This window comes from Camellia sinensis, chromosome 14, assembly GCF_055761805.1.
Source record: "Camellia sinensis isolate YWXY chromosome 14, ASM5576180v1, whole genome shotgun sequence".
In the NCBI taxonomy this organism is placed as follows: domain Eukaryota; kingdom Viridiplantae; phylum Streptophyta; class Magnoliopsida; order Ericales; family Theaceae; genus Camellia; species Camellia sinensis.
In genome coordinates this window covers 3730409-3802497 of record NC_138974.1, presented here as the reverse complement: position 1 = coordinate 3802497, position 72089 = coordinate 3730409, and the positions used below count along the sequence as shown (strand labels likewise).

General features: G+C 36.8%; 5 protein-coding genes across 7 annotated transcripts; 4 read left to right on the top strand and 1 right to left on the bottom strand.

Moving 5' to 3' along the window:
* Positions 1 to 1943: 1943 nt before the first annotated feature.
* Positions 1944 to 2891, bottom strand: LOC145807890 (zinc finger BED domain-containing protein RICESLEEPER 2-like). Its single transcript, XM_082906881.1, has 2 exons — positions 2556 to 2891; positions 1944 to 2435 (listed from the first exon to the last, which is right to left on the bottom strand). The coding sequence occupies exons 1-2, from the start codon at positions 2889 to 2891 to the stop codon at positions 1944 to 1946; spliced, it is 828 nt and encodes a 275-aa protein (XP_082763007.1).
* A 19049-nt stretch (positions 2892 to 21940) lies between these two features.
* LOC145806760 (IQ domain-containing protein IQM2-like) lies at positions 21941 to 26085 on the top strand. Its single transcript, XM_082904556.1, has 9 exons — positions 21941 to 22231; positions 23128 to 23605; positions 23715 to 23829; positions 23920 to 23985; positions 24099 to 24187; positions 24303 to 24393; positions 24519 to 24758; positions 24889 to 24990; positions 25092 to 26085. The coding sequence occupies exons 2-9, from the start codon at positions 23172 to 23174 to the stop codon at positions 25869 to 25871; spliced, it is 1917 nt and encodes a 638-aa protein (XP_082760682.1). The 5' UTR covers positions 21941 to 22231; positions 23128 to 23171; the 3' UTR covers positions 25872 to 26085.
* A 16908-nt stretch (positions 26086 to 42993) lies between these two features.
* LOC114256116 (uncharacterized) lies at positions 42994 to 48474 on the top strand. Of its 3 annotated transcripts, XM_082904505.1 has the most exons (4): positions 43004 to 43122; positions 43391 to 43438; positions 45856 to 46222; positions 46340 to 48474. In XM_082904505.1, exons 3-4 carry the CDS (start codon positions 45885 to 45887, stop codon positions 47481 to 47483), a joined length of 1482 nt encoding a protein of 493 aa, XP_082760631.1. In that variant the 5' UTR covers positions 43004 to 43122; positions 43391 to 43438; positions 45856 to 45884; the 3' UTR covers positions 47484 to 48474. The 3 variants fall into 3 exon arrangements, with proteins under 3 accessions (XP_082760632.1, XP_082760631.1, XP_082760633.1); XM_082904506.1 differs by lacking the exon at positions 43391 to 43438 and having other exon boundaries at positions 42994 to 43122; XM_082904507.1 differs by lacking the exons at positions 43004 to 43122; positions 43391 to 43438 and adding an exon at positions 45409 to 45427.
* On the top strand, positions 47607 to 48251 carry LOC145807889 (uncharacterized). Its single transcript, XM_082906880.1, has one exon. It carries the CDS (start codon positions 47607 to 47609, stop codon positions 48249 to 48251), a length of 645 nt encoding a protein of 214 aa, XP_082763006.1.
* Positions 48475 to 59928: 11454 nt separating the features above from the next.
* On the top strand, positions 59929 to 65540 carry LOC145807888 (uncharacterized). The gene is made up of 3 exons (XM_082906879.1): positions 59929 to 60091; positions 63640 to 63965; positions 64629 to 65540. Exons 1-3 carry the CDS (start codon positions 59929 to 59931, stop codon positions 65538 to 65540), a joined length of 1401 nt encoding a protein of 466 aa, XP_082763005.1.
* Positions 65541 to 72089: the final 6549 nt, after the last annotated feature.

Sequence of the window (72089 nt, the reverse complement as noted above, 5' to 3'; positions counted from 1 at the left end):
ATGATTTTCTTAAATATTTTAATCTTTTTTAAAAAAAAAAATTAGATCCACTTAATTTTGATATATTTAAAAGGTTTAAAATTTAGAAAACAAATTATTGAAAAGTCCACTCTAGCAATTGTCTAAGGTATTAGATCCAATGGATATTTTTTGCTGTGAGAGCTCCACTCTTTGTAAAATAGTTTAGTAAGAATTTATTTTATTTGTTTTGAAGAATATTTTGTTTCTAATTTTACCCCTTAATTTATCTGTTGACTTTTTTCAAATTTATATCTATATGTTTAAATTTATATTTATCTATTCAAATCATTTTTTATCTCTTTAATTTTTTTTGACTATTTATTTAAATTTATATCTTCTGTTCAAATTTTTTTGACTATTTGTTCAAATTTTTTTTATCTGTTGAATTTTTTTCTATTTGTTGAAATATTTTTTTATCTATTGAATTTTTTTAACTTATTTGTTGAAATTATCTATTTAAAAATCCATTTATTAAAATTTACCAAACTTTTTTTTTCTCATCTGTTGAAATTTGCATAGCACATTTCCATGATCTGTTGAAATTTACATAGCATATTTCCATAATCTATTGAAATTTATCGGCGTCATGCTCAGGTCTAGAGTCCCTCAGATCCGTAATCTATTTGAGAGACCTTAGATCTCAGCGGGTAGGGGTGTCCGTAGTTCGGTTTGGGACGGTTTGCGATTTGGTTTGGACCCGCCCGCATCTATGCGGTTTGGAAAAAAGTCAACCCACAACCGCCCGCAATGCGGTTTGCGGTTTGTGCGGATAGGGTTCGCGGATGTGCGGGCGGTTTGCGGATTGAACTTTTTTTCAAAAATTTGTTTTTAAACCTTTTTTTTTCTTCCAATTTGTCAATCTTTATTTTGGACATTTTTCCTCATATTTTCTAAAATGCTCCAACATTAATAATTAATGAATTAAAACTTATAAAAAACTTATAAAATAAAAAACACAACAAATTCAATTCGTAACCTAAACAAATCATTCAAAATCTACCTTCATCATTAATTTGCATTCATCCTACATTCATCATTCATAACCCAAATAAAAAAAATCCTATATTGAAAATTCTACATTCATCATTCCTAACCCAAATGCAAAAAAAGAAAAAAGAAAAAAAAAAGGAGTAATTCTTCATTAACTTACATTCATCCAAAATGCAAAAAAAAAAAAAAAAAAAAAAAAAAAAAAAAAAAAAAAAAAAAATTCATTAACTTACATTCATCCAAAAACAAAATGCCATTAAAAAAAAAAAAAAAAATTGTTGTCAAACTTCATTCAATACAAACCCATGAAATAAAATAAAAACATTTCTAAGATATCAAACTTCATCATGAATCACATCCAATCCAACTTTCACAAATTCCAATTCCAATTCCATGCATTTGGTTGATGAACCCTACACAAAAACAAATTGAAAAAATATAAACTTTAATCTTCAATTATATTAAGAAATGAAAAGATAAACAAATGTCTATATTTTGCATCTCAATATAGTAAGAAAATGTATTGAGTATATGAAAAAATTACCAATGAGCAAATGGATATTAGAGATCAATTATAGCATCAACATTATAGGTTGAACTTGAAGATGAGCTTGACTCTAAGGTACCTAATTAGGAGTCAACAAGAGAAGATTAATAAAACTTACATTAGAAAATGAACAATACAAATAAAAATGAAGATAAATAAATTCTCATTTACCCGAGTCATATTGCTCAAATTCCTCCACATCATCCATCACCTTTCGAAGAGAAATTGGAAAGTTGCTTCGAAACCAATTTTGAGTACATATAAGAGCTTCAACCATAGAAGGCGAGAGTGAACTATGAAATGGGTCAAGAATATGCCCTCCCGTACTAAAAGCCGACTCCGATACAACGGTAGAAATAGGCATGGCCAACACATCCCTTGCAAGTTATGATAACACCCTATATTTGGTTGCATTCACCTTCCAATAATCCAAAATCTCAAATGTTTGATTCTTTGCAAAATGTTCAACGTTGGATAAATATTGTTCCAATTCCAACTTAGATCCACTAGTACATCGCCCCTCCAAGTAGGAATTAAATTGAGAGTCAACTAAAGAATAGGGATCATCATCATCATCATCTTCCACCATATTCACAACTTCACTCACACTTGGAAGTTTCTCATTTGAAGGATAAAGTGTGACATAATGGCTATACAAATGACTCAAACAACTCTTAACCTTGTCTACCATCTCTTCCACCTTCCTATTATCTCTAAGAAATAAATTGGAAAAACAAAACTCTAAGTATGTCATTTTTTTGGTAGGATCAAGAACCACCGCAACATACAACAACAAATTGATCTTACTTCCATCCTCCCAATACTTGCTAAACTTTAGTTTCATAGTCTTTCCCATTGTGCTCAAAGTATCATTCTCCTCCAAATTAATTGGTTAATTTTGCTTTCAATAACAAACATTTCCTTGTAAAAAGCATTGGAAGTAACAAAGAGAGACTCTGAAAATTTCTTAGTTGCAACATAAAATAATTTTAGAAACCCAATCCAACTCATTCGGACTTCTTCTTATGCCAGCATCAACATCCTTAAAATAAGGTTCAAAGTTGGAATCCACAAACTTCAATCGGTTAAAAGCCTTCTCATACTTTTCGGCGGCCTCTAACATCAAATAGGTAGAGTTCCACCTAGTTGGTACATCTAGGCATACAAGAGCTTTTGAATCAAGTTTGAGTGTAGCCGCACACTTCTTAAAAACATCATGCCTATGAGGAGAAGACCTCACATATCGCACTGCAAATCTAATGTTGGCAATAGAATCATCTATTTCTTTCAAGCCATCACTCACAACGAGATTAAGAATATGTGCACAATGCATATGAATAAACTCATGTTGCAAAATAGTCCCCTTATAATCTTTGGTTATCGTTTTCAAATATTAAATGGTAAGATTATTAGAACTAGCATTATCAACTGTTAAGGTGAATATGCTATCAATATTCCACTCAATCAAACACGACTCAATTTTTCGACCCAATGTTTCTCCTTTGTGATCCTCAACTTGTTGAAAATTTATTATTCTTTTTTGAAGTTTCCAGTTATCATCAATGAAATGAGCAGTCAAACACATGTAACACAAATTCTGAATAGATGTCCAAGTATCCATAGTAAAGCAAATTCTACGACCCTTCATGGCCTTCTTTAACTTATCCCTTTCATTCTTGAATATGTTGAGCACTTCTCTAGATATGGTTTTGAACGGTCAGATTAAAAAAAAAAAAAAAATTTATTTGGATGAGTTGGACGGGTGCGGGTCAAGCCCGCAACCCGAAAATTAGATAAAATCCAAACCGCACCCTACCCTAATGTGTTTGCGAAACCACCCATACGTGCGCGGTTCAGATCGGGTAGGACGGTTTGTGCGGGTCGGATTGCCCTATGCCCAGCCCTATTAGAGGGGGAAGAAGATCCTTTGAATCACTGACTCAATTCTTTTACATTTTTGTTAAAATTGAAGAGAAATGAGTGTTAATAATACTTATCAAGTCCCATGGATGTTACGCTGACGACGACCTCGACGATGTTGGCAATGAGGATGATGAAAGAGGACACGTTGGCACAAGAAAGGCTGGCGGCGAAGGCGAAAATGACGACTAGGCCATCAGAAACGCCGATGATGATGTCGCGGACAATCATGCCAGCAATGAAATGCTTCTACCACAATGGCGAAGAGGTTCTATCTCTCAGGGTCTTCCACCACGGTAGTGTTGAGTAGCGGAAGCCGAGTCTAGGAGTTTGGAGATAGACAAGGTTAGGGTTTGAAGAGAGAGAGAGAGAGAGAGAGAGAGAGAATTAAGGGGTTTTAACCGTGTATATGATATATATATATATATATATGTGTGTGTGTAGGGGATAGTTTGGACATTTTGCACCATCATGTCTTTATAGACAGTTTTTTAGTGCCAGGACCTTTCACCAAATAAATTTTAAATTTGGATTTATGAATTGAATGCCTAAAATTTATACAAAAATCTTTACAAAATTCATTCAATACAACAAAATATAAAAAAAAAAAATTTGCATAAAATATAAAAAAAAAATTCACTAAAAAAAAATATATATATATATATATATAAAATAGTGATAACCAAATAAGGTGTATGGTTTTATCACTTTATGATCACAAAATCACAAGCTACCTTCCTATTCCTAGCAAATGTTTAATGAATTAATCATACGCATGCCCATACATACATACATATATACCTTTACCTAGAATAAAAACTAAAAAAAAGTAAAATCGTACATATATTATACATGTAAGGGAAAAATACATTTCAATGATATTTTTATAAAGAAATTATAGATTAGTGAAATTGTTTATAAATTTAATTATTAAACTGTGTCAAAATTTACCATCTGACATGGGTAAACCCATAAAGGTTATAGCCCACCATTTAGGGCCCAATATATAATTCAAATACTAAAACCCAGCGTTGTTGAAGCTCAACATGGCATTAAGAACCAATGACATCTAAACACATGGCAAGAGAAGGACAAGCCACATAAGCAGACAAAGATCCTGCAAAGTTATCATACTATACATCAGCCATCAATGAAGTTCCTTACAACATTTATTGCGATAATCCCTCTCCGTCGAGACAAAACGGCCTCACCACGAACAAGGCAAGTTAGAGCATAGACTTTCGGCCAAGATGACAGGTCGGAAGGGACAACGAAATGATTACCAGAGGATATAAGCAGACGTCGAAGACAAGAAGAAGGTTAAGCTTTCTATCACTAATCTCTCTCCACACTCCATCTCTCTTTCTAACTTGCTCGTCGAAGGGTTCGTTGGGGACTCCCCGTTCCCCGTTGAACTCTTGTGCAAGTTTCTCTGTAGGCTTGATACCTCGGACATTGGTTTGGGGAGCGTGGATCAGTTCGACCCGTTCCATCTAGAACACGTTGTATCATCAGTGGCGCCGTCTGTGGGAAGCATTTTTGCTCCGCACGCCAGTTGTGCTCATTGTCGCCGGAAACCCTTTCCTAATAACCTTTTCCTGCCACCCACCAAAGTGGATGGTCACGATTAGATCCATGGCTTCTCACCACAATGTTGCCGACCACCAAGCTGACCCTCCCAATCCAAACAACCCACCGCAGTATTTCACTGAGCTCACCAACAGCATTAACCGTCTGGCCGAGCAAAACCAAGCCCTGATTAATGCTCTACTCCAAAGAAACCTTCCTATGCCCCCTCCGCCACCTCCAAATATCCCACCCAACCAAGAACGAACCCCGAGCCACACTATCCAGCAGCCCTATCCACCCAACTTGGAAAGCTTGCGACCCCTTCCCCAGATATGAACCTGCCACCCCGGGCCCCACATCCATCGGTCCCGGCACCAACCCTCGCGGGAGAGGCCAGTAGCGTCCAACCTCCGTTGCCTTCTAGTTGTGACAACACTCCTCTTTGGGATGCAAAACTCTGAGCCATGAAGCTCCAGTTCCAAGGAGTCATGCAGAACATACAGAATAAACCATCTACCATAACCAACTCACTGTTCGTTGCCTCTATTAGGGACAAACCCTTACCTCCTAAGTTCAAAATGCCCTCGATCGACTCTTTCGACGGAACAACGGACCCAGTCAATCACTTGGAGACCTACAGGACCCTCATGATCCTCCATGCATTCCTTGATGAAATCATGTGTCGGGCTTTCCCCGTAACACTTAAGGGATCGGCCCGACTATGGTTTAGTCAGCTACCGACGAACTCTGTCTCTACCTTTCAACACTTGAGTGACTCTTTCCTCAGCCACTTCATTGGTGCCCAGCGCCAACGGCGTCTGGCAACTCAACTCCTCAACATCCGTCAGACGGAGAGAGAGTCACTACGCAGCTTCGTCACCCATTTCAACACCGAGGCCTTGCAGGTGGTAGAAAATGATGACAAGGTCATTCTCACGGCTTCCATGGTCGGCCTACGATCATCTAATTTCCTTTTTTCCCTCTCTAAAAATCCCCCGACCTCCATGGCAACCCTACTTTCAAAAGCCCAAAAATAAATGAACGCCAAAAACTCCCTAGCAGCCCGACAAGATCCTACAGCCAAAAACCCGATCCCCAGAGAGAAGAGAAAGGACTCAGAAACCAGAAACACCCAGTACCCTCACCAAACACCTCAGTATACCGACCGACCACCCCAAGCCGACCGATCGGCGTCAACCCAACCTCCCGGACAGTTCGAATGATACATACCCCTCAACTCCCCCATGGAACAAGTCTTGAACCAGATTCAACGAGATTATCCCCTAAAATGGCCCTAACCGTTACGGTCTCCTTCCAACCGGCGAGACCAGTCCAAATACTACCACTTTCATCAGGACCACGGCCATAACACAGAGGAGTGTGTTAACCTCAAAGACCAGGTCAAAGGCTTGATACGTCAAGGACGTCTCAGTCGGTTCATAGAAGCCCGCCCTCAGCAGAGGCAAAGGACTGAACACCCCAGAAACAACTGCCGGCGTACCCCTTCTCTACAACTCGCATAACCTAACCAAGGTCATGATTGCCCTCCACAGTAACCCCGGGCACCAGGTAACCCTGCTCCCCCTGTTGGAGAGATCAGAGTTATTGCTGGGGGGCTTGCTTGTGGAGGACCATCCCGCTCAGCTCAGCGGGCAGAACTCAGGAAAATAAGGCAGGGCTCAGACAAAGAAGTTGCTACATTGGACCGCCCTTCCAAACAGCTCAAGCAATGGATGAAGCCTATCACCTTTACGCAGGCCGATTGCACAGGCATCCGTTACCCCCATAATGACCCCCTCGTCATCCCTGCCCTCCTCTCCAATTACAAAGTCAGACGGGTTCTCGTCGACAATGGCAGTTCTTTTGACATCATCTTCCTAAATGCCTTTCGCCAGCTCAAGGTCGGGGAAAAAAGTCTGTTCCCTCTCCAAACCCCATTGGTCAATTTTACTGTAGATCAGGTGATCTCCATTGGCTCCATTGACCATCCTATCACAATCGGAGAATACCCGCGGCAGAGTACAAAGTTGCTCACCTTCCTCATCGTCAACTGTCCCACTGCTTACAATATCATCATTGGCCGCACCGCCCTAAATACTTTCTAAGTTATCACATCCACCTTCCATCTTGCCCTCAAATTTCCCACCGACCTTGGGGTTGGTACGGTGAGGGGAGAGCAGACTGTAGCCCCAGAATGTTACGTCGCATCACTTAAAGAGGTCAAGCTAAAGGAGGCTATGATCATTGAAGGGCTCGACGCCAGAGACAAGGATGAGCTGGTCAGAGGAGAACAGTGGAAGAGCTTGTCGAGGTCCTCATCGACCCCACCAACCCAACAAAAACTACCAAGATCGGCAGCCAACTATTCTCCTAGGCCAAGACAGACCTTACTGCCCTCCTGATTGAGCACAACGACGTATTTGCCTGGACCCACTCCGACATGCCGGGTATTGACCCCTCCTTCATCACCAATCGTCTCAGCATTGAGCCTCATTTCCTACCCTTTCGCCAGAAGCAGCGCATCTTTCACCCAGAACGCAATACCCTTATTGCTCTGAAGTAGATAAGCTCCTTGAGGCACAGTTTATCAACAATGTGGGTTACCCCAGATAGTTGTCATATGTGGTCTTGGTCCGTAAAAACAACGGTAAATGACAACTCTGTGTCGACTACTCCGACCTCAACCAAGCTTACCCCAAAGACAGTTATCCCCTTTCTCGCATAGATCTGCTTGTTGACGCCACGACCGGTCATCAAATGCTCAGCTTCATGGATGCATTCTCTAGGTACAACCAAATTCTGATGCACCCATCTAATCAGGAACACACATCCTTCATCACCGACCAGGGAACCTACCATTATCATGTCATGCCATTTGGGTTGAAAAATACCGAAGCCATTTACCAACGGTTGGTCAACACCGTCTTTCATCATCAGATAGGCCGGAACATGAAAGTATACGTCGATGACATGCTAGTCAAGAGCAAACTCTCCACTGATCATCTGGCCGACCTGTGAAAGACCTTCGGCACCCTGCGAAAGTATCAAATGAAGCTCAATCCGGAGAAATGCACCTTCGGCGTAGAATCTGGGAAGTTCTTGGGTTTTATGGTCAGTCAACGGGGCATCCAAGCTAACCCCGAAAAGATCAAGGCCTTCGTAAAAATGCAGTCACCCAGAACGGTTAAGGAGGTTCAGAGGCTTACTGGCAGAGTCGCCGCCCTCAACTGCTTTATTTCCCGCGCAAAGGACAAGTGCCTCCCCTTCTTCAAAATTCTTCGGCAAACTTTTGAGTGGACGACCGAGTCTGAAGAGGTTTTCCAACAATTGAAACAGACCATGGCCAACTCCCCTTTACTCTCCCGAACGCTCACGGGTGAGCCCCTTTCTCTATTTAGCCGTATTGAGCACCGCAGTCAGTGCAACCCTCATCAGGGAGGACGGTTCAGTACAGCGCCCCGTTTATTACATTAGCCGGACTCTTAGAGGTGCAGAACAAAACTACCCATTACTAGAAAAAATGTCCTTGGCCTTGGTCACCGCTTCAAGACGACTCCATCCTTACTTTTAAGCCCACTCCATAGTGGTCCTCACTGACCAACCTTTGAAGAAGATAATACAACAACCAGAGCTGTCCGGCAGACTTATGCAATGGTCGGTCGAGCTCAGCCAATTTGATATCTTCTACTGACCTCGAACGAAGATCAAAGGGCAGGTTGTTGCCGATTTTATCCTAGAATTCACCAATCCTATTCCAACCACGGCTCCCCCGCCCCCGCAATCCCACACTGAGGTAGAAGACCCCCACTCTTGGACCCTCAACGTCGACGGATCATCATAGAAAAAAGGCAGTGGGGCTGGTCCCATCCTCACTGCCCCCGAGGGTGGTTATTTCAAGTGTGCTCTCCGCTTCTTGTTCGACGCAAGTAATAATGAGGCTGAATATGAGGCACTCATCGTAGGTCTCCGCCTCGCCAGAGACATTGGTGTCAGCCATATCCACGTGTTCAGCGATTCCCAGCTCATTGTCAGACAAATAACGGGGGAATTCGATGCCAAGGAAGACATAATGCGGGTTTACAGGGATATTGCACTCCATCTTACTCGCCTCTTCAATAATTTCCACATCAAGCGCATCCGTCGGACGGAAAACTCCAAGGCAGATGAAATGGATCAGTTAGCTTCTGCCGACCAATCAGACCTCAGCCATGGCGTTCACCTTGAATACCTGGCCCACTCGGCCATTTCCCTACAACAGCAGCAAGTCCACTTCCTCTAAAATGAACCTATTCCATGGGCGGCAGATATCCTGTCATTTTTGACAAATGGGGAATTGCCCGCCAACAAACACCAGGCTCCCAAGGTCAGGGCCCAGCCATCCAACTATATTCTTATCAGTGGTCTTTTGCACAAACGTAACTTTTCACGCGCATACCTGCGATGCCTCAATCCTGCTCAAGCGACCAACATGATGAGGGAAGTCCATGAGGGTATATGTGGCAATCACTTGGGTGCCAGGTCACTAGCCCACTAAATACTTCGCACCGGTTACTTTTGGCCTACTCTCAATCAAGATGCCACTAAATTCGTACTTAAATGTGATAAGTGCCAACGCTTCACCAATATCCCCCATGCTCCTCCTACAGAACTGATCACACTCTGCAGTCCTTACCCATTCGCCAAATAAGGGATCGACTTAGTTGGCCCATTGCCTTCTGGCCGAAGCCAAACCAAATTTGCAACCGTCGCCATTGATTACTTCACTAAATAGGTGGAGACGGAACCCCTTGCCATAATTACCGAGCGGAACACAACCAGATTCATCTGGCAGTCGATTGTGTGCCGTTTTGGTATCCCTCAAGCCATCGTCTCCGACAACGGCAAACAATTCGACAATGCCAAGTTTAGAAAATTTTGTACAGAACTTCAAATCCAGCCATGTTTTTCTTTCCCAGGTCATCCCCAAGCCAATGGCCAAGTTGAGGTTACAAACCGTTCTTTTCTGAAGATCATCAAAACTAAGCTGGAAGCTGCTAAGGGACTCTAGGCTGAGGAATTACCAAACGTACTCTGGGCCTACCGCACTACCGCTCGAACCCCTACGAGGGAGACCCCCTTTCGCTTAACATACGGCGCTGAGGCGGTCATCCCAGTGGAAATCGGTCTGCCTACCCCGAGGGTTTTACACCCGAATCCAGAACTAACTGAAGAACTGCGTCAGGTAGACTTGGACCTAATTGAAGAACTCTGAGAGACCACTGCTGTCAGGCGGGCCTCATATCAACAGAAAATGAGAACACACGACAACCGCAAAGTCCGACCGAGGGAGTTCGGCGTGGGGGACCTTGTTTTGTGTGAAGCAACTCTTGCCACCAAAAATCCGGCTGAGGGTAAGTTGGCAGCCAAGTGGGAGGGACCTTACGTTGTCAAGGCCAGACCTTGTCCGGGCACTTACCGACTTCAGGACATGGAAGGTCGAGATCTCCCCCATCCGTGGAACGCCGAGCACTTGAAGCGTTATTTTCAATAAAGCCATATTTTTGTATTGATCAATTGCTGTATGTTCTTTTTGACAATCTACACACTTGGATGTTTTTGTTCTTTTCTCACATGGTGTAAATTTGTGATCAATGGGCTACACTTTAAATGACAACAATCTTATATCTCAGTATCTGTGTGGTATTTCAATAACACCCTATTTGCAGTCTCAGCCAGAGTGAGTTACTTAAAGCCTCAGCCAGACTGAGCATGAAGGGCTCAGCCAGACTGAGTTACTTAAAGCTTCAGCCAGACTGAGTACGAAGGACTCAGCCAGACTGAGTCACTTAAAGCCTCAGCCAGACTAAGCAGGAAAGGCTCAGGCAGACTGAGTTACTTAAAGCCTCAGCCAGATTAAGCACGAAGGGCTCAGCCAGACTGAGTTACCTAAAGCCTTAGCCAAACTAAGTATGACGAGGTCAGCCAGATTGAGTTACTTGAAGAGTCAGCTAGACTGAGTTAATTATGGCTCGAACCAAACTGAGCACGAATGAAGAACTCGGCCAAGCCCATTCTTGCAACTTTATGATTGTGGCATAGTTGCCATACTTAGTCAAATTCCAGATCCACGCTTTTCCGCATTTTAACATTTAACATTTTCAACTTTCATTTTTAATTCACACTTTATACTCTTACAACATGATTTAAAACTTCACATTTTAGGACCTTTACATTTCAACGTTTCACAAATTAGGCTAGCTCCCTACTTCTTAACCTTTACTATGATTTATACACAAGCCTTATTTGAATGACCATTCTCATTCTTTTCAGATCTACAAGAAATAAAGACAATAGTATGAAAAAAACACAACTCATAATTTTATTTATTTGCAAACTTACACATAAGTCCACTACAGAAATTACAAAAAAAAAAAAAAAAAACACAAACACATACACAAACACAAACACAAACAAACAACAAAATCAAAAATTTTATTTACAACTTTTCTTTACAATCAATCACTCCACCTTGCTTGAGGCCAGGTCTTCTTCGTCCACCCCCTCATGAAGGGAGGTCTGGGCCATGTCGTCTTCATCTATTCTTACGTTGCTGAAGTCCAAGTCTGGGAACAACTCTTTTGCTTTGCGTTTGAAAGTCTTCCAGCCGCTGTCCTAGAACTCAGTCATCTCATGCTTGTAGAAATCCGACCGCTGGAAGCTCTGGATCACTTCCTCCTCACTCCGGCTCCCAGTGGTCGCTCTCGACGGGCCAGCCCCCTATCCCCCTCTCTCGCCAAGCTACTAGCGATCGCGGCATCAATGGCCATCTGGAAGTCGGCGGACCCCTTGAACTGCTCTACAGCAGCAACACATAGGTCGGGGTACGCCGCCATCTCAGATGCCAACTTGGCTCTTTCTTCCTCCAAGGCCTTCTCCAATCCCGCCTTCTCTGCCGCTGACTTGGTCCGCTCGTCTGCCAGCGCCCTCTCAAACTCAGCGATCTTTAGATTTGCTTATTCTTTTTCTTTGATCGACTGAGCACGCAGATCTTCGTTGCAGACCATGACCTCATCCCACCGTTCGTTGGTGACGGTATAGGCTTTCTGGGCCTCTTCCAGCTTCTTCTGCTTGCCAGCCAGCTGGAACTAGAGTGACACCACCTTGCGGCGCGCCGTCTCCAGCTCTAACTTGGTTGTGAGCAGCTCAACATTGGCACGGTCGGTGGAATAGCGTTGTACCATCGCGAACACCTCCATCTTTTTGGCTTTTTGGGCCTCTTTCAACCCCCTGATACACGCACTCCGCGCGATCTTCCTCCAGCTTGCGGTCTCCCTCCTCAAACTTTCAAGTTGGGCCTCCACCTCCTCCAACTTTGCCTTCAGTGGCCTCACTTCGCCTTTTGCAGCCGCTGCCTTGTTCAGTAGGGCTCCCACTAAGGCAGTCGCCTCCATCTGGGCAAAGCACAACCCCCTTAGCAGTTCGGCCTCAGTGAAACTGGCCATCGAGCGCACGACCACGTCCTCTAGAACTCCCAAGAGGCGATCTGCAACTGTCCTGGCTTCACCTCCTTCTCCTTCCAGTCGCCCGGACACTGCTGGAACGTGGTAAATGGAGGTCTTCAACCTAGCTCTCTCTCCTTCTCCTTGGGGTGCAGGACCCCCCTTGGGCTGCTGCTCTGCCCCCTCCTCAAGGTCGGTCGCCCCACCTTCCACTTATTTTTCAGGGCCAGTCGCCCCACTCTCCATCTCCTTCGCTGCTTCCTCCAATCCCACTTCGGGGGTCTCCTCTACCATCACCTCCTTCGTCCTTTTCAAGGCTGGCCCCTCTTTCCTCTCCTTTACTCTTTTCTTCTTCTTCAACACAGCCTCCACCTCCTTTTTGTTCTTCTCCTTTAGAGGATCCACTGGAGGTGGTCGTGGCTCAAAACCGTTTAGATCCTTCTCCCCCAGCGGCTTAGGGCGCGGTCGAACTCATTCTATCACGCTCGGTTTCGGAGCAGGCCCCAACTTTGCCTCTTTATATTTGTCTACTTTGGTGAATAATCTCCTCTCCTCCTCCTCCACCTTCCTTTGCACCTCCAGCTTCTCTCTTGCCGGATCCTCCCCCAACGGTTGCGGTCCCAAGTTCAGGGCAAACAGCGTTGAAGGAAGGACCAGCTCGTCCCACCTCACTCCCTTCTCTCACCTTCTTCACTCGGTCTTCAGCCGCCTTGTCCAACTTGGGCTCGACTGATTTGATGGGGACTTTCCACGTTGTCCGAACGCCCCTTCCACCGTTCGCCGACACAAAAAACCATCTCGGCCTCCATTCCTTCACTAAAGACGGCATCCCCGCCACTACTTCTCACCCTGCTATTGCCTGCAGTGTCACCCACGTCTCCTGTTGATTGGAGGCCTTGTAGCAGGAGAAAAATTCCTCCACAATCATGGCCACTCCTGTCGTTGCTTGCTACCAGGAACTCGCACAGGCCATCAGTATTTTCCAGGCATTCGGCATCAACTGCCCTGGTGCCACTTTTAGCTTATTTAGCACGTCCACCACCACTTGAGGAGAGGTAGCCTTAAACCTTCTCGCAACGCTTCCTCATAGAGACTAAATTCGTCCGGCCGTACATCTGACGCCCACTCCCTAGATGTGGGCAGCCTCAGCCCTATTTCTGAGGGAATTTGGTACTTCCTCCTTATTCCCTCTAACTCCCCTGCCGTAAGTATGGATCTGTCCGGTTTGGTGTGCTAGTGGTCCGACTCCACTTGACTAATAGGTCTCGCGGCTGCAATCATTGTCTTAGGACAAGCCCGCACCGCCTGACTCACTACCTCCCCCTCCCCCCACTCCGTACGATATTGCTCCGCCAAGTCCACCGCGTCGTCGTCACCCAATGCATCTAGTCTCACGGTGGGCACATCCTCTCGAGCCATCTCTCTGGTATACCTGCGTATCGCTTCAGGCGCTAGTGCAAGATAGTTCACGAAGTGTTGCAAAAGCGTATCACTCGACACAAAAAGAGTTTACTTCTGGAACGTTTTGATTTTTTGCAAAAAGATAGGTAAAACGGATAATACAAAAGCCCAAGGCTTGTCTGTATTTCAAGAGTCACAATTAAATTTAGCCAGCTTGGAAAATTTTCAAAAAATTTGCCAAAACAGCCTTTTCTATACCCTATATTAACCTACCCTTTCGTTTCTGGCCCAACGCCTAACCTCCCTCATCACGGGATTCCGCCACGTGTACGACCACGATCCACTGCCCCCTTCTCCTACCCTGTCTTTTCCACTTCAAATCACCACGTGCCCAACCACTCCTCGAGCCACGCACGCCGCCACTTGCCTCTCCACTCGGTCACCCTTCGCAGTCGGCTCTCCTCATGGTCGGACCCTCCACTTGGTCACCCTTCGCGGTCGGCCCTCTTCATGGTCGGCCCCTCCACCCAGTCACCCTTCGCGGTCGGCCCTCTTCATGGTCGGTCCCTTCACTCGGTCACCCTTTTCGGTTGGCCCTCTTCATGATCAGTCCCTCCATTTGGCCATCCATCGTCGTTGGCCCACCTATCGGTCGGTCTTTACCCCTCCGGTCTTTCACAACCTTCGTTTTCTTCATTATTCCCTTCGTTGGACTAAAGTTGCACTGGGAAATGGGGGACTACTGACATGGGTAAGCCCATAAAGGTTATAGCCCACCACTTAGGGCCCAACACATAATTCAAATATTAAAGGCCAGCGTTGCTGGAGCTCAACATGGCATTAAGAACCAATGACATCTAAACACGTGGCAAGAGAAGTACAAGTCATATAAGCAGACAAAGATCTTACAAAGTTATTGCACTGTATATCAGCCATTAATGAAGTCCCTTATAGCATTTATTGCGATAATCCCTCCCCGTCGAGACAGAACAGCCTCACTATGAACAAGGCAAGTTAGAGCATAGACTTTCGGCCAAGATGATCGGTCGGAAGGGACAACGAAATGATTACCAGATGATATAAGCAGACGTCGAAAACAAGAAGAAAGTTAAGCTTTCTATCACTAATCTCTCTCTACACTCCATCTCTCTTTCTAACTTGCTCGTCGAAGGGTTCGCTGGGGGACTCCCCGTTTCCCATTGAACTCTTGTGCAGGTTTCTCTGTGGGCTTGATACCTCGGACATTGGTTTGGGGAGCGTGGATCAGTCCGACCCGTTCCATCTAGAACACGCTGTATTATCACCATCAAATTGATTTTTTTTTTTTTGACAAATTATACTGTAGTGTATTTTCTCATAACAAACTTGCTATATTCCACCAATATAACAATCTTAATCTACTCTTAATGACGTGAAAGAGAGAATAAAGACAGATAGAGAGAAAAATGTGGGCTCACCTCTTTATATGATCCGGTCCACGGTGATACGAAATTTACATTTAATTATGAGCCTTTGCTTTGTTTTGAATAGGACACAAATGTTCTTTTTCCTCTTTATATGATCCGTTCCACGGTGATACGAAATTTACATTTAATTATGAGCCTTTGCTTTGTTTTGAATAGGACACAAATGTTCTTTTTTAAGGTAATAATAGAAACAAATGTTCACAGCAATCAGTTCACACACATTTATGAATTTACACCTTAGTAATGGTGGTGTAGTGTAATTATGGTCAAATAAATGTGATACCCCCATTAATTCTTTCTTTTATTAACAATCGAATGCGTTGGATGCTTCAAGCTTTTACAAAGCAAAATATAAAATACATGCACTACCAGTGTGGATGTATTTGCTTTGCTGTTACAAGTAATGGTCAATGCATCTATTTTTAAATCTACAAATTTGGTAGATTCAGAGTGCAGGATTTGAAACCTTTGTATATTCTAGATTTTCGAACATCTTAATTTGTCGGCATCATTTTCTAATGTTGTAATTTATTGTAAAAAACAATAAGCGTGTTTGGTTTTAATTTTTTAAATTTAATTTTTTGAAAATTAAATTTTTTATTTTTTGTATTTTTTTTGTTTTTAGTAAATATTAGTAAAATTTTAAGTAATTTTTTTTTTTACTTTTTTATATGCACTAACTTAGATGTATCTAAATAGTAAAATATTTGTGAAAAAATATTTTAAAAAATTAATAAATACATAGAAATACGAAAAATGTACTAAATTTTATTTTATTTTTTTGTATTTTTAGTACTTTGTGAATTTTTTAAAGATTTTTTTCACAAATATTATACTTTTTAAGTGTATTTATGTTAGGTGTAATTGAAAATTAACAAAAACAATACTTAAAATATTTAAAAAAATTCAGTGAAAACAAAAAAAAATACAAAAAATGAAAAAGTAAAATTTTCTGAAAAATAAATTTTGAAAACTGAAACCAACCAGTGTAAATCATTTTCACTATTAGAGCCGCTTGTCTTTGTCAACTCATCACATTTTTTACTTTAATGATTCAATTCATTTATTTTATATTATTATTATTATTATTATTATTATTATAAAATTTGAGTAAAAATTTGATCTAATATGGAACACTTAAATCCTTACCTTTTTAATTTCATCAAATGTTTTTGAAAAATATTATTTTTCCTTAAAAAATTGTTTTAACCATTTTGAATGAGAGAAAATCATCCACCCCCAATCAATACTATTTCTAAAATTAAAATAAAATTTCATCAAATTTGAATAGAAATATGACTTTGGTGAGGCTTTGGTTTATCTTTGGTGTAAAAATTGTCTCCCTTGATTTTATACATATTTGATGAAACAATTAGAACATACTTATAGTCTTTTTTTTTTTTTTTAATTTATCAAATTTGAATTTAGTGAATAATTAGAGATGCTCTAGGTTACAAAAAAAAAAAAAACTAAAAATTAATTCAATAATCCTAATCAAAGAATGGGTGAGATACGATTTTGAAAACAAATAGTCTAATTTTATAAGTTTTTTTATGGGAAAAATGGTAATATTTTATTGATAATAATAAAAATTACAAGATGAAAACATAAACCACTCTAAGGGGTTGTTTGGGATGTCTTAAATAAATTCACTTTTTGACTTTTTGAACTAAAAAGTTGAGCAAAAAAATATTATTGTTTGGGTTAACCTTTTGACTTTTTATGAAAAAATGTGTATTAAAAAATTGTATAAATTAGTGTGTAGGGAAAAATTAGAATTAGAAACTTTTGGTGAATAGTGATAACTTTTTAACTTTTTAAGTAACTTTTTGACTTTTTAACTTTTTGATCACATGCCAAACTTAGCCTAAATCAAAATTGAAGATGATCAAAAACACCTTTTAAGGCATGAGACCAATAGCCGGTCCATTTAAAGTAGGGGTGGAATTCGGACGAGTTCGGTCGGGTTGGGAGGTTGTCCAAGCCCAGCCCAAGCCCGAATTGTAACCCGAGGTTGTCTGTCCAAGCCCGACCCAAGTTAAACCCGAATTGCCCGAGTTGCCCGAATTGTAAATGAAATTTAGGTTTTTTTTTGTAGCTACATTATTAAATTATTAAAATTTGACTCTATTTACAATTTTTTTTTATTTATAGAAAATTATTAATACCATCAAAATAAATAATTTATATAATGTGAGAGAGATGCTACTATAGTAATCCTTACAATTTATTAGTGAAAATACAAAAAAAAAAGTAAGATTTTATGTTATTTGTATATATAATAAATATTCAATATGATTTAATAATATAAATTACTTTAATATCATGTAATGACTAATAATTTATATGTATATTTAATATTTTTATATATATATATATATATATATATAATTCGGGCTTCGGGTTGCTTGGGTTGTTTGACGTCTTTGCCCAAGCCCGCCCAAATTTAATTCGGGCTACTGAATTTTTGCCCAAGCCCGTACCGAATTTGAAAATATTTTGTCCAAGCCCTAAAAAATTTCGGGCTAGGCTCGGGTTGAGCCCGCCCAAGTTGCACCCCTAATTTAAAGTACGTCCACGCTCCACATACTATTTGTTCGCATATTAGGGGTTGTTTGGAGTGTCCTAAATAAGTGTACTTTTTGTCTTTTTGGACTAAAAAATTGAGGTTAAAAATATAGATGTTTGGGTTAACTTTTTGACTTTTTATGGAAAAATATGTAATAAAAAATTGTAAAAATTGATTTGTAGGAAAAATTAGAATTGAGAGTTATGCAGCCGTAATTGTTGACTTTTGGCGAATAGTGTTAACTTTTTAACTTTTTAAGTAACTTTTTGACATTTTGACTTTTTTACAAGTTCTCAAACTTGACATAAGTTGCTGAGAGACCAACAACAAATGCATTACTTGTACATTTTACTTTTATTTTTATTTACTTTAAAGATTAATACCATAAATTTAAATGATTACTATTAACGAATCAATTCACTTAAGACTTGATGTTGAGGCCCAAAATGTAAGTGTTCATCAATCAATAATTACTCAGCCATTTATATATCATTAAAATCTATTTATATAAATTTCCATTTAAATTGCTAACCCAAGTTGGTGTAATTTTACTTACAGCTAATTCGGTTAATGCAAAGTGATTTTACTTAAAAGGGCTCAATTTGTGGTTGAAGAGTGTTTGTTACCCAAACCAAAACCCAGAGGCCTACACCTAGTGGAGGTGAGTTTGAAGTGATTGGAATTTGGAAGGGGAAGACTTTGGTAGGCAAATGGCATGCCTGATCAGCCTGTACCAGATATATGTGTCTGGTTGATGAATGAAAGAAATTTAAAACAATAGGGATGATAAGGAAGTTTCGATTTTGATTAATATATAAAATTTATAAATATTTGTGATGAATATTACGGTACTTTATGATAAAATTATAAATATTAAATTTATGGCATGCACTTTAAAGTTAGGGACGGTGAAATTATAACATTTTATGATTTTATACATTACAAAATTTTATAATAAAAAATTATGAAAAGTATATTATATGTACCTTTTTAGAGTGTACATCGTAGCATATCCTCACAATCTATCATATGCATGACTCTCTTACATCTAATACACTAATATACATATTAATGTATTTTAATGTTTGCTTGTACAGGTAATAATGTATTGTATTACCAAAGTGACACCACACATATATACACGTATATCTATATATATATATATATATGTGTGTGTGTGATTGTGTGAGGGGGTACTAATGAATTAAATAGTATATGTATATGTGTGTGTGTGTGATTGTGCGAGGGGTACAAATGAATTAAAATGGGGCTTTTTCTTTTCTTTTTTTTTTTTTTTTGGCTCATCAAATATACTTTTCTTTGTGGTCATAATTTCCAAGTCAACTAATGGGTCAGCCCAGAAGAATGCAAGAAGGTTCAATGACTTTGAAATTTCACTTTCCACAATATTCAATTTCAATTATAAAAAGGCAAACAAATTGTCAATTCAACTTCACCAACTCATCCTCCTCATCTAATAGACTCCACATAGGCAAATACATCGTCATCAAACCAACCAAAGCTCAAGCATTTAAATTTGGGGAAATTACATTTCTGTCTATCTTTTTAAAAATAATTACAAAACTATGGAAAAGTATATGTTTTTAATATTTTCCCCATAAAATTCCTCTCGTAGACTTATATATTTTTATTTAGGATATATTACACTATTAATTCCTAAATTTTAGCTCTTATATCATTTTAATCCCTATAATTTTGTTTGAATCAATTTTGATATTGATTTTTTTATTTTGTCTCAAATTAGTCTAATTTTTAGCATTTTTTTTTTATATAGTAGATGCACACATAAAAGGCATGTGTTATGCTTTTAAGAGCAAAAATATAAATTTAATCAATTAAGTAAAAAATTTCTATTAAAAATCCTAACCGCATTATCAATTAGGCTAAATTAACGTAAAATCTAAAAGTAATAGTCAAAATTGAGCTAATTAAAAGACTAAAATAATACAAGTGACAAATTGTAAAAACTATTGATATAATTTACCTTTTTAATTATTTATTTATAATTGGGTTTGGAAAGCTTGCAAGCTACGGTACGTCAATAGTTATTTAGAGAAAGGAGAGTAAGTAATTAGTGACATAAGCAATGGCGATCACGAGAATGGTTCAATTGTCCCTCAAGTTGAATTGAAGATTACTACAACTTGACTCTGACGAATTTCCATGAAAATTATGTGGATGTTCCTAGAATTTATCTACAAAACTACAATTAAATTAATATCAAAATTTTTGGCCAAGTTATTACTAATCAACCCTTTAAGCATTCAACTTCTAGTTGTTGTTGTTACCAGTCTAACATATATTCAAGTGAAATAAAATAAATAAACCATAAATAAAATTCAGAAAGAAAGAAAAGTAGACTTCTAAACTTTAAAAAAAGAAAAAGGCAAGAAAGCTTGCATGCTTTAATGGAGTACTATTATCTAGTAGACGCTTGAATTCAAATTTGCTAAAATTGAAAATCTCAATTTTACAATAAAATCGATTTATTATTGGACTAATTTTGATTAATTTCGGTGAACTAAGTCACTCATTTTATACAACTAACTGAATAAATAATTCATGTAAATAATTAAGTTGTTCTAACATCAATTATCATATTATTAGAATATTTTTATTTATGTGGCCTATATGGTTTTTAAGAATAAAAAATCCATATGTTATAATATATATGTAATTTCATTATGTGATTACTTATGTTTGATCAACCTAATTGTCATATGAGATAAACAGTTCAGATCATTAACATTAGTATAAATTAATCCCAGATGACAATTTTACTTGTGAAGTTGAGATTTTCAACTTTATCAAATCCAAAATTGTAGACACTAAGCCTTGATTGGTATTATTTTGTTTTGAAGTTTTTTAGCTTAAAATTTGAATATGTTTGGACAATGTTTGTTGGCTCATAAAATTTCAGTCTAATTGTTTTTCTGCTAATAAAATCCCAAAATAACCTCAAAAAATCTCAAAATTTCAGTCAAATTCCTTTGTAAAAATACATTTTTAAATTAGGTGATGTGATGAGAGTTTTAAAATGTATTGGATCAAAGAAATAATTTCTCCCCTCCCCTCCCTTAGTTTTTGTCAATTATTCTTTATTTGCTAGAAGCATCCTTCAAATTATTTTGAGAGAGACTTCTCTTCAGCCTGAAATTGAATTAGAGTGTATTGTTGAGTCTCTATAGGCGTACCACGAAACCCACATTGATAATCCGAACTTTTCAATGTGTAAGGCTCATTGAGTGCTTCATCCTTACAAAAAATTGCGTTGATCAGATATCAATAGTTAATTCATTAGATCAAATTTGTGTCAATATGATTTTAAAAATAAATTGCTAACAAAAATATGATATGATCAAGTGACTATTAATATCCGACCAATGTGATTAGTTATATAGTAATGAAATACTCAATGAAATTTACATATTAAACGATTTAAATTATTGATGTGAGTTCCGTGATAGGCTCATAAAATCCAAACAACACCTCCAATTGGTCTCGTTTGGGAATATGCTATTTTAATAATTTTTTGACTAAAATATAAAGTTAAAAAAAAAATAGTGCGTTTTACGAAAAGATGTACAAAAAGTAAAGAGAAATTTTTTTTTTTAACTTTTTGATATAAGTTATAAATTTTTTAATTTTTTTAATAATTTTTTAACTTTTAAATTAAAATTGTTACATCCCAAACGAAACCTAAGTCCAATTAAAAAACCGAACTAGTGAAAAACCCTACACCCTTGCCTTGATTAATACTTGAGACACAAGTTTTTTTCTACAACTCGTAATGAGAGTGGAATTTTGTGAAGGCCATTCCTGTTGTGAACAGGCCATAAAAAATAATAAAAAATAAAAAATAAAAATATAATAAAAGATAATAAATAAAATAGTGTATCCCTAACTTAACTCAATTACCTCATACCAAAGTCCGGTCCACGTGCTTGGAGACTCTCTCTCTCTGTCTCTGTGTCTGAGTCCATTTCAGCGTTTCTCTTTCTAACACTCTGTCCATCCAATCCAGGAAACAACCCCTCCCTATATAATTGTAGCAAAGCATTAAAAAGGGTAGCACATCAACTTGTATTTTTTAACATCTTTCCTTTCGTAACGAAACCAAGACCCACTCTTCTCTTCTCTTCTCTTCATTACCCCATTCCCCCCTCCCCTCCCATTCAATTCGGACTCTCATACCCACCATTCTCTCTCTCTCTCTCTCTCGGCTCACACAGACTTCCCCGACATTCAGGTAAAGTACTTCTCTCAAAAAAATTTAGGATATTTGTTGTTTGCTTACTTTCTCGGACGAAAAATGTTTTTTTTTTTCTTTTCTTGCTATTGTCACTAGTTTTGTAGTTTTACTTGGTCACTTTGATGAATGAGTTTCTGGGTTTCGTGTATGATCCTGATTTCTTTTGTTTGAATATATGTGTAAGATTGGTAATGGGTTTTGTGAATCCATGCTCTTCTCTATTGATGGGTTTCTCTGAAGCATTTTATCAAATCTCTTGTGTGTTCACCTAAGACCGTGCTTTGCTTCACTTCCAAATGTCATAAAATGAAATGGGTCTCCTCGGATTCTTCATACCCAGCTTGGTTTTTAGAGTCTTCTCTAAATGTTGGTGCTTTTGCTATTGGGTTTTGTAAATTTATGCTCTCTTTTCTTGATGGTTTATTTCAGACACTCTTTTATTGAATTTAATTTTAATATTCGGAAGATATAAGGCGGTGTTTGACTCCTCAAATTCCATGTGTGATTACAGTGTGAAATGCTTATCTTTTGAATTTTTTAATTTTTTTCCTTGGTATTGCGGCAGATCTTTGCTTCTTTTGATGGGTTTCCTAGCAGTATTTAATATTCTTATTATTTGAATAATTTTACAGCTCATTTTCACACAATGTCTAGCTTGTTTCATTCACACATATTTATATATATATATATATATATATATCATAGATCAAATGGGTATTGTGGATTCATCATCATATTTTTATTGATTTGTTGGGAATTTTACGTAATTTACCATGGTTTGGAAGACTACACAACTCATAAACATAATAACTTCATTTATAGTATTTTTTTTTTCGTTTAGTTTGATTGGATTTTGTGACATTCCTCTTACAAGTAATGGTTTGTCTTAACAGGAATTCAGATCTCATAAACCAATCAAAATTGCATTTGAAGTCACATGGGGATTTCTTTCTCGTGCCCATTTGCCGCGTTCAATGATTTAGAGAATGCCTTTGAATCTGTTATTGTAAAATCATTTAATTTTGGGGAAGATGAAGCAAAAACTCCAGTGCAACCAAAAGGTTCTGGGATGATGATAGAAGGATGTGTGACCTGGAAAGCAACAGAAACTGAAACTGAAACAATGGTCTCTGTTGAAGCGCCTTCGTCTAAAGGAGAGGATATATTTACTACATCCAGTGGTGTTGAGTGCAAAGAGAAGGATTATCAATCCCCAAGATCAGATAGCATGACAGAGAAAATCACACATTTGCCTATTTTGGATGAAAGCAATCCAAAACATGAAGCCGCAGTAAAGTTGCAGAAAGTATACAAAAGCTTTCGAACAAGAAGAAAGCTAGCAGATTGTGCAGTTCTCATTGAGCAGAGCTGGTGTGTTTTTTTTATTACCATTTGCAAATTTCTATCTCTCTTTTTTCCCTTGTTTGAATTTTTTATCAGCTTTTCCCACTTTTTTTAATGCAAATTAAAATAATTGCAGGTGGAAGCTGTTAGATTTTGCAGAACTGAAGCGAAGTTCCATATCATTCTTTGACATGGAGAAACATGAGACTGCTGTTTCTCGTTGGTCAAGAGCAAGAACCAGAGCTGCCAAGGTAAATTTGAGTCATGTTGAATGAATGTTTATGTTGATTTCTTTTTTACAATTTGTTTATATATTTATGGTTCTTACCTGAACTTTGCAGGTTGGAAAAGGTTTATCAAAGAATGGTAAAGCAAAAAAACTTGCTTTGCAACATTGGCTTGAGGCAGTAAGTAATTTAAATCCAATGAACTTGATGTTTTTCTTCTGATCGCATCTTTTACGAGCTGTTATTGATTCAGTTATTTATTTATTTACTTTTTTATCTTGTTTGTTTAATAGATTGATCCACGACATCGTTATGGACACAATCTTCAATTCTACTACCTTAAATGGCTTCACTGTCAAAGCAAAGAACCCTTCTTCTACTGGTAAGATTTTAAAAGATTTAATTGGAAAGAAATTATCGCGTTCATTTAAAAATGTATATTTAGATGTTTACAGTTTTCAACTGTGTTGCTAACATGTGTGTATTGGTAAATACAGGCTGGACATTGGAGAAGGCAAGGAAGTTAATCTTGTTGACAAATGTCCTCGATCAAAACTTCAGCAGCAATGCATCAAGTATCTTGGTCCGGTGAGCCCCTTTTGATCTCTTTATCATCTCTTTTTATTTTGAATTTCATTTTTTTTTTTTTTTTTCTCTCTAGGCCCTTGAGAACCTTGTTACTGATGATTTTCTTTTATTCTCTCTTCTCACAGATGGAAAGGAAGGCTTACGAAGTGATAGTGGAGGATGGAAAGCTCGTGTACAAGCATTCGGGTGAGCACCTTGACAGCACTGGAGAACCAAAGGGTGCGAAGTGGATATTTGTCCTAAGCACATCTATGACTCTATATGTTGGGCAGAAGAAGAAAGGCACATTTCAGCATTCCAGCTTCTTAGCTGGTGGAGCCACATCTGCCGCTGGTAGAATAGTTGTTGAAAAAGGCATCCTAAAGGTAATACTACTACTACTACTGTTTTCAAAATCAAATCAGCTGCAAACTCATATTCATTCCATATTGATTTAGTTGGCTAATGTTTTTTTGATGCTGACTTAACAATATTCTTTCTGGTTAATTTGAACAGGCAGTGTCGCCTCACAGCGGCCATTATCAGCCAACGCCAGAAAACTTTCAGGACTTCATCTCATTCCTCAAGGGGAACAATGTGGATCTCACTGATGTTAAGGTAAAAACTAAAATATCATTTTCTATTGCTTCCAAATTGCTTTTCAAGAGATAGTGATATCAGATACTGATTGAAAATGTTTTATGTATGTAAATAATCAGATGGACCCAGTGGAGGAAGAAGGATCCTTAAGCAAACAGAGCAGTCTTTTCATGAGAAGTATCTCATCTGAAGAAGACCTAAATGAAAAGGACGGTGTGGAGACAAAACAGATGGATGTGGAGGACAAGACTTCCTCAGAGAAAACCAATTCCACAGAGGACCATGAGGATGCTGTTGCAGCTCCATCAGAACCAAGGACATCGGGGGCCAGTCTTCGCACGCAATTGACTAATCTTTCAATACCAGATAGGGATGATTTGTTTGAGATGTTAAAGTTCGAGAATCAAGCCGTTGAATTGAGTACCAATACATTTGATGGATATGAAGCAGAGGAAGAACAAGATAAGATGAGTCCTGAGCAACACTTGTTTGATGAAGACCAAGAAGATGAAGAAGAGACTGTCATTCCTCAAGAATCCATTCTGAAAAGGATTAATTCGCATAAAGGAATGAATTCATATCAATTGGGGAAGCAGCTGTCTTGCAAATGGACTACGGGAGCCGGGCCTCGTATTGGGTGTGTGAGGGATTATCCTTCCAAACTCCAATTCCATGCTTTGGAGCAAGTGAATTTGTCTCCAAGAAGTGCTGCTGCTGCTGCTGCCCATTTCAGATCAAACTCCACTCGACTCGAGTCTATTCCCAACACTTTTAGTGGAGAGATCCACATTAAAATGTCTAGTTTCAGTGGAGAATTGACTCGAATTAGGCATTATACACCACAATCCTCTCCATTATGTAAAGGAACCTCAGGAACCATAGCCGCCAAACAGTCATGATACATACATCCGATAGGATTTATTCTTTAATTAGTCTATTCTTTTTTTGTGAATAGAAAAGATGACATAGGAATTCTTTGACATTCTTTTCTGTTTGTCATGTACAAATTTTTTGTTTTCTCATCTTGTACAAATCCAAGATGAGAATTGTACAATTTTTGCAGATTTCAGTACCATCCCCCTATATAATTAAAAAGAAAGAATTTTTGTTTTCCTTGGTATTTGTTTGATATTGAACTTATGAACTTTATACAGTATTAACAAGGACTAAGGTTTGTGCCTGTTAAGTACTGTTTTTGTTTTCTGTTTTCATATTTCAACAACAACAATGATAGAGACCACTAATTTTGGAGCTCTAAAAAGACCACTAATGATATGGCACTTAATAAAAAAAGAAAAAAAATACAACACCAAGGCCAAAACATCAAATCATTCATAGTGGGGCCCACTGCCACATCATTTGTGATAGCACTAATTAGTGCTCTCACTCATTTTCCTTTCAACAAACACAGAAAACTTCCGTTCAGAAAAAAAAAAACAAAAAAAACAAAAAAAACAAACAAACAAACACAGAAAACTAGCGTTTCTAAAAACTATTTTCAACAATTTTTTTATTTTTTATTTTTTAAAGCAACTTACTTTTTAAAACATACAATAAAGTTAATTTTTAAGTTTCACAAATTATTTTTGCATAAAAATGACAATATGTTAAAAAGATGAGCATTTTATAACTTTTCATGAGCATTTTATAACTTTCATTGATTTTGTTCATGAAAACAAAAAAAGTAAAAAATAAATAAATATAATAAGAAGAAGGAAAAGCAAAAGGAAAAGTAAAAAAAAAAAAAAGTACTACAAAACAAGCTAGTATTGCGTTCAGCCAAGATATTGGGATTTCATTATTATTATTATTATTTTTTGAACTGATCCAATATCTTAAGATGACTAGGAAGATTAAGTGCTTGTTTGGTATAAGCTTTTTCGGCCTGAGTTTTTGGTGGTGTTGTTTTGATAAGTTGGTTTGTGGTTAAAATAGTTATAAAAGACAAAGTAGACTATTTTAGTCATAACAAACAAAACATCTCATCCAACCCGTAATCATTACACTATTCTCTCACAAAAAAAGTCAAAAAAACCAAAAAAACCCTTCCAAACCAAACTTTTTAGCCCAGGCTAAAATAGTCAAAAAGTCAATGCACTTCCCAAACGGAGGCTAAGTTATTTTAGTCTGACTAAAAAAGTTATATTTGGAATGATTTATTTATTTATTTATTTATTTTTAGTTGAATTAATGATTGTGAGAAAAAAAATGATATTATGATTTGAATGTAAAATTTTATCTTATTAACTATTTTAGTATTTTTTTTATTGACTATTTTAATTAATTTAGCTCATCCCAAACAACACCTGAATGATGCTAGTAAAAAATTAGAAAAATTATATATCAGTTAAAAATTTATAAAATATTTATATATTAATAAAAAAAGTTTATAAATTTATATATTAATGTTTATAAAGTTTTTTATTAATTTAAAGTTTGTTTTTAAAAAACTTGCTTGGTTAGAGTTTTCCAAAAACACTTTTCAGAAAATTCGACTTTCTTATTTTCTGTGTTTTTTTTTGTTTTTACTGAATTTTTTTAATATTTTAAGAATTTTTTTTTAATTTTTAGACATACGTAACATAAATATACCTAAAAAGTAAAAAAAATTGTAAAAAAATCTTTTAAAAATTCACTAAATATCAAAAATACAAAAAAAAAAAAGAAAAGAGAATTCAGTATATTTTTTGTATTTTTATGTATTTATTAATTTTTTAAAATATTTTTTCACAAATTTTTTACTTTTTAGATACATCTAAGTAAGGTGTATCTAAAAAAATAAAAATAAAAATTTTAAAAATATTTACTAAAAATAAAAAAAACACAAAAACTAAAAAATTTAATCCTGTCATATAGTGATATGATTGATTGGATGATTGATTGATTGTGACTTTTGTAGAATACAATTTGTAAGGAGTATTTGCCGGTTGTGATGTTGTCAACGCTGTTGAAGTGGGGTGTGGGGTTGGACCCTGTCAAGGCTGAGAAGTTTCTTTCTTGATCCATTTTAATCAACTCTCCATCCAAACTCATTTGGAAAGGTATAACTAAAATTTTCATATTTAGGATAAAATTAGAAGCTTTCGGATTGAAGTTTGGTAAGACACAAGTTTAGAAAATCAATGTGAGAGAGAGAGAGACACACAGCGTGCATATTCTTCCAATTGTAACCGCGTTGGTAATAATATTTAAAAATATAATTCAAACTAGTTGTTGTGCATCTAATAATAATAAATTGTAGTTTCACCTGTTTGGGTAAATGATGTAGAAATTCAAACATGTTTTCTTCTTCTTTTGTCCCAACAATTTGATGTCTGTGAAAACCACTTTAATGGTTTTATTGTTTTGTTTGTGTTTAAAATTTCTCCAAGCTCTAGTAGTCTTCTTCCCATGAAAGTACACGAATGACCGACCAAGTCTACCACTACCATGATAACAACCTTATTACTTGATGGTGAAGGAAGGTGACAAAAGTCATTGAGCTCTCAGACCAAGTCCAACATATATTGAAATGAGTCATCATCATCGTCACAAAATTTTTTTTTTTTCTCTACTTTTCAATTTTAGAAAATTACAGTTAAATGGAATTAATAGACAAAATAAAATAAAATATATAAATACACAAATATGAAGGGGTGCGACTTGTTTTTGAGGTACATCTGATCTCTTTGAGAGTTGCACCCCATGTTTTGATATATTTTTTAGGAATTGTAATCTCCCCTTGAATATTCTGGGCAGAGATAGATAGATTCATAGCAATGACACCTAACATAAATAAGGGATAAGATTGCAGGTATTATTTTAGATTATGTTTGGATTATTAATTTGGTTAGGATTTAGAAATAAAAAGGAAAAAGTGAAGAAATCTGAATGAATTAAGCTAACTTTTTGCTTCATGATTCAAGCATAGCGTGAAAGTAGTACACATTCGTTTTAGTTACAATTCGATATGTGCTTTTAAGTTACCACAAACCATATGAGATTATGTGCCCTTCTGAAAACTTGGTAAAAAGTCAATTTTTTAACTTTTTATCAAGTTTTTCCAAAAGTCACAAAAAAATCACTAAAAAAGTCAGTTTTTTGGCCAAAAAAATCACCAAAAAAGCTAAAAACTCAAAAAATCAACTTTTTACTAACTTTCTAAAACACCCCTATATATATAAATAATCGATTGTGTAATTGTTTTTATTTTATCTTTCAATGGTTATGAACTCAATAAGTATATTGACTTTTTCTTTATTTGAAATAATGGTGAATTTGTATTCCCTAAATAACTGGGTCATTGGAGCTACAACAATATGTAGTTGAGTTGTAACTTCCGATATATTATATCATTATATGGCGCCATAACTGGAAGGGTGTGCAACATGCATCACTTTAGAGGGTATGCTCTAGAAATTTAGCCATTGTTATTGTTATACACTTTTCTATCGGACTTAAACATCAAAAGAATGGGATTGAACAATTGGATTAGTACTGTTAATAAATTAATATACTGTTCATAAATTAGGTTTAAAATTTTTTAGGTACTGTAGTTGGATTTTTTTTTATTATTGATATTCCTTGTAAATTTGTATTTTAATTTCTACTATTCTAGTTAATTTATAATCATTTTTTTTTAATTTTATAAATCTTTGATTTGAATTTTGTAATTTGAGTTAATTTTTTTTTCTAATCCGGCAATCCGTCCAAACCGCTAAGTTAAAATCGTCATTATTGCCAATCGCTCTGCCGATTTGTGATGAAAAAATGATGATTTTTAATGACAAATTTTCCAATCCGCCACCCGCCGAGCAGTTTCTCTTTTAACCTCAAACCATATTGAATCACATTGCTCACACCCCTTGTCACGCCCCCAATCCGCCCCAAGCAGGATGTTGTTGTGACCGGCCAATAGTCGTAAACTACCAAATGCCTCACTTTCAAAAGTAATTGAACTCTTATAATAATTTGGGCAAATCTATTCCGTTTACAAGTTCGGAAACCATTATTTTCTTATATTGTATCGTTTTAAAACATCCATTCAAATCAATGCATAACTATATGAAATGAAAGTATACATTTCTTTTATATTATTATCTTGAATATTACATGGATGACACAATAAAAGTAGAGTACATTACATTTAACAAACTTTACAAATCCAATACAAATATACAAGATCGTCTTCTAGCAACTTCCTTTCATAATTAAGTTCTTCGTCGCTTACATAAATATATATATATATATATATACACATATAAGGGAGAGGGGTGAGTCATTTCCTAGTGAATAATATTATAGTAAAGTGGTAAATGAATAAATTTCAAACCATTTACAAAACATAGATATCATATCGCATTTCCAAAAGCATTCAAACATTTCTCACAAGAATATTTCATATTCAAAACATGATAGTATGGTACATTCATTAGAACCTCTTAATAGAATAACTGGTCCGAGTACCAATTAGACAACGCCACATCTCTAGGTGGCTGATGAGATCTCATAAAGGCCATGGTCTGTGATGTCGTCCCCCCAAGACTTAGGAATATCTAAGGATGTCATTCATAGATTCAATAAAACATAGGACATTCATTCATTCTAAAACAAAATAAGAATTTCACAAAATTAGGATATATCATCAATGTTTTCAAAACTAATTTTCAAACATAACTTTACAATAATGTTACTTACAAATGGCTCTTTGAACAAAAGGTTTCATCCTTCAAGTGCTTGACCTACACAAAGCATAAGCAAAACAGTGAAAGCATTCAAACTAACAAGCTTCTAAATTCACTTCAAGTATTCTAACTTAACTTAGTGTTTCTTAATATTTTTCTTAGATTATCCAAGACTTTTCTAAGCCTAATTCAAGTCTAAATCAACTGTCAAACATGTATCGAATGCATGCTTAGAAGCATCCTAAGTGATTAAGGCTTGAAGAATATCGAAGTGTGCCAAAAACGTACGTTGAAGGGTAAGTATTTGTAACAACCCCGACCCATGATTAACGCTAATTCATGTTTAAGTATGTCAAATAAGTAATTAAGAAGGAATCCTAAGTTAATTATATGTGGATTGCATCATTTTGTGTCTATATCTGTTTGACGCAGAAATATCTGTTCATGTTTTAGTTTCGATTTGCGAATTGAAGGCCTTATCGGCATCCGATTCAGAAATTGACTTGATTTATATGTTAATTAGGATTTATAGAATTTTATGGTAAGTTTAATTAAAATTTGATTTGGAATGATTAAATTAGAATAAATGATGCTACTTAACTTAGCTTAAGCCAATTACTTAAATGCCACTAAGTAGGCTTATGTAAGACCACTTTTACTCTTTTATACATGTTTGTTTTGACATTTTTACTTCCCACCTTTAAACACCAACGTGTGAGAGAGCAAGAGAGAATCGAGATCATCAAGGAAATTGTTAGAGTTTGGAAGGAATTAGCTTGGAATTCAAAGGTTTGGCTTGGGAATCTTAGTAAATTCATCACCTAGAGCTTAATTGAGAAGTTGAGGTAAGGAATCAACACTTAGACTACATAATTATGATATCTAAGACTTGAATTCAAGAGGATTAAGTTGATCTTTGCAAGAGTTGAGCTAGTGATGTAGAGAAGATGAACTTTTCATACATGCATGCATAATTCATGGATTTTAGGTGTTGTTTTCAACAAATTCTCACATGCAAGGACCCATTTTGGTTCAATTATGGGAGCTCATTGTGGTTTTTCACTTTAACACTTCATTGTTCATGTTTTGCAAGGTTTGAGTTCGTACCAACCTATGCATGTTATGTATACATATTGTTCAAGTTTGGTTGTGAAGAATTCACTTGCTTTTGGGCTTTGATTTTGCGAAATGATTTTGAATTCTTGATGTTTTGCAAGCTTATAAGTAATTTCTTAAGTTTTGGGCCCAAAAGATGTGGTTTGAACATTTGAAGTTGAGTTTGAAGCTTGGAGATCAAATCAGGAAATTCCAGAATTTGAATCCACGCTCGAGCGTAGGAGTTCACGCTCCAGCGAAGAACACTGAATGCGTGCATTTCTGCTCAAGCGACATGATACCTACTTGAGCGTGAAATGCATGTATCCAGAAGTTCACATGTTTTGCAGTACGCTCGAGCGATGAAAGTCACGTTCGAGTGAGGGTTTGGGCCTCAAGCTCGAGCAGGGATCGAGCGTGAAAAGCAAGCAACCAGTACTTTTTCTGATTTTACAGTCCGCTCGAGTGAGGGAAGTCACGCTCGAGCGAACCCTCATTTTCTGCTTGTCCCCTCGAGCGAGAAAAGCCACGCTCGAGCGTGGACTCTGTTTTCAGCAAAATTTGAAAAATGTTTTCAGGTGCATTCTAACATCCTCATTCCATCCTAAGCACTCCTAGGCCATGTTTAAGACCCCATATGAGATTAAAGGCTAGAAACACACTAGGAACAAATGAAGTAAGTTATGTACAATCTGGGCGTATGTATTCAATGTATGAATCTATCATGATATGTAGGTCACGCGCCTCAGGATAGGTGAATTGCCTACTTTGCCGTCAATTTGGGGCTATCAATTATCAGTGAGTAATAACTTTGTAAAGTTATGTTCCATGTTAATTATTTTAAGAACATTATGATATGAAGTAATTAGTTTTCTGAAGTTCTACGCTATGTTTGGAATGAATGAATGATTGTTCAAGATTCTAAAATGCAATTGTGGCACCCTTAACATCATTTGAAATGAGTCCCTTTATGGGTCATCAGGTCCCTTATGGGTCATCAGAATGCCTTATGGTCGTCCCTTTATGGGTCATCAAAAACGTCTTTGTGCACATGAGTCATTAGAAAGCCTTCATGGCAGTCTCTTTATGGGTCATCAGAAACATCTCTGTACACATGAGTCATCAGAAAGCCTTCATGGCAGTCCTTTGTGGGTCATCAGATTTGTTAATGCTAATGGATGTGCCACGTACTATGATATGACATATGTACAAGTTTCGAATACAAATGTAACTATGCCTATGAATCTGCTCTGTTATGACATCCGATTATGTACAAGACTTTGTTTCTGTGTGGACATCATTCAGTAAAATCTTTACTTTGTTATTATTCACTAGGCTTTCGCTCACTATTTATATTATGTATGTAGGTGAGCAGGCACGTGACCAGACTCGGAGTTGACAGCCTATGTTTCAATTGTTGTCAGCCAACCTTTGTGCCTCCCGAGGAGGTTCCGAATGAAGTCAAGTGTTGAGGCTGTTTTTGTAATCATATTAGACTATGTTTATACCATGTTGTATTTGGACAAGACTTCTGATAACATGTACATGGAATGATGTGTAAATATTATATCTTTTGCTGCTACTCATAAGTCTATAAAAAGTTTTAGGTTATCTGTCTCATGTATGTCTTCACAGCTCAACGGACTTCGTATATGTTGTATATTTGCTTCCACAGCCCTTACTATATGTTATTATGTCAAGAGGCCTTTGGTAATCCAAGGATTATTGGCCGATTACGATGCTAAACCCATAAGAGCGGATTCGGGTCGTGGCAGTATTCTACAATAGTTTCATATTCTATGCATTGAAAATTATCATGTTTAGATATTTAAGGTTTGAGGAGATAAGAAGAAATGAAAGAAAATTAAGTTAGGTAAGGAATTAGCATGAAATGATTAGGAACAAAGTGAGCAACTTTCACTAATTTAAACATATCTTTTTGTATTAGAATTTAGATATGAGACTACCATCATTGGAAACTAGGCTTCCAGAGCTTGAATTTAGACTCAAGAATTACTCAAAACTAAGTATGAATGAGAGAGATATGTCCATTTGAAGTTGGACTGAAACATGGGTGCCGTACGTGCGAGACAATGTGCAGGAATGTTGGGGCATGTGCAAGAAATCTAGCCGCATGTGCGATTATTTTAAAATGCAAAATGGGTTATGGAGTGTTTGGCCATACATGCAGGAGTCACTTCCGCATGTGCGGAAATGGCTGCTTCCAACCAGTGTGAAATTCTTCACTTTTCTTTGCTACCTCTTCTCATTTCTAAGCCTTGGAACCTTAAAAACTTGTTATTAAACTTCCAAAACTTAAAGGAAAATATGGAAATATGATTTTTTTCATAGTCATAACATCAAAACATGGTTTATTCCCAAGATGCAAGGATCAAAACTTAGGTTTTTGCTAAAGAATTTATGAACTTAACTTCTTATCAAAACCCATCTTTTCTTTCTTCCAAAACATGAAGCTAAACTTGTAAAACTCTTGAAATTTATAAGAGAACATGAAGATGAAGCTTTTCATGGAACAAGGACATCAAAACTTAAATTAATAACATGAATCATGAGTTTCTAGCTTGTTCTTCAACTTACCCTATCATTTCTCATACTTTTCTTCATTTCTTCATTATTAACCCAAATTAATCGTAGTTTTTTTTCTCAATCTTTGATAGTAGATAGGTTTGCTACAATAATTGAGTCTTAAACTTACCTTTTGAATGATTAAAAATGGTGTTCTAGGTTGATTTCTCCAAGCCCTCTTCTTTTCTCCTCATTTCTCCTTTCTTCTTGCTCATTTCTCTTTTCTTCTAGTTTGTTTCCTCCAACAGATTTTCTTCTTCATGTATTGATTGATAAGGTTAGATAGGACAAGGGTTGAATTGGGACACCAAATTTCTTTAATCTCATCTTTAGTTTAATTAATCAATTTTAGTTATTATTAATCAACGTTAATCTTTAATTAATCAAGTTTTAACTTTATCTTGTTTAGATTAATTAATCATGATTAAGGCTTATTAATCGTGTTTAATTAACACAAATCATGTTTAGCAAAATAACATATAGTATCAAAATGATGAGCACATTAGTCTGAGACCTTTATGCTGTGTTTGGTTGGGGGATTTGGAAAGGGAAAAAGAAAATGTGTACGAAACTAGATGAAATATAGGTACGTTTTATTTACATTTCACATATCTTTTCTTTTTCTTTTTCTAAATATTTTCTTAAATCTCCTAACCAAACACAATACTAAGCTCCTTAATTAGTGCACTGGCACATCCTAGCATTCACAAATTTTAAACCTAAGGTGTCTCTAACTCTTAGTAATCTTCAAATACTTCTCTTTCTAAGTTTGTTTTTATCAAGGCATGTCTTTCACTTTTATGTTTCTTACCAATTGAACTCTTTTTCTAAGGTTTCATCTTACCACTTCATATTTCTATCTCTAGAGTGTTGTAAGGTAATTAAATTAATGTGAGAATTCAATTATGTCATGTAAAACTATTTTTTATGTGATTTACACTTACTATATTCAAGAGGTGGCTAGTTCTTAAGTCTTAATCATTTATAGTCTAATTCAATGCTCAGAACTTCTTAATTACTCAATTCTAAACTTTACCTTAAGTATTTGTGCAATGAGATAGTTAATTTGACTTGGGGTATTCAAGGATGAATAATAATATAATTATAACACATGGTGTTATTTGGGGTGTCACACCCCTAATGGTGATAATAGATTCAATAGAGAACATATTCTGAACATAAAGATATTAGTGATGATTGGTGCATCGACCACCATGGGTTTTGAAGGGTAAGGGATTCGTTCAAGGATAAGGGGGATTCACATGGGTTTTGCAGCTGGGATGGGTCTGTTGATTTTGCTAACAAGCGCTGGCAATGGAAAAAGCCACAGAGGCAAGGTTAGAAAATGAGGAAATTTTGTTGAAGGCACAACTTTTTGTTTATATGGCACATTTTGATTGGATGGTAGTATACTCTATCTCTACGGACCATTCGCAAATAATTTATTCTCATAAGTTTGAGATTTTGTATGATTTTTAATTCAAAAGAAATTTGTTTATTATTTGAAGTCCCAAAGATTTCAAAATTTTAAAGAATAAGAAAATATTGTTATATAAATTGTCTTATAACTCTAAAATCACTAGTTTCCAAATCTCTCTATGTCTTTCTATCAGTACGTTATCTTTTTATTTAGGAGTCTCTTTTTCTCTGCTGTCTCTCTCTTTGTGAGCAACACCAGTACTACTATTGTCTGTTATATCGTCGCATATCGTCGCATATTAACGACCTTACATCTATTTTCATCGACCTCAAATCTACTATCACCGAGCTTATATTAGAAGAAAGTTGTACAATATTGGCTTACCATAATTTGGGTAAGACCATGACTATTTATAATCAATATAAGATACACAGGAAAAATGAATTAAATAATTACACAATCAAATCCTACAAATCAAATCCTAAATAACCGTAATTTATAGAAATCACGGGATCTCCTAAATATACAATATTCTGTATTCCTACACTTCCCCTCAAGTTGGATCAAAGATGTCAACCAAACTCAACTTGCCAATGGAAAATCGAAGTAGGGATGGTCCGACAAATTTGGTGAACATGTTGGCAGTCTAACCAGAAGATGGAACAAATGAGGGACAAACAAGGCCAGCTCGAACCTTTTCTCGGATGAAATGAATATCAACTTCAATATGCTTAGTACGCTCATGAAGCACAGAGTTAGAGGCAAGTAAGATGGTAGACTTATTGTTACAAAATAGCTTGGAGGAATTATTCTCCTCAAAGCCTAACTTAATAAAAATGGACTGAAGCCATAGTAACTCATATGTCCCATGAGCCATGGCTTGGTACTCAGCTTCAGCAGATGATCGAGAAACAACCGCTTGTTTTTTTCTTTTCCATGACAGAATATGGGTGCCAAGGAAAGTGCATACCCTAGAAGTGGAACGTCTGTCAGTCAATGAACTTGCATAGTTTGCATCAATAAAACAGGACAATCCTGTCTGAAGCCCACCATTGAAGAATAAACCCAAACCTGGACATGACTTGAGATATCTCAAGATGTGGTGAACAACATCAAGGTGAGTAGTACGAGATGAATGCATAAACTGACTAACCACACTCACAGCAAATGTCAAATCTGGTCGTGTATTAGTCAAATAGATCAAACGTCCTACCAATCTTTGGTAGCGAGATGGATCAGAAAGTAACTCACCAGACTCAGCCAAAAGTTTCAGATTTGGATGCATAGGAGTAGATGCAGGCTTGCACCCCATCATACCGGTGTCCCGAAAAAGATCCAAAGTATACTTCCACTGAGACAATGATATCCCACTGCGAGGACGGGCTACTTCAATCCCCAAGAAACATTTGAGAGGACCCAAGTCCTTGATGTCAAATACTCGACTAAGCTCTTGTTTTACCTGAGCAATACCAATGGAGTCATCTCTAGTCAGGATAATATCATCTACATAGACCAACAAAATAATACATCGACCATTGAGCTGACGACGAATGAAGCATATATGGTCAAAATGACACTGAATAAAATCCATGGATAGGATAATAGAGCTGAAACGGTGAAACCATGCACGAGAAGATTGCTTCAAGCCATAGAGAGACTTACGCAAACGACAGACCTTGTCAGCATACTCCCCCTCAGCCCAAAACCCGGGTGGAGGATCCATGTAGATCGTCTCAAGTAAGTCCTCATGTAGAAAAGCATTCTTAACATCAAGTTGATCAAGGGGCCAAGAAGAAGAGGTAACCAAGGAAATAAGCAAACGAATAGTGGTCAATTTAGCAACCGATGTAAACGTAGCCCTAAAATCCTTGCCAGGAACCTAGGTAAAGCCCTTAGCAACAAGACGAGCCTTATATAGGTTTACTGTACTATCAGCCAAGTATTTGACAGTAAAAACCCACTTGTACCCAACAGTCGTCTCACTAGAAAGTAAAGAGACAAGATCCCAAGTGTGATTATGCTCCAAAGCAGCCATTCTAATTTGCAGAGCCGTAACCCATTGGGGATTCTAGAGAGCCTCAGACACAGACCGCGGGATAAAGACTGACTCAAGCTTGCCAAGAAAAGACCGATGAGAAGCTGAAAGGGCATCATAACATAAAAACTAGGAAATAGGGTGATTAGTACTATTAAACCAACCAAACTGATTAGGAGGACGGTGTTCACAGGGTTGGATAACGGGAAGTAGTTGGGGAGTGAATAGTAGAGGGAGTACCAGGGCCTGAGAGCAAAAAAGATGCTGGAAGGAGCGGAGCACGAGAGCGACAAGAGTATGTTTGTAATGGCAGATGACTGACTGGTACAGATAAATGCAATAATGAAGGAGCAAATGAATCGATGATAAGAACAAGGCGAACACTCGGTGACAAAGCAAGAGGCGGGGCACTTGAGATGGAATCCTGAAACGTAGGGTTAGAACTAAAAAATGGCATATCTTCGCAAAATGTGACATCCATAGAATGATAAAAATGACGAGACAATGGATCATAACACCTATAGCCTTTAGACAGAGTTGAATAGCCCAAGAAAATGCATTTAAGAGACTTGTTATCTAACTTAGTCCGAGTAGGACTATGATCCTGAGCAAAACAAGTACAACCAAACACACGAGGCATAAGAGGAAATAACATGGTATCTGGACAAAGTAATTAAAAGAGGGCCAACTCGTGAAAAATCTGAGTAGGTGTCTAATTAATGAGGTAAACAATAGTAAGCACAACTATATACCAGTAGGGTTTAGGGACATTCGTCCCACAAAGAAGATACCAGACAACAGACATAATATGATGGTTTTTACGTTCAGTAATCCCATTTTGTTTAGGGGTGTAAGTACAAGTGAGTTGCTGCAAAATTCCCTGGTGATTAAGTTGGGAGCGAAATGCATCAGAGATGTACTCCCCCCCCCCTCTTATCAGAATGAATATTGCGTACAATGGTGTAGAATTAAGTTTTGACCATTTATAGAAATTGAATAAAAAGTGGAAGCACATCAGACTTCTTTTTAAGAAAATAAACCCAAGCACACCTAGAATAGTCGTTTATGAAAGTCACATAATAGCGATGCCCAGAAAAAGCCAAAAGAGGAGAAGGAGCCCAGATATTAGAGTGAATAAGGTCAAATATACAAGAGGCGCAATACATACGAGGAATATAAGAAGTACAAGCATGTTTAGACAGTTCACAAACAACACAGTGAAACTGATGATCCTTGCAAGTTTTATTAAGTAACGGAAAAAGTAAACATAAATAATTAAAGTTTGCATGTCCTAAACGAGTATGCCACAAGGCTAAAGTCTGAAAAGAGAACACATAGGAAGACGACTCAGGTAACACAGTTGCTTGTAGGCTAGGAGTGGTAAGATGGAAAGGTGTTAGGTCCCTGAAGTAATATAGCCCGTTGCGCTCAAACCCCCTGCCAAAAATCTTCTTCGAAGTCAGGTCCTGTAATAAGCAATGAGTAGGTAAGAAAATAACAGCACAATGAAGGTTTTTAGCAAGACGGCTAGCAAAGAGAAGATTATAAGCAAAATGGGACACATGTAAGACAGAAGTAAGTGTAATATTAGACGATAAGGACACATCACCCTTATGTTAGACATGTGAAATAGACCCATCAGCAAGACATACAGTTTGAGTGGTAGTAGAGACAGGAGGGGATAAACAAGAAAACTTACTAGTCATATAATTATTGGCCCCAGAATCCAATACCTAAGTAGGTGCAACGCGAACATGAAAGGCTGTAAGAGTACCTGTAGCGAGTGTGGTAGTGGAAAGGACACTTGAAGACTTGGTAGTGAATGAACCAAGTTGTTCTTGAAGGCGACCGATCTGAGATTGAAGTTGATGAAAATCAACAGAATGAGTCGGCTAAGGAGTACTAGATTTGTCGGCAATAACAGCAGTATGGGGAGGGCTTGAAAGACGTGTCCTTGCAAAGCGTTGCTTCAACTCAGGATGAAGCTTGAAGCACCATGCTTGGACATGATCAGCTGCGCAACAATGGTGGCAAATAACCTTACTACTAGAAGCACGAGAACTAAACTTGGCAACAAGAGCCATCTGATTTGAAACTGAAAACGAGGTAGGAACGGAGGAAAGAAGCAGAGCCACTGGTTGAATCAATAGACGAGCCTCATATAAGGATGGCATAGGTGACGTGTTCAAAATCTAAATATGAAGAGACTCGAATTCAGGTTTTAAACCCATCGAAAATTGATAGGTGTGCTGGCGAGCAAGACGAGCAGACACAATAGAAGCGGCAACATCTGGAAAATCACTTAATGGCTCATACTGTGCTAACTCCTCCCAACAAGATTGAAGGTATCCGAAAAATTCAGCAACGGTAAAGCCCAAAGCTTCCTGAGAGGCATGAGAGATATCTTGATAAAGTTTAAAAATCCTAGCATCATTGTGGGCATGTGCATACATCTGGGTAAGAGCATTCCATAACTGAGGAACTGTATCACAATGAATGAACATGTTGAACATCTAACCAAGTAAGGTGTAATTGTCAATATCCCATTGAACCCACCTATAATCATCAGCAGAAGGTTGTGTCTCGGTTTTCAGAAGCCGTCCAGATTTGCCTCTACCCCTAAGGTAGAGACGTATAAACCGACTCCAAGCAGCAAAGTTGTGACCATTAAGTAACACACTAGTAATCCGATGAACCGGAACATGGGAGGCAAGGGAAACATCTGAACGAGGCATAATGCTCTGGGTTTGTGTAACAAAGTCAGACATTCTGAAATACCACGAATCCGAAGTAACGGCGTCACACAAAAGAGATGTTATCGAACAAACCGGTAGCCTAAGTAATAAGGAACACACATAGGTTGCTTACCACATCAGCAACACACAACCCTAAAAGGGCTAGAAACCAACCCAGACCATCCTAGAAAGACGCTAAACTGCACAGAACCAGGACAGAGCTTGGTCGGCCGCTGTAGGAACCCCAGTAGTGACTAGAAAGGACTGCCGAGAGAGAGAGAGAGAGAGAGAGAGAGAGAGGGTTTCAGGTGATGTAAGGTGGTTGAAGAGGCTAGGTAAGTGAGTCGGCTACTAGGAAAGGGAAAAGAGGCTGACGATGGTGATGGGTAGGTGCGGCTATGGTTTCTTTGGCTTTGATACCAAGAATAAAGTTGTATAATATTAGTTTACCTTAATTTGGGTGAGACCATGTCTATTTATAATCAATATAAGATACACAAGAAAAATAAATTAAATAATTACACAATCAAATCTTAAAAATCAAATCCTTAAATAATCGTAATTTATAGAAATCACGAGATTTCCTAAATATACAATATTTTGTATTCCAACAATATTTGCCATTGTCGATAGATTATGCTATGATATAATATTGTAGATTTGCAACACCTCTTCCTCCATATAAATATCATATTTGTAAGTGCTATTACAATATCCCCATTACCATCCATTACGGGCTTGTCATTGTCTACAAAAGTTGCCAATATCCGCCGATGCTTCAACTATCCAGATTTGGTTCCTTACTTTGTTCTTTGTTGTCCAAATCTTTCTTCTTCTTCTATTTTTTCTCTTATTTTTATTTTTTTTATAACTTTATTGATAGTGAAATTTCACTGACTTCAGCTAAATTTTACTGAGTTAAGTTAGTGATTCACTGTCATTGACTAAAAGTGAAGAAAATTTTGTTCAAATTCAGTGATTGACTATCATAAAGTTTCGTAAGCATTGAATTTTTTTTGATCTATGACCAAAAATAAAAAATAAAAAAAAAATAATCTCAAATTTCTCATTTAAGAGCCCTTCATTTGAATTTTTTACTCTAAAATTTGGAAATAAGAATCCCATTTTCACAATTGACTTTCAAATTTGTAATTTTTGATTATTGATTGAAAAATTCACTGTGTTAGTGAAATTTCATGTGTTCAATGCAGAAAATTCATGATAGTCAACGAAATTTCACTATTCACTATTGAAAATAGAATTTCACTTTAATTTGATTGTCTTAAGTGAATTTTTACATCTAAATTTGAAAAAAATAATCTAATTTTTGTAATTATCCTTCAATTTCACATTTTTAGACATCAATTGTCACGACAGTGCCATTGAAATTTCATTGTTTAATAAGAACAAACACAATCATATATATATATATATATATATATTTATTAGAATTTCATATATATCATGAATTTTATTTTAAAGATTTTGATCAGGCAATTAAAAAAAAATACAAATATAATAAAAGCGAAGATTTGTTCGTTACTTGTGAGTGAGGATATTTCTTTTCAAAAAATATTTTCATACTTTTTGAGAAATTATTACTAGAGATCTAAATAAGAAAACCCTATAAATATTTTATCAAATTTTATTTTTATTTTTATTTCTATATGATAGATCAATTTGACATAGAGAAATGTTAAAAACTTAGAATTTAAGATCCATAATTCACTCAGAATGACATGATAAGTGAAATAGATCTTACATGATTGAATTCATAACAAATTAAAAATTACATATATTTTACCATATTATTGTGCATAAATTGTGTGACTTAAATTATCGGTGTCAATTATTTTATTTTATTTTTTTCACTTTTAGATATGATATACTTTTTTTATTACATCATACATAATACAGAAAACATGAAATAAAATAATAAAATACCTAAAACAAAATGTTTAAAACTTTTAAATTTATTTTCAGTAATGTGATATCAATTATTAATTTAGGGTGATATTTTAAATAAAAATACTAAAAATTTAAAATAAATTGTAAAATATTTTATATAATATTAGTTTCGAGTCGTATCTGATATGGATCCTAGCCTACACCATATGAATATTCTCTATTTATTTATTTATATGTGAACTAGCAGTGCTCTATTTTGAAGGCCTCAACATTGGTCTAACATGAATGGGACAATTATAGAAAAGTGATGACAAAATGAAGCGAATAAAGTATATTTTCTTGCGCAATCTAATGTATAAACTGTTTGTATTCCCATCACTTTTTAATTATTTTGTGATATTATCCTTTGTTGTGTTTGGTTAGAGGATTTGAGGAGGGATTTAGAAAGAAAAATAGAAAAAGTAGGTAAAATAAGAATAAAATATGCCTAAATTTCACGTAGTTTCACACACCTTTTCCCTTTCCCTTTCCAAACCTCTCTCCAAATCCTCCAACCAAACAAATGTAATTGTCCCAAAGTAAATTTGGTAACAAAATATAACTTCTGCTTTTTATTACAAAAAGAGAGGCAACGAGGGGAAGGGCAGTGAGGACTCAGGCGGTTATGTGCGGATTTACAAAGTTGGAGGAGCTGACTGTAAATGTAATGTAAGTGAACTTTCCAATCCAATCCTGCTTTGAAATTGAAATGATCAATTAATCAATTAATTTCTCTGAGCTCAAACCCTAAATATCGTTTTTTACCGCGAAGTGTGTACGATCTGAAATTGGATGAATTTCTGACACATTTATACAGACTGACAATCATAGAGTTTTCACATTTTTATTAGCTTTTTTTTTTTTTTAAATGTATGTGTGTATTTATTTGTGCATTTGAATCGTCTGTTCATGACTGCATGTTTTTGAAATTGTTCAGAAAACAGAGCCACTTTCATACAAAGACATTTGTTCAAGTTCAATTCTGGTAACAAAATCTATGCTTCTTTATTTTGAATTCTCACCGTTTCTGTACCCTAATTTTGTACCTCTAATTGTGCATATTATTATTATTATTATTATTGTATTTGTGTTGGTGTTATTTACCTAATTCTGAAATGGAGCAAGCCACATATACATATAACTTTGTATAGGCTCAAAAGTATACTCATAGAGTTTTATTTATTTTTATTTTTTTTGGTTGTATAGTTTGGGAGTTGGGTGTTGCCAACCTTTCTCTGCTCTCGATCAATTTTTGGATCGGGCAAATTTTAGTTTACCCCGTGTGGTATAGGTCATGTGCACAAAGCTTCCCTATCATTTGATAATAACTACTTAACCCCCATGTGATTTTTGAACTAAAATGCACACCTCGCATCGTTAATGCGAAAACAAAAAGTTCAGTTTTCCCCTCTATATAATTTACTTATCAGTCATTCATTCACTTAGCACACCATCTGTAGAGACAAATTGAGGGAAATTAGAGTTTTCACTCTCTGACCAAAAAAATGTCTTTCATTCTTCTTCACTGGTTTTGTGCATGCGTAATCGGACTCTGATTCTGCCCAGTTCGCTCTTATCTGTCTTTCTTACACACACATTCACTCACTCATATATGTATATAAGAAAAGTGGCACTAGTATGTTATTGGTAGAAGGCTTAGGGAAAGCATGTAACTGGTGGAATGCTTGGTGATGCTGCCTCTCTTTGTATCACCGATGCCCTTGTTGGGATGATTGAGTTATTGGTAATTCTTTTACTTATTGGGTTCAATTTTGTTTATTAGCATGATTACAGTAACCATTTGTATGCAAATGAATCCATTCTCATTTTACGACAATCAATTTATTCAGTTGATATTGATTTTAATGTGTTAATTGCTTTTTTATATTGTAAAAATTTTGGGTGGTCATTGTGGTCTCTTGGGTGGTTAGAGGTGGTAGCATTGGAGTGAAGTGACTGTAATGTTGGTGGTTGTGCTTACTGTCAAAGAATAAGATGAATGAGATAGAAAAGGAAAGAGAAAGGGCCATTTTGGTTAAAAATTTGGATGGAAGTGTTTTTTTCCAAACTCCTCTTCAGCATGTGTGTGGCTATCACAAACTGTTATCTTGGATAGAAAAGTTGACCTAGCAGTTTAGTTCACAAACCAAATGGAGGTTAAGTGGTTAATTTCAAATGATAGGGAGGCTACAAAGTGAAGTTTGCCCTTTTGGGATTTATAGAATTTTTTTTAAGTGGTGGGGAGCTTGTACCACAAGGGGGTAAAGTGAAATTTGCCCTTTTGGATTTTATAGATTCTTTTTTAATGGTGGGGAGCCTATATTACAAGGGGGTAAAGTGAAGTTTGCCCTTTTGGATTTTATGGACTTTTTTTATTTTTTATTTTTAAATTTAATCTATGCTTTTGGTAGTACTTGGGTGGCATTTCCTTAATTCCTTTTGAATGAAATAATCTTATTATTTATCACAAAAAACACTTAAAAAGTAAGTTTGGCATTTAACGATGATAAATGACTGTACAAATAAGCAGTTTAAAGATGATTATGTGTGTAAATGCTGTATGGCTGTCTCAAGATTTGGTAAGGATTTTCGAAATGCATTTCTTCGTTCTTCTTTCTGTCGATATTGCTTTGAAATCACTTGCCCTTGTTTTCCAGTCAGCTCTTCTTTCACATAGATCCTCTTCTAAGAAAGAAAAAAAACCTCTAATCCTGTTCTTTCCTCTGCCTATTGCTTAAAGCTAATTGGTTCTTGTTCGGTCTGAAATAGATATACGTCTTATCACTCCGTAATAAGTGGCACTCATTTTTTGTACTCCATAGGCTGACAGTTTTAACACCTAATATATCTCCAGGAAGAAGCCTTGTTAAAGCCGTTAACTTCTTTTTCTTTCTAGATGCACACTGTCAATATGAATATAAATGTAATGAGCTTACTGATGTCAGTTGTATTGTACACCTTCTACCAATAAGTGGTACGTTCTATGCTCTTGATTGTTACAATGCATACAATTGACCTGCTAGATTCTGTGGTAACACGCTACAATCGGAAAAATGGAGTGTCTATACTGATTGATCACTGCATCATAATTAGTTAGTCTGCCTCTGGCGCATAAAATAGATATCACGGTACTTATTTTGAGTCCTTTTCCGTTATCTGTTGATCTTTCTTTAACAACTTAGATATTCTGAACAATGGCCTTTGAGCAACACAAAAGTTTACAATTTATCATTGCCATCGTCTATACCTTATAGACTTGGCTGTTTTAGTTGATATAAGGGGGTCATGTTAGATGATGGAGTCAGCAATTACATTTATGATGGATGATAATTCATAATTGAGATATGAGTATGTAATCTTTGCATCAAATGGGGGATTCATATGACACAGTTTCTGTTGCAGTTGTCTAATCAGTTGGATGCATATAGCATATGGCAGCAGTAGATAAGACACTGTTTTGTTTTTGTCATTGGGGTGGTGAGAACGTGATACGCAAAGATGGATCTATCACATACGTGGGTGGGATTACTGATCAGATTATGGTAAAATCAGGCATAACTTATGATGCTTTTGCGAAGGCTGTTTTCAATAGATTGCGTATTGAGCCTTCAAGCAAAGTGCTGCACTTCACTGTGAAATTCAACAAGACACAATTAATAAGGTTGACAGATCAAGATGGAGTTGACAATTTGATACGGTTCAACAATGATTTTGCACACGTCTATGTAGAGGAGGCAGTTGTTGCCACACCCATTGTGGGTAGCATAAGGTGAAAGGAAATCTTACTATATCATTTCAGAGATTCGCTTCTTGTTTCTTCATTGAGCATTGGCAGTGTAGCCATGTTATTGTGATTAATGTTAGTAAGTCTTTAATTTATATGCAGGGGATCAACTGCTGATGTCCAAGCAATCCATGCACATTCCGGGGAAGGTCATGTCGGTGGTGATCATTCAGCTTCGGTGACCTCACGTAGTGATTCAACCCCGCTTGCCTCTGCCATGTCAGATGAGACAATTTTGGAAGAAGGACAGGCATTTGAGAATGCTGAAGTATTTCGGCAAGCTATATTCAGATATGCAATTGCCAAGAAATTCACCTACAAGTACCTTAACAATAGCCCGAAATATATGAAAATTCAATGTGCCGTTGATGAGTGCCCATGGAAATTAACCGCTGGGCGAGAGGGATCGTCAAACCTTGTTTCAGTTAAAACAGTCATTGACAATCATTCACATTCTGCAATGGATCAGATAAAGTGTAAACCCAAATTGATGGCTAAGTTGATGGGGAATATCATCCAGGAAAAGATTATGGATAGTCCAACTTATTTGCCACAAGAACTTTATGATGACTCAGTGAAGAATTTAGCGATTACATTAACCAAAAACCAAGCATCGGCTATCAAGAAGAAGGCTAAAGAGGTGATTCATGGGAAATTAGAGAACTACTTTAAGGTAATACCTTGGTTGTGCAATCGTCTAGTGGAATTAATGCCTGGAACAATTGCTAAATGGTCATGTACAGAGGACAACGTATTCAAACAACTGTTTGTTTCATACGAGTGCTCAATACGCGGCTTCCGTGTAGGGTGTAGACCATTGATTTTTATAGATGCTCGGCACTTGAATGGTCCATGCAAAAGCACTTTACTAGCTTGTTCAGCATTGGATGCAAACAATGAGATTTACCCTCTTGCTTATGGTGTGCTTACTTCAGACGATAAGGAAGATTGGTTGTGGTTTCTAGAGCACTTGAAGCTCGTGGTACGAGACCGAGAAGTGGTTATTGTTTCTGATAGGAATTCTTCTATACTGTCAGCGGTAGAAAAGACATTTGATTCAAATGGCCATGCTCATTGTTTTCGTGATGTGCAAGAGAACTTCAGTAAGTTTATTGATACTAATCGTAACTTTAAGTTGCAAAGTAAAGGCAAGGAGACTGCACATAGGTACCTAAATGAGATTGCTTATGCACGGACTGTGGACACATATGAGAAAGGCCTTGCCAGAATGTGTACATTTCGTTAGGATTTATATGATTGGGTGATTACCAGTGGGCCTGAATATTGGTCTAACGCTTTCTTTAAGAAATGCCGTTGGGATTATTTGAATAGTAATGAGGTAGAGTCATTTACTGCTTGGACAGGGGACATGAGTTTGTTGCATATTCCCCTTATGATGGAACCTAATCGTGTGAAGTTGTCCCAAATTTTACTCAGTAAACAAACTGAAGCAAGAAACTGGAAACTTCCTGTTGGCCCAAAGATTGAGGAAAGGATTCTTGAAAACCAAAAGCTCAGCCATGGTCTTGTTGCTACACTTCATTCTGATTTTGATGCTGAGGTACAGGAAACCTGTGATGTGAAATTAGTTGTGAATCTTAAATTTGGTACTTGCACTTGTTTGGAGTGGCAAATGAGTGGTATCCCATGCCGGCATGCATGCTGTGCAATTGCATTAGCAGATATGGATGTGTATCAGTGTGTGGCAGATTGGTACAAGAGGGAGGTGCAGGAGCTTATATATGCTGAAGTGATGAATGATGTTCCAACAATTGAAATGGCATGTCCCGATGTGCTTGGTGTTGGTGTTGCAGGTGTCTCAAACTTCGAAAACACTTCCACTTCACAAAACAATGATGTTGTGCTTGCTCCATGTGCCCCAAAGATTAAACGGCCCCGTGGCCGCCCTAGGAAGAGACCGTTTGAGGCCCTTGTCTTGGGTGTTAGACATTTACGCTGTTCTCGTTGCAATGTTGTTGGACACAACCGTAAAACATGCAAAGAATCTTTATAGATTTGGTGGGAACTCTGTTGATGGATGGTAGTTTGGTTAGGGTGGACATATGTTTTTTCTTGACATTTTGCCTTGTACTGTTTCACTTGGCTAGTGTTTTGATCGATAAAGCGTATTCCTAGATTATTGTATTAAATTGAGCTGAACTGACGTAAGAGTCTGTTTTGTGGATTATGAATCTTAATTACTACCAAGTTTAGTGGATGTGAAACAGTTCCCTGAACTATTTTCTACATGAAAGATAATTGACTGTAACTTGTGTTCGATAAGAAACAAGAAGGTACTAAATTTATTTGACTTATATCTTCAACTTGGGGCCCAATTATTCACAGGACAGGTTGTAGAATTGAATGGGGTAAGCTGTTAAAACTATGGACATTGGAACATTTTGATAGAAGTCTCAGAAATTTTCAAGAAAACAAATAATTGAATGTTAATGGAAGCTATGGAAATCCTATTTGAACAGCGGAGGCTCTGTTCTGAAGTAAAAATGAATACTAAAGAAGCTCTAAAGAAATAGAACAAAGAGACTTTTTGGGTCATGTAAAGATAAAGATTAATGTTGATCGTATTGATAAAATTACTGAAATCCTTAGTCTTAAATCTCAAAAATCTGCAATGGAAGATAAAATTGTTGAGTTGGATAATGGCCTTGTTTGAGAAGTTAAAAAAAAGTGAAATGATTATGAGTTTAATGTGACATTTTGTCTTATTAGCTATTCTAATTTATTTTGTCCTTTTGTGAATTTTAGCTCCAAAAAAAAATATCGAAAAGACTCTTGCCAAACAGGGCTAATGAGAGGAATGACTTGAGAGAAACATTGGATAGTTCAGAGTCTAGGGTTGCAGAACTTGAGTTAGAATTAGTGACAACCAAAGATTCACTGAAGAGACTATCTAGTGGGAAGGAAAAAATAGTTAAAATTTTGTTGATTGGGCAAACTGGGAAAACTGGATTAGGATTTAAAAGAGATAGTAAAAATAAAACCTAGTTTGTCAATGCTACCAATGATAAGTCTAGTACTCCCCAAAGTCATCGTGTTGAGCCTCCTTAGCCTGAACGTAAGAAGGGAGTCAATTCTATTGTCATGCCTGTTCCTATGTATCATCACTGTGTATTAAGGGCCATATTTGTCCTAATTGTCATAGGTTGAATCTGAATAGGTCTTCTAGGAATCCTTTGAGGTGTCAGTCAAATAAGGGGAATAGCGGGTTTCTTCGTCATCTAGAGGCACTGGCAAACCAATCTAGGAACGTTAGTTGTGAGATAAATAAGTTGTTCTGTTATTAGGAATTGGCAGGATCCATCTGTTAACCAAAATTAATTTGCCAATAAAAAACCTAAGAATAACAAGGGGAGAAAAAAAATCCAGGAAAAACAACTAGCTAAATACTCCACCTAAGCCTAATGAATTGAAAATTAAAAAAAAAAAAAGGTATGGGTAAAGAAAGGGGAGTTGCATTGTTATGTGGTACACATTGCACTTAAAGCACATGATTCTTCTATGTGGCATCTTGATTTGTTGGAGACACATGAGGGAGATAAGTGATTATTTGAATTTTTCAAGGATAGTTATGAGGGAATTGGGACCTTTGGAGATAGCAATTGTGCCCAAATCCTAGAAAAGGGAATAATTGTTTCTCCGGGGCTATCTAGATTGGGAAAAGTCTTGTTTGTTAAGAATTTGAAAAAATATCTGCTGAATGAAAAATATTTGAGAGTTCTAAACTATGAGCTCTAAAGGAACTTTTTGGGGTGGGCGCCACCCATTAATGTGATGTTTTGGCCTTAGTTTTTTTTATTTTTTTGAATTTTCACCTCATTAGTGCTCAATTAGACCTCAAAAATTAGAGGGATGAAACATTGTTGCTGCTGAATATAAGCTAAATTTGTGACAGTATTCACTATGTGCAATTTGGTGATTCTGGTAATTCTATACTTGATAATTCTAGTGCATGCATTGTGAAAGGTACTCAAACTTCTGATTACTGTTAATGCATTATACCTGCTGCATCTCTTATTTATAACAGTGTAAAGTTAGTTGAAGTGGAACTATGGCATCAGAGGTTGGGACATCAATTTCGGTGATCTGTCCAAAATTACAAAAAATGAATTTGCGAAAGGAATCCCTAGAATAGGGCATAGTAAGGGCCTTGTTTGTGGACCATGTTAGATTAGTCCATGTGAGAACTTGTATTTTTATATAATTGATTTATTTCAAAAATTGTATTGTTGCAATTTCATTTATATTCGATTAGATTAATCTTGCTAAATAAATTTAGTTTTTTAATTTGTATACTCCAATTTAGAAAATCAATTATAAACTTTAATTATATAAAGTCACTTTAAAATGGGTAATTCATAATTATTAATTTATATTATTAAAATTTCGTGGTTAGTAATAATTCTAAACCCTTCTAAAGTAATATTTTTTTTGTGTTAACTTCTGTGTCATAATCAAGTTGGAGAAACTAAATTAATAAAAACTAAATTGATTGAATCCTAGTTAAGATGAAATCATTTAGTTAGAGTATTATATATATATATATATATATATAAATAAAAGAGCAAGCATGGCCGGCTTTCCCATCCCCTCTTCCCTAGGTGTTGGCCTTGTTGAGCATGCTTGCACACATGCACACTTCATACACACTTATCCGACTGAGAGGAAATGAAGAGAAGGAGACGAAGCTTTGGTGAGAAAAAGAGGGAGAGAAGAGAGTGTTCTTGGTGGTGATCACCTTAAGGCGGATCTTTGCACAATGCTTTTGAGGTAGAAATGCATCACCTATTTAATTCTAAATTTTTATATATTTTATATGTTCAAATAAATCTCGTCTTCTGTATGATCATGCACGCAAAGAAAAATGGAATCAAAGATCATATTATTGTTTGGTAGTTAATTTTCAGCATTGTCGGGATTTTTATACGACTAGACAAGCTTCAATGTTTAAATTCTAAAGTCATTGTAGCTTGTTTAACATGTATTACATGTATAAATTTTTATAGGACAAACTTTATTTTAACTCCTTGTGGTTTAGGTCATGTGCGATTTACCCTCTAATGTTTAAATAGTCACATAACTCCCACATGATTTGTGTACTAAAGTACACCGTTAAACATTTTGTCTAACTTAGCAGCAATTTTGAAACACATGGCAGACATAAAGGGTTATCTGCTCATTTTAAATTTTAAAGGGGGTAAATCGCACATAGAATAAAATACAGGAGGTTAAAGTGCACTTTGTCTTCCAAATAAATGATGAAAATAAAGGGGTATTTAAGTCTTCTTCATTAAATTATTGAGGGGTCTAAGGGAACTTGTGATAACCTTATTCTGTAGTATGCTAATTGGTCCTTAACATGAATATGATTATGTGTTTGATATGATTTTGTGTGCCATTATGTGAAAATATGTGGTTTTGAATTTCTCTCTGTTCTCCGTAGGAATATCTGTTTGATTATCTGCTTTGGAAATTAAATTGAAGGCCTTATCGGCCACAGAACCCGAAATTGATTGCGCCATTGTGATTAGCGTAATTTTTAGAGCCTACGGTGAAATTTAATTGAAAATTGATTCAGATCAGAATTAATTGATTTAACTGATGAATTAGTGCCCAAATACTTTATTATTATTATATTGGAATTAGTGGGATTTGTTGTAATGGGGCACTACACCCTCAAATTCCCTCTTTAGTTTATTTTGGCTGATTTTTGACTCTAACAGTAGAGAGAGGGTCGGCTAGAGAGGGTGAGAGAAGAAGAATTGTGTTTTGTGAAGAATTGGAGGATCAAACTCAAGAATTTGCTATAGATTGGAAGAATTAACCCTCTAGGTAAGTGAATTCATGAATTGTAAGTTATCATCTTGTGAATTCAAGTTTGAATAATGGTCAAGAACATGGATTAAATTGATTATGAGGAAATTGAGTTGATTTTGTTGTATTTGAAGTCATTAGAGGCATGCATGTAGGAAATTGCTATAAATTTCCATGTTTATGCATAAATTGTGTAATCCATGATGAATCTTGTTTGAAATCTATGTATTTGATCATCTCTTCACCAAATAAATTGAGAATAATGAATATCTCTCACATGCAAGTGTAGATCATGGAAGTGTGAGCTTTGCATGTTTGAATTTGATGTATTGGTGATGAGTTTGGGTTAATTTGAGGCATGCATGTGAGAAATTCTTGGAATTAAGCTTCATAATGTTGAAATTTAGTGTTTACACCATGCTAGCATATATATATGTGAAGTTTGAGCCAAAATCATGCATTTGGAACCTTTGAACATCAAGTTGACACTTAAGAATGTGTTTTGGAAAACCTAGAATTTGTGATGTCCGCTCGAGCGGGAAATTCGTGCTCCCAGTATTTTTGCAGACATGGATGTCCGCTCGAGCAGGGAGCCATGTAGAGGGGCTTTCCGCTCGAGGGCTAGAGTGCACGATCGAGCGTAAATTCGACATACCCAGTACTTTTGCAGGCCTCAAGGGTCCGCTCGAGCGGGGAAGTCTACACTCGAGCGAGGACCTTGCTTTCTGAAATTTTGAAAGTGTATTCTATGTTTCGTTTTCCATTCTCTTTCACTTGCAAGCACTCTTAGGCATGCATTAAGCATTGTGATTGAGTTAAAGAGATAAGAATGAAGCCTAAAGAGGAATATGTGAATTAAAGAATGGATTGAATCGTTTGTGACCCATATGTGCTATATGATGTGTAGGGTCAAGCTCCAGGGCAAATCCACAAGCCGATCACTGTGAGTAATACCTTAACAAGATATTCGAAATATGTTGTTGCCCAATTGTTTACTTCTATGTAAGTTTTGTAAGTTCATTAGTTTGAATAGTGGACAATGATTGACATGAATGATTGGGCCGAAGGCCGATTGACATAAATGATTGGGCCAAAGGCCGATTGACATGAATAAATGGGCCAAAGGCCAGTTTGACAAATGAAAGATAAATGGGCCAAAGGCCAGTATGTTTGGAACCACAGTCACTTGACTTAAATTGTGTATATATATGTTAAATAGAAATATGAATTGGGCCCAAGGCCGTTTGAAGCATGTTGTTCTACATACCGTTTTTATAACTCCTTTATTTGATATTATTCACTAGGCTATCGCTCATACTCATTCATGTGTTTGTAGGTGAGCCAAGAGAAGTCCAAACCCAGCCCCAATGAAGTATGCGTGGAACAACAAAGGTTTCGAAGAGTCAGCCCTTGCGTCTCACGCACGAGACTTGTCTTCGCCTTTTTGTCGTTTTGTTTTGTGTTGTCATGTTGGCGAAGTCTTTGAACATGTCTGTATATAGTTTTTATGGGTTGACTTAGTTTTGGATGATCCTGTCTGTACAAAACTTTATGGTACTGTACTTCTGTTGTGAGTTATTAATGTATATATGTATGATTTGTTATGATGTGCCATGAAAGCACAGCTCTATGGACAAAGTTTTAAATTGCTTCCGTTTGGTCCCTGTTAACTCTGTTAAAATACGTTTGGTTTGGTTTGAGGCCGTAGGTAATCTCATGGTTACTGGCCAGTTATGTCTTTAACCCACGGGAGCGGGCTCGGGTCATGACAGAGTGGTATCAGAGCACAAGTTAATAACTCACACACTTGTCCAAAAGAGCAATAAGCGTCTAGAGGAGATCTAGGATGCATTCATGTAATAAGTATGAATCTGAAAGCATCAAGAATACGCTTAAATGTTAATTGTGAACGATTATGTGTTATAAGTTTGTGATTCGCTTGCATTACAAATTATTTGAATACATATGCCCTTTAGTATATGCATACTTATGACTTTTTTGTATAAAGTATAATGCAAGTTTAATTAGATGATGAGAACATGTGATTATATGAAATATGAATTGTTGCACTAATGTGTACAACAAGTTTGTTTTGTTATAATGCACATACATGAACATATGAATCATGAAAAGTTGCATATGTGCATTCGATTATGTAAATGGGTGTTTATGCGGAATATGATTTGAGTATGTAATTACTGAGTAAATGTTCAGCATACGATATCTAATAATTATGCAATCATCTGTTACGTATGTGATTAATTGTGCCTTGATGATACGTGAAATGAGAATATAACAACATGCCTATGTGCGAATGCACCTATGTGTATCTGTGTTTATTTCTGTATTGGGCATTCCTTATTTGGCATGGCTTAATAAGAATTTGTGTAGATCATGGAGAAGGTAAGGGCATACGAGTTGGCAGACTCTCCCACAGCCTGACTTGATAGACTGGAAAGAACAATACAAGAAATGGCAAAGATCTTAAGACAACAATATCAGTTGCTGCTACGGCAAGAACCTTTGCCACCACCAGTGCAAGAGCACCAAGTGAATGAGTTGGAAGTCACAAAATACGTTGAGGTGCTAGACCAAATACTGATGACTGAAGCTAACGTGAACCGATCTTCTGAATGGAAAAGCAAGAGACAAGGCTTTTTCTCAAAGAAGAGGTTATTTAAAAAGCAAAATACGGGGTTATCGCGCACTTCAAACTCTACAAGGAATACAACACCGACATGTAGTGAATGTGGTAAGAAACACTGAGGAGTTTGTTATCGAATTTCTAGAGATTGTTATGGGTGTGGTAAAATGGACCACATGGTAAGGAACTGTCCCCGGACTGAGCAAAACGTGAGTAGACCCGTGGTCTCAGCTAGATTTGTACCAATGGTAGGAATTGCTAGTCAGGATAGAGTAATCACACTCATCCTAAAAAGCGCTCAGAATGCTGCGAACGTTATTCCAGGTATCTATATTGTTTATGAACGAATGCTTATTTGTTGATTGATTCTGAATTAGTACATGTGTATATCTTCGCTTGGGATATTATTTAATTCGGATCGGCATTTTCTTTCATATCTGCTGCATGTGTACTCAGACTAGTTAGACCCACAAGGTCGAGACCGTATTCATTGAATGTATATGCTCCATTTGGGAAATTTGTGAAATATGTATTGGAATATCGATTAACTCTGCACATGCACATGTACATCTAAACCTATGCTCAGGGTGATTTGTTATATTACTGTCTTCAATGACTAAACCACTAGAATCTTGACTCTGTGATTGTGTGACTGGGTTGAGCACCCCAAATAACGAACTCTATAAATTGCGAGATCATGTACTTGGATTGGTAGAAAATTGACCGAACTATGTGACTATATTGGGATTAACTCGTAAACCTATGATTCGTGACTAATTTGGAACTTTTGCGTAACAAATCCTATACTATGTGCAATCGAGGAGCTTTGTTTAATGTGTTACTATGCACCATATAGTTGCATATAAGACTTGTTTGGGAACTACTGGATTGATTATGATATATATACCTCCTGATATGAATGCTTGCATATGCAACTATACCTGAACTTATGTAGACAATGCCATATTGTACATGATTTGAAATACTTTGACATGAACAGTTGTGATAAATGACTCCAATATGACTTTGAGAACTGATGAACTTAGAACAGTTGTGAAACTATCAACTATGTACCTAAGCAACGAAGTGTGCCTTACAGAACCAAAAATACCCCATTGAGAAAACTTTTATCTGATTCAATCTGATAGAACCTTGTCTGATTCGGCCTGATAGAACCCTCATTGGACATAATTCGATGAGACCTTTGTTTAATCTAATCTGACAAGACCTTTGCTTGGATTGATCGATAAGACCCTCTATCTAATTTGATTTTGTAAAAGGGGATTACGAAATGTTCGTGAATAAATAGCCAGATTATTCTTGGCAGGAAAACTGATAGACCCAAAACTTGAATCCGTTGGGAGTACCTGACTTATTTGAAAGACCTTTTGTGGGCTATCAACATATTGGTCTAACCATGAACACCATTGAGAACCAACCTCTAACTATCGAGGGCATATGTGTTAAAAATGAACTAAATTGTGCAAATCCAGTGAGTGGGTGTCTTAAGGAACAATGCTCGTATATTGTCATATTCTTGCTTATTTGACGTTATGGAAGACGATGACAACAGATTAATTTGATTGTAAACAGTACCGAATATTTATTCTCGACTAATCAGAATAAGTTTCATATGTTTGCTTCAGTGTTATTGGATTTTGGGAAATCAGGTTATGTGAGTGGTATTGTGTTTGTTTTGATAACATTCTTGAGACGTCCTTTCATGCTAGGGGACGTTAAGCCTATGTAGCACCTTTGTTGAGGAATCTCTTTTGCCATCGATGATTTTGTACGGGTGAGTTTGTCTAATCAATCTCGGGTCGGCCACCGACGGTCGTGAACGGGTGTGCTTTGATTTCGAGACGATTATTCATTTGTTTTGTCCAGAATGTCATCCTTTGGTATTACGTAGATGTTATTAACATCCAAGGAGCTTTTAAAAACCTTGATTGTCCGAAAGTATGTGAATTCAATACGTCTAGTGTAAATAACTGCTCAGTGCCATTATATTCTGCAATTGGGGCTCTGAGGATGTGTAAATTGTGTTTAACATGTGATTGACTGTTTTAATATCATCTTTGGCATCATGGGGATTAATATACGAATTGCCTTCTGTTTTTTGCGACTATGAGATAGTGGGGAAAGACTCGAAGGAGCAGAGAATTGAATGTTGAACCGAATTGTAAACTGTAAACTGTTGAATGAATTGAGAACACGTGTATTCTGTTAGAAGTCGACTGCCTCGATGTTATTGTACTTTACAATTGGTACTATGGGGATATATGAGTTACGTATGTCGTGTGGTTGATTGCTTCGTTGTTATCTTTGTTGACTCGAGAATCAGTGTCTAGATCCACTTTAAATTCCTGTAGACTTTTGATTGACCTTGGATAACCGTGATGAGTCATTGAACTAAATACCGAATCGGATTGTGAATTGTGGAGTTATTGAAGAATGAATTGAACTTTTGTGACAAGACCGAACTTCTATGGTAAAGTTAACTGACATCTGAAATAAGTATGTGGTGACCTAGTGTAAAGAAGGAAATTGTTGAATTGTGTCTAAATATTTTTCGGTGCCAACAGGTTATAGCGATCTCGGTTTTCCCTGTTTGTATTTGCTGTATTCCGGACTTTGATTCCGTGGAGTTGGTGGTTGTTTATCTTGTTGTCATCCTTTAATTCCATATGTTTGAGTTTTAGGACATGTTGGGCGTGTTTCGAACAAGTGGGTTGAGTTTGATCTCTAGTGTTGTTGCCCAGGTTTTTGGTGTTATGCTCGAGCGGGTCATTCTACGCTCGAGCGTGGTTTGGTTTTTGGTTGTTCGCTCGAGCAGGCCTTCTTGCGCTCGACCGAGGCTTACACACTCCCAGTATTTTGTGCCTCTGCAAAAACTTCTGCAGGTGTGTTTTTCAAGCTCGAGCGGATTTTCTTACGCTCGAGCGGTCACGCTCGAGCGGGCATGTTGGCGCTCGAGCGGGTAGTGCTTTGTCTGTGAAAGTTCTAGGAGGGGGAAATCTACGCTCGAGCGGACTAGTTTTTGCGCTCGAGCGGATGTATTTTATTCTTGTGTCTTGGCGCTCGAGCGGGACTTCTTGCGCTCGAGCGTGTTCAGATTTTTGTGCTTGACGCTCGAGCGTTCTATTCTCCGCTCGAGCAGGAGTGTCGTATATCAGTTGGCAGCTAGGCATTTTTTAATCACTTTTTGCACTCACACTCTCCCTCTTACTTTCTAAAAACCGATTTTGAGAGCTTCTCTCTCTAGAAAATACATTCTCTCTAGGGATTGATCTAGTTAGAGTGTTCCCCTATCCTTCGGCCTTTGTAAAAAGTGTATTGATCGTCGAGGGCTTCGTTTTGATCCGAGAAACTTTTGATTTAGAGCACTTTGAATTTCTTCAACTTTCCCATTTGAGCTCTAACTTCGAGGTAGGGATATCCTACTCCATCTTATGAGCTTTGTCTTTAAATTTTAGTATTTCGATATGTTGGGGGTTGTTGGGTAATTTTGAGAAAGTTTGGGGGCCTTTGTGTAATTTTCAAAAGATGGGTTTTCAAACATATAAACTCTTATGTATGTAATACATTGGAAAATGGACTTGGTGTTGGATTGTTGATGAAAAAGGAACCTTAGGGTTGGTATTGTGAATTTGGAAAAAAGCCCTAATTGCATGATAAATTAATTGGTATAATTAATTTTGGGAAATAAGAAATTGAATAGGAAATATTCAAATTAGAATGGTATGGGATTAAAGGGTGTAGTTGGATTAATTTATCGCTCACCTAGGTAAATGTTGATATTTTATCCATTTGGTGCATTTATTTTCTATTTAGAAATAATTGCTTTGGGCTATCGGTGGAGGATAGCCTTGATTGTTATAGACAATGCATGATGATTAGGCAAACTAAAACTAATCAATTATGTATGTTATCGAATATATCGGTTGGCATAATACATCAAATTTTGTATTGATTGATTGAATTTGTATATGATAATTGCTTATATACATTGTTTTGTGTGGAAGGAGATGGGGGATGTACTCCACGGTTTAGGGGAAGATGGGGGATGGACCTCTAGACCGGATTTTGTTTGACATTGATACAGCACTACAATGTGCATCGTTTGTGAAGTATAGAAGTGTTTCTATGCTTTATTAATACAGCACCAAAATGTGTATCAATTGTGAAGTGTTCTTGTTTTATTGGTACAGCACTGCAATGTGTATCATTTGTGAAGTATATAAGTGATTTTATGTGTTATTGATACAGCACCAAAATGTGTATCCATCATGAATTTCGAAAGTATTTTAGTGATGAGTTATAATCTCATTAAATTGTTTGGCCAAGTTCTGAGCCTTGTTTTCAAACTTAGAGTTGAAAAAGAAATGGAAAATGAATTGTAACATGGACATGACTATCATGAAACTGTAATACGATATAAGTTGGAATATAAGTGTGGACCATCTATCGAATGTTGTTATTTTTGTCATTGTTTATAGTTGGTTTAGTATATTTCTACTGGGCTGTGGCTCACCCTATATGGGACATCATTTTCAGGTTCAGGTACTATGCTGCCCCCGAGATCTTAGCTTGGATGGTTGTGGGAGTTAAAGACTCTTTTGTTAATTTTTGTCGTATTACATGTAAATTCAAGCCAAGGGCTTAATATGTATTTGAGTTAGTACTCTTCTTGTTATAACCAAGTGTTGACTTGGAAAGCTATAAGCCCGTAGGGCATTTGCTTTTGCTGTTAACATGTAATATATTTGTAAGTAATACTCTAATGATTGTAATATACTATTTCTTTTCTATATCTTGATTGTATGATATTATGGGTTTATTTTGAGGGCGTTACAGGTCGAAGTTGAATATCAGACAGTGGCAGAACTACTTCAACCTTTCTCTATTTTGGAATGGAAATAAGAATGTGTGGCTACGAATTTCATTGTGGAGCTACCTTGAGCACCCAAGGTATAAGTCCCGTTTGGGTTACTGTATGTAGAATTACTAAGTTTGCTCATTTCCTCCCTGTAAAATTTTCGTATGATGCTTATAGACCAGCCACTGGTTACATCGATAAAATTGCTTGTTTGCATGGGGCCCCAGTAGCTATTGTTTCAAACAGGAATCCTAAAATGTGCCCGAATTCTGATAAGTCTTCAAGAGGTAATGGGGACTGAATTGTGATTCGACGCTGCTTGCCGTTCGAAAATCGATGTATAATTGGAAAGAACTTTTGGGAAAAATGCTCCAAATATATTCAGTAGATCCTTCAGGGAATTTGGAAGGTCTATTCGTTGTTGGTAGACTCTGCTTACAACAACAGCTTGCACTCTGGTATCGGTGTCGCATCGTGAAAACCTTGTATGGTGGAAAAGGTAAGCCTCTGATTGATTAAGAACAGAATGTTGCTTGATTTTGAAACTAAGTAAACGACTATAAAAAAGGATTGGAACCGTTGAATGAAAAGTGTTCCGAATTGTGTTCGACTAAAAGTAAAATAAGTTTGGAGGACCAAACTTCCTAAAGGGAGGAAGACTGTGATAACATTGTTCTGTAGTATGCTAATTGGTCCTTAACATGAATATGATTATGTGTTTGATATGATTTTGTGTGCCATTATGTGAAAATATGTGGTTTTGAATTTCTATCAGTTCACTGTAGGAATATCTGTTTGATTATCTACTTTGGAAATTAAATTAAAGGCCTTATCGGCCACAGAACCCGAAATTGATTGCGCCATTGTGATTAGCGTAATTTTTAGAGCCTACGGTGAAATTTAATTGGAAATTGATTCAGATCAGAATTAATTGATTTAACTGATGAATTAGTGCCCAATTACTTTATTATTATTATATTGGAATTAGTGAGATTTGTTGTAATGGGGCACTACACCCTCAAATTCCCTCTTTAGTTTATTTTGGCTGATTTTTTACTCTAACAGTAGAGAGAGGGTCGGCTAGAGAGGGTGAGAGAAGAAGAATTGTGTTTGGCTCAAGTTTGTGAAGAATTGGAGGATCAAACTCCAGAATTTGCTATAGATTGGAAGAATTAAGCCTTTACGTAAATGAATTCATGAATTGTAAGTTATCATATTGTGAATTCAAGTTTGAATAATGGTCAAGAACATGGATTAAATTGATTATAAGGAAATTGAGTTGATTTTGTTGTATTTGAAGTCATTAGAGGCATGCATGTAGGAAATTGCTATAAATTTCCATGTTTAAGCATAAATTGTGTAATCCATGATGAATCTTGTTTGAAATCCATGTATTTGATCATCTCTTCACCAAATAAATTGAGAATAATGAATTTCTCTCACATGCAAGTGTAGATCATGGAGGTGTGAGCTTTGCATGTTTGAATTTGATGTGTTGGTGATGAGTTTGGGTTAATTTGAGGCATGCATGTGAGAAATTCTTGGAATTAAGCTTCATAATGTTGAAATTTAGTATTTATACCATGCTAGTATATATATATATGTGAAGTTTGAGCCAAAATCATGCATTTGGAACCTTTGAACATCAAGTTGAAGCTCAAGAATGTGTTCTGGAAAACCTAGAATTTTTTATGTCCGCTCGAGCGGGAAATTCGTGCTCCTAATATTTTTGCAGACATGGATGTCCGCTCGAGCGGGGAAGTTAACGCTCGAGCGGGGAGCCATGTAGAGAGGCCTTCCGCTCGAGCGCTAGAGAGCACGATCGAGCGTAAATTCGACATACCCAGTACTTTTGCAGGCCTCAAGGGTTTGCTTGAGCGGGGAAGTCTACGCTCGAGCGAGCACCCTGCTTTCTGAAATTTTGAAAGTGTGTTCTATGTTTCGTTTTCCATTCTCTTTCACTTGCAAGCACTCTTAGGCATGCATTAAGCATTGTGATTGAGTTAAAGAGATAAGAATGAAGCCTAAAGAGGAATATGTGAATTAAAGAATGGATTGAATAGTTTGTGACCCATATGTGCTATATGATGTGTAGGGTCAAGCTCCAGGGCAAATCCACAAGGCGATTATTGTGAGTAATATCTTAACAAGATATTTGAAATATGTTGTTGTCCAATTGTTTACTTCTATGTAAGTTTTGTAAGTTCATTAGTTTGAATGGTGGACAATGATTGACATGAATGATTGGGTCGAAGGCCGATTGACATGAATGAATGGGTCAAAGGCCAGTTTGATAAATGGAAGATAAATGGGCTAAAGGCCAGTATGTTTGGAACCACAGTCACTTGACTTAAATTGTGTATATATATGTTAAATAGAAATATGAATTGGGCCCAATGCTGTTTGAAGCGTGTTGTTCTACGTACCATTTGTATAACTCCTTTATTTGATATTATTCACTGGGCTATCGCTCATGCTCATTCATGTGTTTGTAGGTGAGCCAAGAGAAGTCCAAACCCAGTCCCAGTGAAGTATGCGTGGAACAACAAAGGTTTCGAAGGGTTAGCTCTTGCGTCTCACGCACGAGACTCGTATTCGCCTTTTTGTCATTTTGTTTTGTGTTGTCATGTTGGCGAAGTCTTTGAACATGTCTGTATATAGTTTTCATGGGTTGACTTAGTTTTGGATGATCCTGTCTGTACAAAACTTTATGGTACTGTACTTCTGTTTTGAGTTATTAATGTACATATGTATGGTTTGTTATGATGTGCCATGTAAGCACAACTCTATGGACAAAGTTTTAAATTACTTCCGTTTGGCCCCCGTTAACTCTGTTAAAATACGTTTGGCTTGGTTTGAGGCCGTAGGTAATCTCATGATTACTGGCCAGTTATGTCTTTAACCCACGGGGGCGAGTTCAGGTCATGACAGAGTGGTATCAGAGCACGAGTTAATAACTCACACACTTGTCCAAAAGAGCAATAAGCATCTAGAGGAGATCTAGGATGCATTCATGTAATAAGTATGAATCTGAAAGCATCAAGAATACGCTTAAATGTTAATTGTGAACGATTATGTGTTATAAGTTTGTGATTCGCTTGCATTACAAATTATTTGAATACATATGCCCATTAGTATATGCATACCTATGACTCTTTTGTATAAAGTATAATGCAAGCTTAATCAGACGATGAGAACATGTGATTATATGAGATATGAATTGTTGCACTAATGTGTACAACAAGTTTGCTTTGTTATAATGCACATACATGAACATATGTTTTGTTGCACTAACCAGGGTCAAAATATATCAATTTATTCGGTAGTCTACTACCGAAATAATTATGTAATTTCAGAAGTTGTCGTCCAAAATAATTTAAATTTTTCGACGTTCATCTTCTGAACTGGTAAAAATAATTTGGATAACTACATTCGAACATTATCATTTTGTTCGACACTGTACTTCCGAATGAAGTTTAAAAAAAAAAAAAAAAAAAATCCATTTTATATTCTAAATTCGTAAATTGCATACTAAATTTGCAGTTTCAAATTGCAAATTTGCCTTTATAATACCATTTCAAATTTGTAATGTTATACAAAACATGCAGGAATATGTCTAAACTCAAGGAAGTCATGTTTGCACAGATAGTGTGTTGGATTACACTACTCAATTCACAACTGTACAGGTTCACTCTATGAAATTATAATGATTGTGTTTTGAATTGCTCAACAAATGTAAATGTTTTATAATATTTATTTGACTTTGTAGGTATTCAAAAGTAAAGATGAATTGCTTAACTCGGTACGTGAAGTTGGAAAGAGGAATGGTTTGGTCATTGTAATCAAAACATCAGACTATGGTGGAGGGAAAAAAAAGACCCACGATATATCTTGCTTGTGAGAGGAGTGGCCAATATAGAACGACAAAGAAGTTAAAACATGATGACAACAATACATCAAGAATAACCAGTACGAAGAAGTGTGGTTGTCGTTTTGATATAAGGGCTCACATGTTTACCACAAATGATGAATGGACATTGATTGTAGTATGCGGATTACATAACCATCCACCTGCGAAGTACCTTGAGGGACATTCATATGCGGGGAGGCTGTCAAAGGATGAGAAAGCATTGTTAATGGATATGTCAAAGAGCATGGTTAAGTCAAAAGAGATCCTAGTAACCTTGAAACAGAAAGATGCCTTCAATGTAAGCACACTTAAAACCATTTACAATGTACGCCATCGAAACAAGGTGGTACAGAGAGCTGGAAGATCACAGATGCAACACTTATTAGGTGAATTGGTCAATTATAATTACATTGAGCTCCATCGATGTGAAGAGTCCACAATGACTGTGACAGACTTGTTTTGGGTACATCCACCAGTTTGGACTTATTTCGGTCTTTCCCACGTATATTGATTATGGATTGCACATATAAAACCAATAGACATCGTCTTCCTCTTCTTAAAATTGTGGGAGTGACATCAACTGAAATGACTTTCTCGATAGCTTTCGCATACTTACAGTCTGAGAGGGCCAATAACTATACGTGGGTGTTAGCTACATTACGTGATGTCATGGATGGTTTTGTTTTGCCAGCGATTATTGTCACTAACAAAGAGCTAGCCTTGATGAATGCCATACAAAAGATATTCCCGAGTGGCAGACATTTATTATGTCATTGGTATATCAATAAGAATATATTGACCAAATACAAGAAAATGTTTGAGATAAAACAGAAATGAGAGAAGCTCAACCATGAGTGGAACTCTTTAGTGTATTTATCTTCTGAAATTTAATACGATGAGCATCTTAGATCATTACTTAAGGAATTCAGCAGTTATCCCGATGCAGTGAACTACGTCATGGATACTTGGTTGGTTCCTTACAAGGAGAAATTTGTGGCGGCATCGATAAACACGTGTATGCATTGTGGTAATGTTATAACCAACCGATAAGATTACTTTTGTTCAATAAGTTATTAATAAGTGTCATGTACTTGATTTTTATTTGACTTACATTGAATTGAACAAGGCTGAGAGTGCACATGCAAAACTTAAAAGACAATTGAGTTCATGTCAAGTCTTATTTGAGGCATCATTTGAGAAAATACACAGTCTGCTTGAGTTGCAACACACTGATATCAAGGCTTCGTTTGAGAAAAGTCTAACTGTTGTGCAACATCAATTCAAGCCTTCTCAGTTTAGGGAGCTACAGGGTAATGTGTCTATTTTTGCATTGGAGTATTTTCTTGTAGAGAGTAAGAGAGCCAATTCTATTGGTATTGATGCTGAAGCTTGTGGATGCGTTCTTCACCACACTCATGGTTTACCTTGTGTCCCTGAGATTACTGACTACATTAGACAAGTACGTCCTATATCACTTGCTACCATACACTCACAGTGGAAGCAACTTCATATCTCCATATGTAACAAAGAAGAGGAAACGGAGGTGACTTATCATGCAGAAGTAGAGTTGTTTGTGAAAAAATTCAATGAAAGTGATAGAACCATGCAATTGGAGCTTTTAAAGAAGTTGAAAGAGATTGTATATCCAGGAAGCACTTTTCTTGTTGAGCCGGAGGTGAAGCCTAAAACACGTCCTTGGGGTCATAAGAAGATCAATATTTTTACCCGTCGTGACCCGTGTGCATTTGAGTTGGTGCAATCTAGACATGATTCCTTCTCACCTAGGGACATTCAAATCACTACATTAGCTTCTACTCCGGAAACCAAGAAGAAACGACCTGTTAAGGGGAAGGAGAAGGTGAATGCAAAGGGGAATCTGTACATTACCAGAACAGTAAAACCTGGTGCATATGTTGATGCTTTCCCTTCTGGGTTGAAACCATACATTAAGTTTGCCAAGGATGTAATTGTAGATAGGAATTGTGGTTTCAGGCCTATAGAAGCTTCAATTGGTCATACAGAAGATGATTGGGCTTAGGTTAGGTGTGATCTTTTGGGTGAGCTGCACACACACAAAGAGGAATACATTACACTCTATGGGTCTTATGAAAGGTTTGAAGAATTGACAAGCATATTGTCATACTTTGAAGACGGTCCTGGCTACTCACATTGGATGACTATGCCAGACATGGGGTATCTTGTTGCATCGTGCTATAATCTTGTGTTATACCACTTGTCATTACAACATATCTCACCTTTTAACCTTTTAGAACAGTGCCAGTACCTCAACTTGATAGATATGAGATTGCTATTGGGTTTGTCAACGAAAATCATTTCGTCCAGGTATAAGAGAAACTTATCATTTTGTGCATGTATAGGAAGTTATGAGGTATTACCACTAACTCAATTGACATTTAGTGCAGATTTTTTTTGCAGCCAGGCCATCCAGTTCCTCCTATAGCCACTAATTGGCAAAAATACCGTCACCCTTGCACTGTCAACTGGGATGATTCGTATGTGCGCCACATTCAGCATTTTAAGGACATCATTCATGATACTGTAGCTACTCGAGAGACATTTGATGTTGTTGATGTCGAATGACACATGTATGCATTTGACAATGTTAGAACTATGGAAGAAATTAATGGATGCGTTTTTTGATGTTGATGTGTCCTGTGGCATGGATTGAATATTATCGACCATTGTTACTACTACATTCTAATAAGAAAATATCATTTATAATGTCATCGACCATTGTTACTATTCCATTCTAATAACAAAATATCATTTACAATATCATTGACCACTGTTACCATTCCATTCTAATAACAAAATATCTTTTATAATGTCATTAAAAGATGTGTACAACAATGTCAACTTACAAAAACACCACAAAAAATTCATCAACTGACAAATAACATGTCATGAATCATCTGTATGCCTACAACCAGGCCTACGACTGCATGTCAATGTCGGAGATGAAAAGTGACCTCTAGTACAACTAGGTCCAGTAGAACTAGGTCCAGCTTCATCAATGTGCTGACCTTCATGGACATGCGCCATAGCCTTGATAGCCTGGTAAAGTCGATGAGGATGTCGAATCTCATCCTCATAACCAGCCTGAATGATAGGATGTGCAATTCTCAGTATATATGCAATACGCTGCATTTGAAAAGAATATCACATTTTAGGGAACATATCAGAAAAGCAAAAGTAAGTTACAAATGCATAAAAGAGGATAATATATTACATCGGCATGTCGGCTGAAATCCTAATGTTCATGCACACATGGTCCATCAGTGCGCTCAACATATAGATGCGTGATATTTTTATACCAATCCATGTAACCCGATACGTATTCCTAAGGCTGACGAACTGGTGTGTTCATCCGCTGCTCAGATTACATGTGGTTATCCCAAGCCTTCCAAATCCTATCCAAGTATCTATACATGATTGTATATCGTGCAGATATGTTGCCTTGAGCACCACGAGTGGGAGCCAGTGGTGCATCTGGAATGGTTTGAACCTTTCCAAACTACCTCAGAACTCTATCTAGATGAGAGGGTTCGACTTGGATGGATGCTTGAAGCGTTCCATGCCTTAAAACACTCTACAACTGTGGTATGAAACCCAAATAACCTGTAAACGTAAAATGTTTTTGAATTAAAGTATATAAAGGGTAAGATAAATAGAAAGTCTTAAAATTATCTCAGGACGAGTAAACTTACATCAGTCGCTACCAAACCGTCAAGCTCCGCTCGAAAAGATTTCAAATGATCAATGAAGGAACACGTCTCTCTCCTAGATGTCTAATGGTACACGTGTGGCATGTTTTCATTGTAGCCCATGTTCGGGTAAGGTCGGAATGCTCGGAAGTGCTCATAAATCCATGCCTCCAGAAGAGTCATATAACCACCCATTGGCTTAACACTAGACCGACTAGCATACCCCAACTGTCTATATAAAAATGCTAATACAGCAGCACCCCAAGCGTAAGTATGAATGATCCCAAATCCATCAATAAGCCAAGGTAAACAACAAGAATCCTGCCGCCACTCGTGTCACTGAAGAGCGTACATCCCAATAGAAACAACAAATAAGCTCTAGCAGCGCGCTGTATAGCCTCCTCTGGATCTGAATCTGTGACACCAGCAAACTGACTTCACAACCACTCAAGTCTGACTGAATTCCCACCAGCAGTAGAAACCTCGTCATGTGCTACACGTTCAGTAATCCCCAAGCTAGAAACCAATAGTGTAACTCCATGAAGATCTGTCATATCTGGTATGCTGACTGATCTACCTATAATAGAAAAGCTAAGAATAGTGCCAACATCATCCAAGGTCAAGGTCATCTCACCAACTGTCATATGAAATGTGTTTGTCTCAGGTTGCCATCTCTCAACAAAACTGGAGATTAGAAGCTTGTTGACGAATCGATAAGTGCAACGAGCTAACTGTGACAGCCCAGACCGCTCAATAATGGCTTTGAATCTGGTGTTGTTGTCTACAGACCACCATGGCCATGCAAGGATTTTCGAAGAGTGATCATGATACATTAGGGACCCTCGTTCCTATAAAACAAATGAATATCTCATTACAAACTACCATATAACACACAAAAAAAAAAAAAAAAAAATCATATACAAATGAATTTCACTTCTACTCAGGAATGTTTACCTTCATTTGCCAAACAGTTGCAGCGACATAACTATTGAAACTCCGCAGTATTGATGGATCAGTCAGTCTACCTGGAAAAACATGAGTAAGGTCCTCTTCCTGGACAATAGGAGAATCGGGTAAAGGGGCATCCTCTACGGCAATGTCAGGCATATCATCACCTTCAACTAGTCTTTGGCTTCGACTCCGACTTTGACTGGCACTGGGGATATCATATTCTACCAAAACTGGATCACAACCTCAACCATGACCCTGACCTCATCCTCGCCTACGCTCTCGTCCCCGTTCATGGTTAACATCCAATTCACGACGTCATCTATTTGAAGTAGTAAGTGGGACACATTGTTGACATTCAAAATCCATATTATCTGCAAAAATTAATATATTTAGTGAGTATACAATTGTAAAAAGAATATGCAAAAGAGAGGGGGGGGGGAAAACAAAACAAAACCGTTTGGAAGTTGAAAACCACAAATATCTATTTTGTTCGGAAGTTGAAAACCGAAAAACCAAATTCATTTCAGAAGTTGAATGTTGTTCGAATTAAACTTATTCGAAAGTTGAATGTCGAAAGAAAGAAAAAATTTCGGAATTCTACTTCCGAACAAGTTGTTTATTTTCGAAAAACCAGTTCCAAATGAGGAACAGATTGCTCATTCAGTGGGCTATGTGTTCATTCGTTTCGAAAATAGTAAAAACAAACCCTACATTACAAATGGAATAGGAATGAGGATTGAAATAAGTAAACTAACCTAAGTTCTCCAAATGTGAAGAATTCCTTCAATGGTTCAATGAGATGTCTTCAATGCTTCAATGAGATGTCTTTAATGCATGGATGTAGCTTTTGGGGACGAAAGGTAGACTGTGATAGATGGACGTGTGTGAGAGATGGGACTGACAGTGGAATAGGCGTGTTAATGCACCGTTCAGAGAGCTGGGTTTGGGGGTCTGGGTGTGTGTGTGTGAGGGTAGATGTGGAATAAAAGGTGTGTGCAGTGACCAAAATAATTTGGGATTAATTTTTTAGGTGTGTGTAGTGAGAAGAATGTGCAAAGAGTGGAAAGAATGTGTGTAAATAGAAGCTCCCCAAGTCTAATGTTGCATTTCAGTCCACAAATCACATGGGGGTTATGTAGTCATTTCCAAATCTTAAGGGATAAACCGCACATGACCCAAACCACAGTGGGGTAAAGTGAAGTTTGTCCATTTTTATAGGCTCATTAAGGAGTATTTTACACCCAAAACAATTATTTTCTCAGCTGCTGTATGTAATCTAGCAAAAACAGCCACTTTCATTTTCTCCATAAAACGTATTTTCATGCAAGATCACTTGGAATAGTTAGATATATTAGATATCTTTCATATGCTTCTAAAAAATCTAGTAAGTATTGAAGGAGAAATTAATAATTTACTAAAATGCAACAAATTCTGTCCGACTTTCTTATAAAAATTAATTCGCCATGTTATAGGGATTTTCAGGCTTCAAATTCTCTGTAGAAGTATTCCTAATATATAACAAATGATTCTGATCTCACCTCTTTTTGACGTCATGTGATCCCTCTTTTCATTTTTCAAACCTAGACTATCTGGGCTAGAACCTGCTGAAACACACTGTTTGAAAATACCAGTTTATTTCCAAAAATAAATTCTCCATCTTAAAATGATTTTTAGCTCTAGCGTTCTTCAAGACATATCTTCCTAACTTAATGAACTACCTCCAATAAAAAATATTGTGATCATCGGACCTCTTTTGGTATGGATTTCCTATTTTTCTTTAAGATTAGTCACCGCTAAAAATTTCATTTTTAAGGGAAAGCTAAAAATTTATGTGATAATTCTTAAGTCATCTTTAGTGATCTTTATTTTAGTTATCATGCATGGCTTATTGATTTATGATTATTTCTTCTTGTTGTACCGTACCATGTATTAATTATTGTTAATGTATTATATGTTATTAGCTGTAAGTGTTATTAGCTGTAAAGTGTCCAAGTTGTAATCATGATGTCTTTACTTTCGGTTCCTTTAGCAACACTAAACATACTCTTCTCTCTATAAAGAAGAGTAAACTTCTCCTTATGTATTACACTGAATATATCAATATAACATTCATATACACAATTCCCTCTTTCTATATACATCTATACATCAATTTTAACATGGTATCAGAGCTAGGTTAACAACCTAGTCATTCTGCTTCACTGGCGGGCAACAGTCTCATCTTGGCCGCCCGCCGGACCTCTACACATACCTTCACTCCGCTGCCACATTTCTTGCTGCCGTGAACCATCACTATTTCTTGCTGCAGCTTTGTTACAACATAGATCTTACCCACGTCGTCAAGCACTCCGTCGGCCCACCCGACAGCCACCGACGCCGTGATCTGGCCAACGCCGACCACGCCACCTGTCACCACTGCTACAGACGCCGTGACACAGGTTCCTGCTAGCTCACCACCGACGCAGCCGCCACCGATGAGCTCGCTGGCTGGAGTGGCACCGAGGACCAGCTTTTCCATGAAGTTGATCATCTCTCTCTCTCTCTGGTGAGGGATTGGATCTAAGCTAAAAAAAAAAAAAAAAAAAAACATAATAAGACAACACGGGCTGAACAACAGAGGGAGAGACACACGGGGTCTAGAGAGAGAGAATGGGGGAGACCCAAACAATTCATGAATTTTGGCTCTCTTTCTCTCTCTGCATGGCCGATCCATACACACGACAGACACATACACGAATACACTCAATCTCTCTTTCTTGGGTCGCATTTTTGGAGGGGGGTAAGAAACAAAAAATGTGAAAAAAAGTTGGTGCTCTCTCCCTCTCTCGGGGTTGGGGGCTCGTAGAATCATTAGCACTTCTTGAATTTTCTGTGGGTTTGCTATTCAAGACTGAGCTTCACCAAACACATGCACACACACTACACATACACACAGACCACAGACAGCACACATAGACACATGCACCTTCTCTCTCTCTCTCTAATTTGATACTCAACATGCACTGATCTGTCTCTTCTCTCGGGGCTGGTTCTCTTCACACATCACACACGGCACACACACACACATGCACAACACACACTCTCACCACACCACCACCGCCATCCCACTGGACATAGTGCCTCCACAATGGACAACAACCCACATGCCTTCTCTCTGTCTAACAATAATTTTTCACCACCCAACTTTCTTTTTATTTTATTTTCTTTTCTTTTATTTTATCACAGATACTTAAAAGACTAACAGTCTGATCACACAACACTCCTTTTTTTTTTTTTTAATCACCCCATGTTCCCCACAGCTCCTTTTTCTTCCACCAAATGATCACCTTTCTTTTCTTTTATTTATTCTCTACCCACACAACACAACACTCCACTCTCACTCTCTCTTTTTTGATTTCCATTACGTTATTATTTATTTATTTATTTTTCTCTCTCTATATATATATTTTTATTATCCTCTGTTCCCACTCACCTCCCTCAGTCAAGCTCGCCCTCACCTTTCTTTTATTATTTATATATATATGTTTTACTAAAATCTCTTACCCGAACACTAAACACCAAAAAAAAAATACAAAATACAAACAAATAACAAATAACAAAAGAAAATAATAATAATAATAAAAAAAACCCCTTTCTATCATTTTTTTTTTTAACATCTTCACTCTGTGTTGGGCTGTTTTACTCCACTTTATCAATCCATTTGTTTCAACCTCCAATAGGTTTCTATCTTCAAACCTATTTGAGTTTGAGGGGGGGTATTCTACATATATCATGGTGAGCATGGTTACACACTATGCGAACCACCAAAGCTGGTGAGCATGGTTATACACCATGGGAACCACCCAAGCCACCCCATGGCGCACTCCTTAAGTCGCCACCTTGGTGCACCACCAAATTCTTCTACGACGGTC

Excerpts from the sequence above, each read along its gene's own strand:
- LOC145807888 (XM_082906879.1), top strand. The coding sequence starts at position 59,929 with ATGTATAATTGGAAAGAACTTTTGGGAAAAATGCTCCAAATATATTCA. Across the intron at positions 60,092-63,639 it reads AACCTTGTATGGTGGAAAAG|TATGCGGATTACATAACCAT; the intron begins GTAAGCCTCTGA and ends CATTGATTGTAG. Across the intron at positions 63,966-64,628 it reads CTGTGACAGACTTGTTTTGG|GCTGAGAGTGCACATGCAAA; the intron begins GTACATCCACCA and ends GAATTGAACAAG.
- LOC145806760 (XM_082904556.1), top strand. The coding sequence starts at position 23,172 with ATGGGGATTTCTTTCTCGTGCCCATTTGCCGCGTTCAATGATTTAGAG. Across the intron at positions 24,394-24,518 it reads GCATCAAGTATCTTGGTCCG|ATGGAAAGGAAGGCTTACGA; the intron begins GTGAGCCCCTTT and ends CTCTTCTCACAG. Across the intron at positions 24,759-24,888 it reads TTGAAAAAGGCATCCTAAAG|GCAGTGTCGCCTCACAGCGG; the intron begins GTAATACTACTA and ends TAATTTGAACAG.
- LOC145807890 (XM_082906881.1), bottom strand. The coding sequence starts at position 2,891 with ATGCATTGTGCACATATTCTTAATCTCGTTGTGAGTGATGGCTTGAAA. Across the intron at positions 2,436-2,555 it reads GTCCGAATGAGTTGGATTGG|GAGAATGATACTTTGAGCAC; the intron begins GTTTCTAAAATT and ends ATTAATTTGGAG.
- LOC114256116 (XM_082904506.1), top strand. The coding sequence starts at position 45,885 with ATGGCAGCAGTAGATAAGACACTGTTTTGTTTTTGTCATTGGGGTGGT. Across the intron at positions 46,223-46,339 it reads CCCATTGTGGGTAGCATAAG|GGGATCAACTGCTGATGTCC; the intron begins GTGAAAGGAAAT and ends ATTTATATGCAG.
- LOC145807889 (XM_082906880.1), top strand. The coding sequence starts at position 47,607 with ATGAGTTTGTTGCATATTCCCCTTATGATGGAACCTAATCGTGTGAAG.